Source organism: Cervus elaphus, chromosome 31 (genome assembly GCF_910594005.1).
Source record: "Cervus elaphus chromosome 31, mCerEla1.1, whole genome shotgun sequence".
NCBI lineage: Eukaryota > Metazoa > Chordata > Mammalia > Artiodactyla > Cervidae > Cervus > Cervus elaphus.
This window is the reverse complement of record NC_057845.1, coordinates 39,378,678-39,450,766: the sequence shown is the minus strand read 5'-3', so window position 1 is coordinate 39,450,766 and position 72,089 is coordinate 39,378,678.

Sequence of the window (72,089 nt, the reverse complement as noted above, 5' to 3'; positions counted from 1 at the left end):
TGCTCAATCTTAGAAAAAGCAGGAGAGTTCCAGAAAAACATCTACTTTTGCTTTATTGACTATGCCAAAGCCTTTGACTGTATGGATCACAGCAAACTGTGGAAAATTCTTAAAGAGATGGGAATACCAAACCACCTGACCTACCTCCTGAGAAATCTGTATGCAGGTCAAGAAGCAACAGTTAGAACTAGACATGGAACAATAGACTGGTTCCAAATCAGGAAAGGAGTACATCAAGGCTATATCTTGTCACCTTGCTTATTTAACTTATATGCAGAGTACATCATGCAAAATGCTGGGCTGGATGAAGCACAAGCTGGAATCAAGATTGCAGGGAGAAATATCAATAACCTCATATATGCAGATGACACCATCCTTCTGGCAAAAAGCAAAGAACTAAAGAGCCTCTTGAGGAAAGTGAAAGAGGAGAGTGAAAAAGTTGGCTTAGAGCTCAACATTCAGAAAACTGAGATCATGGCATCTGGTCCCATCACTTAAAGGCAAATAGACGGAGAAACAATGGAGACAGTGACAGACTTTATTTTTGGGGGCTCCAAAATCACTGCAGATGGTGATTGCAGCCATGAAATTAAAATACACTTGCTGCTTGGGAGAAAAGTTATGACCAACCTATATAGCATATTAAAAAGCAGAGACATTACTTTGCCAACAAAGGTTCTAGTTTTTCCAGTAGTTATGTATGGATGTGAAAATTGGAATATAAAGAAAGCTTGAGTGCTGAAGAAGTGATGCTTTTGAACTGTGGTGTTGGGGAAGAGTCTTGAGAGTCCCTTGGACTGCAGGGACCAGTCCATGCTAAAGGAGATCAGTCCTGAATATTTATTGGAAGAAACTGATGCTGTAGCTGAAACTCCAATAGTTTGGCCACCTCATGTGAAGAACTGACTGATTTGAAATGACCCTGATGCTGGGAAAGATTGAAGGAGGGAGGAGAAGGGGAAGAGAGAGGATGAGATGGTTGGATGGCATCACTGACTCGTTGGACATGAGTTTGAGTAAACTCTGGGAGTTGGTGATGGGCAGGCAAGCCTGACGTGCTGCAGTCCATGGGGTCTCAAAGAGTCTGAGCATGACTGAGCAACTGAACTGATAAACTCCGGTTAGGTTCTTGGAATCTGTGTTTTAAGAAGTACTCCAAATATTCTTATATATGCTAAGGCTCAGAACCACAGATTTCAATAGTAAATAACACCATATCATATGGATCTAAAGAGTCCAACTTCACTCCATTGTGAAATCAATAATAAAGGGTTTATTTATGACTCATCCAAGTCCTTGATTGCCTTTGATTGAATAATAGGCAAAGGTAGAATTTGTTTTGTTATTAAATGTGTTAATAGATTCACTGTATTTGAAGTGAAGATTTGATATAATAACATCTATGTTACACCTTTGTGCTTAGTCACTTGAGTTGTGTCCGACTCTTTGTGATCCTGTGGACTGTAGCCCACCAGGCTCTTCTGTCCAAGTGATTCTCCAGGCAAGAATACTAGAAAGGGTTTGCCATGCCTTTCTCCAGGGAATATTCCTGACCCTCGGATCGAGCCTGCATCTCTTACATCTTCTGCATTGGTAGGCAGTTTCTTTACCACCAGAGTCACCTGGGAAGTCCATTTTACACCTTTAGGTGATTGAATATCTTGGTTATACCCACTAAGTCTTGTTTTATAGATGACTCTCAGGCTAATTTATATTCACCGTGTCTAATAAATTCTGTAAGCACGTCAGTGGTAATCTCTTTGTTCTTTCTCTTTCTCTCTTTCTCACTTCCTGAAATTTGGGATTTTTGAGAATCTCACAATCTATGGTTATGAACTTTCTTTCTTTCTTTTTTTTTTTCAAAATATGTTAACAGAAAAGACCTTTTATAATTTTTAATGAAATGGTCCTGAACTATGAGTTCATGGCAAGGCATTCTGTAATAATCACAGAGTCTTATGTAGAAGATTTTTTAAAAAGCAATCCCAACCTTTGACTTTGACCCTAAACACATCCTTAGCAGGGTGCCAGGAAAAATTCACTTTTAATTTAAATGAGAATGTTAGTAGGTGGGATGGACAAAGATTATCCCTTCAAATTCAACATTGTGAGCTTTCTTCTCTATATCAAGTTTGTATTGTTCATGAGAGTTAAAATTTCATCAGACATATTTAACTGATTTATCGTTATGATATGCAAGTAAAAGAGGTTGCTCAACAGTCTAGACTTTATCAATTTTACAGCACCTGCCTTTGTAGTTCTTAATTTGGCATTGATATTACGGTAATATTGTTGTAGCCACACGGTCTGGGAAACAAACTCACTCAGAAGGACAATGCAGATAGTAGAGTGCAGTTTATTACACCGGTGGGCCCAAGGTGGAGTCTCCTCTTAGCCAAGGACCCCGACCAGTTTTTGTGAAAACCTTATATACCCTAAGTGTATGTGCTCAAACCCACCTCCCCAAATTCCTTGAAACTAGTCTGGACAAGGTAAAAGAGAGATACAATCAAAGTTAACCCATGATTCATGTGGCATAAGCCTAGATAGTTAAACAGTGGACATTTATCAACAGGCCTGTGGTCATACCCCGATAAGCATAATGGGATTTACGACTTTGTTCTGTTACAGAGATAATTAGCATATTCTTTTAGGCGGAGCAGAGTCTAGGTATGAGTCCTGAGGCTCCTTCATCCTTGGTTTCCGGTTTGTGTGTTGTTTCCATAGATACAGGGCACATAGCTCAAAGTCCACAGTCCAGCCCAAGATGGAGTCCAGCTTTCAAGATGGAACCTGTTCTGTTTCCTCCTTCGATACCAGTTTTGAAAAAAAAAAAATAAATAAAACTAAGAATCTGTAATTTGAAAGTGTAACATTATCAAATAGGTATGTGCAATTATGAAGACCAGTTACATTTTAACATTCAGCCAAATTTGATTTTCTGAAACCATTTTCTTGGTGAAATTCAATTGGACCTGCTAATTAGTTTAGATACAGCTGTTCTAAAACATGCAGCTCACTGCATATATAATATATGAAGCTGCCGATTCAGGTCTCTGACTCATAAAAGTGTCAGTGAAGTGTTTTAAAGGGATATCCAGGAAAATAAAGGATTTATTCTTGGGGGATAGCATAGGGTTTCCCCTTTGAAGAAAAGTAGATTGTACTTTGAGCCTACCCTTTGGGATGTTTGTTTGAAATGTTAATTAGAATAACTGGTTTAGCAAGGATTAGGACAAGAGCTAAATGCTGCTGACAGTAAGATATTTTCTCCTGGGAATCTTTCTGTTTTAGTAACTACTGTGGTGTTTAAAGTGGATAAAGCTACTGCATATGTGTCTGGAAAAAATGTTCCAAAGACCACACCATTTCTGAATATACCATGATATTCACTATTGAACCAGAAACATTTCATTTTTAAAATTATTCATGTTTCAGAAAGTTCCAATATGTAGTAAGTGAAAGAGTACTTTACATTAATACCTTTTAATTAATGATGTATTTGTTTATCTGACAGTTTCTTTACATAAGCGGTGTTATTACTTTATAAAGTGTGTGTTTTTCCTAAAATGTATCTGCAGAGACAATACTTTTTAGTTGCTGGAATTCAAATGTACACACTCTAAAAGCAACACCAAATATTTAATTATTCAGTGATTCATTCAAAAATTATTGAGACTTTAACATGGCCCATGTATTAAAAAATACAAATATGGACTCTGACATGACGAGATTTATACTTCAGTGACAGCATTGATATAATCATAGCAAGGTACAATGCATGATTTAATGGAAATAAGTGGAGTGGTGTTATTTATTTAGCCAGAAGGATTTCTAGCACTACTTGGGAGGCATCAGAAAAATTTTTCTGAAAGAGGTGGCATCATGAATAAAATATAAAATCCGAGTAAGAATGAGGCAAAAGGTGAAACAAATTGGAACATTGAGAAGAGTCATCTTACAAAGTATCTTTATAATAACAATCTACAGCTTTGAGGAGTTTCCCTGGTGGCTCAGTGATAAAGAATCTGCTGCTAATGCAGGAGATGTGGGTTCAATCCCTGGAAGATTCCCTGAAGAACTAAATGATCACCCACTCTAGTATCCCATGGACAGAGTAGCCTGGCAGGCTACCGTCTATGGGGTCGCAAAAGAGATACAACTTAGTTACTAAACAACAACAACTTTGAGACAGACTCTAGGCACACTAGTGCCTTTTTCCCATCTGTCCTTTTTTATATCTCAAGATGAAAATCTCCCACATTATTAGAAACCATGTTAGACTTTGTCTCATTAAGTTAACCAAGTATTCAATGAACCCGATCAAAAAGGAAACTTGAGGAGTGAAGAAAGTAGATTGGATGGGACTGTAAAAAAAGAAAAGAAAAGAAAAAGAAGATGAAGAAGGAATTGATGATTAGAGTCAATTTTTAATGTGAGCCCCTAAGTATGTTCTCGTGCTATCCACTGAAATAGGAAAATAGAAGGATGGACAGTTTCAGTGGATATGATTAGTATCATTGTGGAAATGCTAAACTTTAAAAGGTTGCTCAACACTTACTAGGAGTAAGCAGTAAAAACAGTAACAAATAAGAACCTGAAAATCAGGAAAAAAAATTAGACTTTTCTTGAGAATCATCATCATTAACATGATCATTTAAGTACCAGTGAAATAATCTAGTAATTTGTGGGACAATATCAAATATGGGCAGATATGACTGAACAATATGTTACCAAACCAAATATACCATGTTAGGAAAGAGAATATTGTATAGAAGAGTCAGAGAAAGGAAATTGAAACTGTATCCTGAGTTTTGCCATCTTCATATGGTAAGGTTTAGGCTGAGTTGACTAAACAATGAATCAAAGAGTGAATAAATGAATAGCCTATACAAATTAATGGTTTGCAACTCACCTAATTAGTTTGACAAATGCGACTTGATTATTGACCAAGGGGACTATTGACCAAGGGTCTCCCACTGAGAACTCCCTGGAACTCTTTCAAAGTCAATATTCCTGGCAAATCTCTTGAGGGGTTGAAGACAGAAACTCAGAAGATGCACAAAGGTAGAGATTCTCCTGAGGTTCTTGACGCTTGTCTGCATTTTCTTTCTTTTCTTACTCTGTATTGATTATCCTTAAATAAAAGCTTCATGTTAGTATGCACTATAGAGTCTGGTAAATCCTTTCAAATTCCAAACTGGGGAAAAACACATTCATTCTTAACTGCTGTTAGGTATGGCAATGAAACACTTCCTGGGTCAATAACTTCATCGCAGATAAAGGAAGTGAGATGACTTTTTTTTTTTTTTTACAATTGTTAACAAATCCAACACAATTATAATCAGACAAGGATCAACACCAGAACCTGACTAAATTTGTACTGTCTAGAGTCTTTCTCCACAATCTGGCTTTTGCTTTGCCAAGCAGAGATAAGCATATATGATGGAAATTCATATATTTTTTAGCTTTCAAGTATTTGATGGCATCACTAACCTCTGTATATTTCAAGGAATGCATCATTCTTTTGTTACTGAGGTATTTGACATGTAACACACTGACTTCAGGTACATAACATAATGATTTGATATGTGAATATATTACAAAATGATCTCCATGATAAATGTAGTTAACATTCATCACCAAACTACGTACAAAAAATTTTCATATGATGAGGACTTTTAAGGTCTACTCTTTCAGCAAATTTCTAATATGCAATAATGTTATTAGCTATAGTCATCATGATGGCTATAGCTGAGTGAAAGGGGTCAAAAAGTACAAATTCCTAGGTATAAAATAAATTATGCTTTCTTGAAAGTGTTTACCCTAATAGAATACACTGTGTTAGGTGTTAAATTTGGTAACTTCTGTGGAATCAACCTTCTTATGCTTAGTGATTTTCAGTGTAAAATATTAACTTTTTGAACACATAATAGGAAGATTATTACTTCATGTTTAGTTAAGTAAAAAAAAAAAACAAAAACTTGTACAACTTCATGACCAAACACAAGCAATAAAACAACAAAGAGACTTACACTTTGAATTAGTTGGTTATTTTAAATGCTTTAAATCTTACAAGAAAATATTTTAATTTGATATATAGTAGTAGAAAGGATTTTCTAAAGTTGAACAATCTGCATATAACATTTGAATGATCTTTTTCACTCTGATAAAATATAATTGTCAATGCATGTGTGTGCTCAGTCGTGTCTGACTCTGCAACCCTTTGGACTGTAGCTTGCCAGGCTCCTCTGTTCACGGAGTTTATCAGACAAGGATACTGCTGTGGGTTGCTCTTTTCTTCTCTAGGGAATCTTCCTGACCCATGGATCGACCTACATTTCCTGTGTCTCTTGTATTGCAGGCAGATTCTTTACCCACTGAGCCTTCAGGGAAACCATAATTGTCAATATGATTATCTATAAAGTATCTTGAATGATTATTAGGAAATTAAATGTGTATGATTTCTTTTTTCTTTATATACATTAACATTAAAATTTAGAATCCATGTATTTAAATATTGTCACTGTTAAAAGATAAAATAAACAATACATAGTTAAAAATATCTACCAGATTTGTAAAAAAAAGTTTCAAAAAAATAGGGAATTTATTTTCTTTTTGTTAGAAATGCTAACAAATGCAGCATGATCCCTACATATATATTCTAAAAATATATATCTGTGAACCCACTGAACTCTTTATTATTAACACTGAATTTTGAAAAATGAAAAGAAGCAACATAGAAAGAGAAAGAGATGCTGGAACAAAAACTAAAGTGTTGCTGCTTTACGAACATAATTACAATATATTGTATAAAGCCATTTTTTAAAAAACACATTAATATCAATTGCCTTACAGTTTTAATTCTAACATGAGAGTCACTCAACTTTGACATAGGCCTAATTTCTAAAGAAATATTTACTGCCATCGCATTTTTACAACTATTGCATTAATTTATGACTATTTTAAATAAAGTTTTATTGTATAGAACTTCAGAGGTACTCCAGAATCTGCTCTATACCTGAGTTAACTAAGAGTCTGCAAAAGATCTAAGATGTTACACTACATGCACAGTTATATATTTGTATAAATATTGATAACATAGAACTACAGATACAGAGGTAGATATATATGTAGATCTATGCGGATGCTAGCAGAGACGCCAAGTCTGTAGTCAGAGGCCAGACTTGACTTAAGGTAATAGCAATGGGTGGAGTAACACAGCACCATGGATCCCCCTATGTTAAGCAACCTGCCCATGTTATGTGTGGGTGTGTGTGTGTGCTCAGCTGTATCTGACTCTTTGCAATCCTATGGACTGTCACCCATCAGCCTTCTCTGTACATAAGATTTCCCAGGCAAGAGTACTGGAGTGGGTTGCCATTTCTCTCTCCAGCGGATCTTAATGAACCAGGGATGGAAACTGCATCTCCCACTTGGCAGGCAGATTCTTTACCACTGAGCCACCTAAGCCTGTACTTACAGCAGGGTTTTCTTAAAGGAGAATAATATGGAAAAATAAATTGCTGTGTTTACAAAGAAAAGACGACTCACTCTCCTCCTGAGAGGGGAAAATAATTATAATCTTCTCAGTATAAACAAATTCTCTCCTCTAACAGAGAGGACACAAAAAATTACTTTGCTTACAAATGTCTGTCTAGTCTAGGCTATGGTTTTTCCAGTAATCATGTATGGATGTGAGAACTGGACTATAAAGAAAGCTGAGAGCCAAATAATTGATGTGTTTGAACTGTGTTGTTGGAGAAGACTCTTGAGAGTCCCTTGGACAGCATGAAGATCAAATCAGTCATTCCTAAAGGAAATCAGTCCTAAACATTCATTGGAAGAACTGATGCTGAAGCTGAAGCTCTAATACTTTGGCCACCTGATGCAAAGAACTGACTCATTTGAAAAGACCCTGATGCTGGGAAAGATTGAAGGCAGGAAGAGAAGGGGATGACAGAGGATGAGATGGTTGGATGGCATCACTGACTCGATGGACATGAGTTTGAGCAGGTTCCAGAAGTTAATGAAGGACAGGGAGGCCTGTTGTGCTGTAGTCCATGGGGTGGCAAAGAGTCAGACAGGACTGAGTGACTGAACTGAACTGAACAAAGAGGAAATGATCCTGGGTCTTAATCCTTTGAAATTTAAATAAATCTCTCCAGGAAGAAGATAAGGTAAATGTCTACATTTTACAACCCAGGGTTTCATCCCTTTGGAATATAAATGCATAGGAAGATAACTCTCTAAATTGCCCTGGAGGTCTACAGGCTGTTCAGTCACCCTTTCTGTTAATCTAGGTCACTACCCTGGAATGCAACCATTTAGTTGTTGGGAGCATAAAGGGAGGTTTATTTTCCTTTGGATGGTATAATAAGGAGGCAAATGACATCAAATCTGATACTCAAGGCATGTAAAAAGCAAATGTTTTTGAGGGTAGTTAAACCAAATATTCTCTGTCTTTGTAGCATATCAATTTCCGTGTCTCCGGTGGCCAGGGCTTTGCAGAAACACTGAGAAATCCAGGGAAGATTTATCTTCCCACGTTAAGCACTTTTTATGCTTTGTGTAATAGCCCTATTTGTATTGATCTGTGAATTCATGAGCATGTAAAAAGCATAAAATGTCTCAAGTCAAACATAATCTCTCATGACTTTCCAAGAATTGGCTTGATAGAATATTTGCATTGAGAAAGGTTGAGATGAGTTATTTAGACACAGCTTTATTCAGTCCAGATTGTTTTCTATCAGCGAAGATGGGGAAGTATCATACTAATTTCTCAATAGCTATAACCTAACATAGCAATTTACTTCTCCCATTATTTTGAAGATTGCTTTTAAGATTTTTGTTTATTACAGCAAGTTAATTATTCAGGTTGATTGCTGGGAATGAGATATTATCTTTTAGAAGGAATGAAGGGAGAAAAGTAGAAAGGAAGGAAAGAAAGGAGAAAAACTGCCTGGCAGCTTACAGCTGACAGCTAAAAGTAAGAGCTAGGCTATAATATTCTCAAAGAAACGCAAACAGTCTTCACAGAATATCAACAATAATCAAGTAAAGGCACTTATCATTTTAGGTTTTACTTCCCATAAAGACAGTTTTCAAAAGGTCAATATTAAATCTAAAATTATCAATAGCATTGGTCAAAAAGGTTTTAAAAGATGAAACTATTACAAGTTGGTAATAAATAATTAAATTGTTCAGAATCTTTTAAACTTGAATCATCTACCCTCATTTCTATTAACCACAATCAGACAAAAATATATTAAAAAATATGGTCTTCCCCGGTGACTCAGGTGGTAAAGAATCTGCCTGCAATGCAGGAGACCTGGGTTGATCCCTGGATCTGGAAGATGCCCTGGAGAAGGGAATGGCTACCCACTCCAGTCAAATACTTATATCTCATGTGGTTCATATATCTTATGTGTACATATCATTATAATTTTACAAAGTGGACATAATTGTATAACCTCTACTCTGATCATGTTATAGATGATCAGCACCTTGGAAGCCTCGTTTATGCCACATCTCAGTCTATCTATCCCTCAACCCCCATCAAATGTAGCCAGTATTCTTATGCATATTAGCTTTTACGGAAGTAAATACACACTTGTTGACTATTTAGCTACATGAATATCATAAGCACGTGGAGAACAACTCTCTGATTAAATAGAACCAAGCCACTAGGTTGGCCAAAAAGTTTGTTAGAGTTTTTCCAAAACATCACATAGAAAAAGGAAGAAAAAAAAAAAACTTTTTTGGCCAAACCAATAGGTAAATATAAGAGTCCTTGTACTCTTCAAAAAAGAATCAACCACTTGTCACTTTTTAGTTCTTTCTGCAAAAATGAGTATATCTAGATGTAACTCTAATTCGTGGTTTTCTTTTATTGCTAATAAAAGTAAAGTTATCCAAAGACAAATACTGTGTGATATCACTTATATATGGAGCCAAAAAGATGCACACACACAGCAAAATGAAAACAGACTCGGAGGTATAGAGGGCAAACTGGATTTTCCTAAAGGGGAAAGGGATGAATGAAATAAGTGAAAGGAAACCAGTAGGTCCAAACCTCCAGTTGTAATTAGTCACAGGAATGTAATATACAGCATAAGGAATATGATCAATAACATAATAATAACATTTTGGGGAACTGATGATTACTAGACTTATCATGGTGAACCATATCATAACATATGCAAATATCAAATCACTGTCATATACCTGAAACTAACATAACCTTGTATACCAACTATGTATTGGGTTGGTCAAAAAGTTCATTCAGGTTTTTCTATAACATAGTACAGAATTTTTTGACCAACCTACTCTATATGACATGAGAGAATAAAAAAGTAAATTTATGCATCTCCCTTTCTTGGTGGCATTTAGAATGCAGTATTCTGATCTAACTCTGTGCAGGTGACTAGTTTGTCCTTAAAAACCATTACTATTGTTCAGTTAAAACAGATTTCTTGTAATTCTGAAAACATCGTTTTAAATTTACTAGTTGGCTTAAAGAGATTACACCTAGTGAAAGTTTTGTAACTGTTTTCTGTGTGTGTGTTACTTATTTGTCATCTTAGCTTGTGAAAAAAGTTTGACATTTAACTTTGTCCATTCATAGTTAACAGCTCCTTAAGGAAAATTTTGAATATAAACTTGACTCTGAATTGATGCTGAAGGTCAGTTGATCTGGAATGTGTTAAATCAACAAGTAGATTCCATTTACAACATTTAAAAATCCTTAACACAATATCAAAACAGCTGATTCCAGAAATAGAGTATTACATAGAAAAGACTTTTATTTCATATTTGAATTTAATTTCTATGTAACATTTACTTTGTTTTTTATCATATATGTTTTTCTTTTGTGCATTAATATAAAGGATTGAATAGCAAAGTGAAAAAAATTAAAACATCCGTTAATTTTTGAACTTTCTCTGATATTTTCAGTTTGGGTGTATTTCTTTATTTGACAAATTTATTTATTATAATTTTTTATAATTTTATAAATTACAAATTCATTTATTATAATATATGATGTTATTGCTGTGCTCTTGACCTTTATGATAAGGTTGTTGATCTTATAGCAAAAAATATTTCCTGTATATGTGAATTTGGACTTCAAGAAATAATAATATATAAATATAAGTGGTATTTATAATATACATAGTAAAAGAAAATTGCAAGTTTCTATGAAAAATTATGATACTGAAACTTATCCTCTTTGTTTACTATATAGTTTTTATTAAATGTTAAAATGCACACTAAGCTATGATTCTAAACCTATATGAAAGACTTATGAAATAAGAATCGAAGTGAATAAGGAGAGGCAATGAAATACAAAATAAAAACTTTAGACTAGCTGTGAAAAGAGACAAAGAAGGACACTACATAATGATCAAAGGATCAATCCAAGAAGAAGATATAACAATTATAAATATATATGCACCCAACATAGGAGCACCGCAATATGTACAGCAAACACTAACGAGTATGAAAGAGGAAATTAATAGTAACACAATAATAGTGGGAGACTTTAATACCCCACTCACAACTATGGATAGATCAACTAAACAGAAAATTAACAAGGAAACACAAACTTTAAATGACACAATGGACCAGCTAGACCTAATTGATATCTATAGGACATTTCACCCCAAAACAATCAACTTCACCTTTTTCTCAAGTGCACACGGAACCTTCTCCAGAATAGATCACATCCTGGGCCATAAATCTAGTCTTGGAAAATTCAAAAAAATTGAAATCATTCCAGTCATCTTTTCTGACCACAGTGCAGTAAGATTAGATCTCAATTACAGGAAAAAAATTGTTAAAAATTCAAACACCTGGAGGCTAAATAACACGCTTCTGAATAACCAACAAATCATAGAAGAAATCAAAAAAGAAATCAAAATATGTATAGAAATGAATGAAAATGAAAACACAACAACCCAAAACCTATGGGACACTGTAAAAGCAGTGCTAAGGGGAAGGTTCATAGCATTACAGGCTTACATCAAGAAACAAGAAAAAAGCCAAATAAATAACCTAACTCTACACCTAAAGCAATTAGAGAAGGAAGAAATGAAGAACCCCAGGGTTAGCAGAAGGAAAGAAATCTTAAAAATTAAGGCAGAAATAAATGCAAAAGAAACTAAAGAGACCATAGCAAAAATCAACAAAGCTAAAAGCTGGTTTTTTGAAAAAATAAACAAAATTGACAAACCATTAGCAAGACTCATTAAGAAACAAAGAGAGAAGAACCAAATTAACAAAATTAGAAATGAAAATGGAGAGATCACAACAGACAACACTGAAATACAAAGGATCATAAGAGACTACTACCAGCAGCTCTATGCCAATAAAATGGACAACTTGGATGAAATGGACAAATTCTTAGAAAAGTATAACTTTCCAAAACTGAACCAGGAAGAAATAGAAGATCTTAACAGACCCATCACAGGCAAGGAAATCGAAACTGTAATCAAAAATCTTCCAGCAAACAAAAGCCCAGGACCAGATGGCTTCACAGCTGAATTCTACCAAAAATTTAGAGAAGAGCTAACACCTACCTTACTCAAACTCTTCCAGAAAATTGCAGAAGAAGGTTAGCTTCCAAACTCATTCTATGAGGCCACCATCACCCTAATTCCAAAATCAGACAAAGATGCCACAAAAAAAGAAAACTACAGGCCAATATCACTGATGAACATAGATGCAAAAATCCTTAACAAAATTCTAGCAAACAGAATCCAACAACATATTAAAAAAATCATACACCACGACCAAGTGGGCTTTATCCCAGGAATGCAAGGATTCTTCAATATCCGCAAATCAATCAATGTAATACACCACATTAACAAATTGAAAGATAAAAACCATATGATTATCTCAATAGATGCAGAGAAAGCCTTTGACAAAATTCAACACTCATTTATGATTAGACTAACAGACATATTTTCTATATTCTAATTTTACGGTTAACACTTGCTGGGCAGGAAAATCTGAAGAAGTTATTTAATGCTCTGAGATCTAATTTCCAAATTTGTAAAATGGAGATTCACAAAAGTTGTGAATAATCAAGTAAAATAATGTCTCTATAACTACTCTGTGTATGATAAGTCATTAAACAAATATAAATTAAAAGTTTGTTTTCAGAAGTGCAGTGTTCATATTATAACTATCATGAACTTCATTCACTTAAAAAAAAAGATTCTTCCTCTTCTAGTACATCATTCGTTTTCACATATAGTACTTTGGGTTTTTCTCCCTGACTGCAAACTAAAATATCACTGATATCAGTACTAGTCATACACTTGTATTCTCATACACGAAAGTTATTTTCAATTTCCATTTTAATTCACATATTCTCAAAACTGATAATGTACAAAGCCCAGTGATATCATTACTGGTGACAGTGTATTGTCAGATAAATGACATGTCAGTTTTCATTTATATTTCTGAACGCCTGGCAAAGACTGACAGCTGCACAGAGCTTATAATTTGATGTCACATTATCTCAATGAATGGAGCAATTTCCATAGGAAAACACATTTGAAATTAAGCATTGAAAATTCAGACAATGCTTTTACTGATTTAAAGAGAGACTAAGTGTTACAGAGATATAGTTCATGGTTCTGACAGTGTGTTTAAAGAAACAGGGAATGTCAACTTAAAACAATTCAGAGAGATGGTAAGCACTCCATTTTCCTGTGTTAAAGCATTAGATATAGAACTATATTTGAACAACATAGCAGTTATTTAAGAACATTAATCTGGAAGACCAAAGACATTTCTCTAGGCTAATTTTCTGGGAATGATTTTATATACCTCTTATTAGAACTGGGCTGCCAAGTTTGCTAAAGACTCTGCTACAAATCGGAAGCTCCAAAAAAGCAAAGCATCACCTAAACTCTCCAGGCCCGTGGGACTTGCCACTGTTAGGAAATTGACAAATTAGAATGATGACTGCTGGGTCAGAAGACTACTGCTAAACTGTTGCATAATAGCTGATTTTGATATTGTGGTAGTTTGGGTATAAAAGGTAAACAACCAAAGAAATGGACACAATGTATCCTATGTCTCTTAGCACACAATGCAGATCAAAATTAAGGTATTGTATAGGAGAGTTTTGATAGTAGGGATCTAAATTGCATCTGAATTCCAGGTTGTAAGGAAATTTAGAAACTAAGATGTATAGCTTCTTTTTTATATATTGTACCAGTTCAGTTCAGTCGCTCAGTTGTGTCCAGCTCTTTGTGACCCCATGGACTGCAGCACGACAGTCATCAACCTCTATCACCAACTCCTGAGGCCTATTCAAACTTAGGGTCATTGAGTCGGTGATGCCATACAACCATCTCATCCTCTGTCATCCCCTTCTCCTCCTGCCTTCAATCTTTCCCAGCATCAGGGTCTTTTCAAATGAGTCAGTTCTTCACATCAGGTGGCCAAATTATTGGAGTTTCAGTTTCAGCATCAGTCCTTCCAATGAATATTCAGGACTGATTTCCTTTAGGATGGACTGGTTGGATTTCTTTGCTGTCCAAGGGACTCTCAAGAGCATCAAAAGCATCAATTCTTCGGTGCTCAGCTTTCTTTATAGTCCAAATCTCACATCCAAACATGACTACTGGAAAAACCATAGCTTTGACTAGACAGACCTTTGTTGGCAAAGTAATGTCTGTGCTTTTTAATATGCTGTCTAGGTTCATCATAGCTTTTCACCCAAGGAGCAAGTGTCTTGTAATTTCATGGCTGCAGTCACCATCTGCAGTAATTTTGGAGCCCCCCAAAATAAAGTCTGTTACTGTTTCCATTGTTTCCTGGTCTATTTGCCATGAAGTGATTGGATCTGATGCGATAATCTTAGTTTTCTGAATGTCGAGTTGCAAGCCAGCTTTTTCACTCTCCTCTTTCACTATCATCAAGAGGCTCTTTAATTCTTCTTCATTTTCTGCCATAAGGGTGGTGTCATTTGCATATCTGAGGTTATTGATATTTCTCCCAGCAATCTTGATTTCAGCTTGTGCTTCATCCAGCCCAGCATTTCTCATAATATACTCTGCGTATAAGGTAAGTAAACAGGGTGACAATATACAGCCTTGATGTACTCCTTTCCCAATTTGGAACCAGTCTGCTGTTCCATGTCCAGTTCTAACTGTTGCTTCTTGACCTGCATACAGATTTCTCAGGAGGCAGAAATGGTATTCCCATTTCTTGAAGAATTTTCCACAGTTTGTTGTGATCCACACAGTCAAAGGCTTTGGCATAGTCAATAAATAAGGAGTAGTTGTTTTTCTGGAACTCTCTTGCTTTTTCAATGATCCAGCAGATGTTGGCAATTTGATCTCTGGTTCTTCTGCCTTTTCTAAATCCAGCTTGAACATCTGGAAGTTCACGGTTCATGTACTGTTGAAACCTGCCTTAAAGAATTGTGAGCATTACTTTGCTAGCATGTGAGATGAATGTATCATATATACACATATGATACAAAAAGAGTTTGGAAAAGCTACTTGAGCAATCCAGTCCAATTATAGTATCTACTACTACTTTTTTTGATGCGATGGTAAATGGAATTATTTCCTTAATTTCAATTTATGATATTTCACTTAGTGTAAAGTACTATAACTAAGTTATGAATATTAATTTTACATTCAGCTAGTTTGCCAAATTCATCAGTGAGCTCTAATAGTTTTCTGATTGTGTTCTTAGGAATTTCCATGTATGGCATCATGTTATCTACAGACTGTGGTAGTTTCACTTATTCTCTTCCGATTTGAATTCTTTTTCTTCTCTGATTGCCATGGTTAGACTTCCCAAACTGTGTTGAATAAAAGTGATGAGAGTGGACATCTTTATCTTGTTTCTGATTTTAGAAGAAATGCTTTCAGCTTTTCAGCATCAAGAATGACTGTTAACAGTGGGTTTGTCATGTATGACTTTTATTATGTTGAGGTATATTCCTTCTATGCCCACTTTCTGGAGAATTTATATATAAATGGATGCTGAATTTCATCAAAAACTTTTTCTGCACTTACTGAGGTCATCATATGCTTTTTAATTCTTGAAATTATTAATGTTGTATCACACAGATTGATTTGTGGGTATTGAAAAATCCTTGCATCTCTGAGGTAAATTCCACTTGATTATGGTATATGATTCTTTTACTGTATTGTTGGATTCAGTTTGCTAGTATTTTTGTATCTATATTTATCAGTGATATCAGCCTTTAATTTTCTTTTTCTTTTCTGTTTTATTTTTGTCTCATTTTGGTATTAAGGTGATGGTGGCATAAGAGAATGAGTACGAAAGTTTTCCTTCATCTGCAGGTTTTTTTCAATAAGTTAGAAGGCCAGGTGTAAAATCTTAAATGTTTCATAGAATTTACCTATGAAGCCATCCGGTCCTGAAATTTTGGCTATTTGGAGTTTTTTTTTTTTTTTTTTTTTTTTTTTTTTTAATTTTTTTATTAGTTGGAGGCTAATTACTTCACAACATTTCAGTGGGTTTTGTCATACATTGATATGAATCAGCCATAGATTTACACTTATTCCCCATCCCGATCCCCCCTCCCACCTCCCTCTTCACCCGACTCCTCTGGGTCTTCCCAGTGCACCAGGCCCGAGCACTTGTCTCATGCATCCCACCTGGGCTGGTGATCTGTTTCACCATAGATAGTATACATGCTGTTCTTTTGAAACATCCCACCCTCACCTTCTCCCACAGAGTTCAAAAGTCTGTTCTGTATTTCTGTGTCTCTTTTTCTGTTTTGCATATAGGGTTATCATTACCATCTTTCTAAATTCCATATATATGTGTCAGTATGCTGTAATGTTCTTTATCTTTCTGGCTTACTTCACTCTGTATAATGGGCTCCAGTTTCATCCATCTCATTAGGACTGATTCAAATGAATTCTTTTTGACAGCTGAGTAATATTCCATGGTGTATATGTACCACAGCTTCCTTATCCATTCATCTGCTGATGGGCATCTAGGTTGCTTCCATGTCCTGGCTATTATAAACAGTGCTGCAATGAACATTGGGGTGCACGTGTCTCTTTCAGATCTGGTTTCCTCAGTGTGTATGCCCAAAAGTGGGATTGCTGGGTCATATGGCAGTTCTATTTCCAGTTTTTTAAGGAATCTCCACACTGTTTTCCATAGTGGCTGTACTAGTTTGCATTCCCACCAACAGTGTAAGAGGGTTCCCTTTTCTCCACACCCTCTCCAGCATTTATTGCTTGTAGTCTTTTGGATAGCAGCCATCCTGACTGGCGTGTAATGGTACCTCATTGTGGTTTTGATTTGCATTTCTCTAATAATGAGTGATGTTGAGCACCTTTTCATGTGTTTGTTAGCCATCTGTATGTCTTCTTTGGAGAAATGTCTGTTTAGTTCTTTGGCCCATTTTTTGATTGGGTCATTTATTTTTCTGGAATTGAGCTTCAGGAGTTGCTTGTATATTTTTGAGATTAATCCTTTGTCTGTTTCTTCATTTGCTATTATTTTCTCCCAATCTGACGGCTGTCTTTTCACCTTACTTATAGTTTCCTTTGTAGTGCAAAAGCTTTTAAGTTTCATTAGATCCCATTTGTTTAGTTTTGCTTTTATTTCCAATATTCTGGGAGGTGGGTCATAGAGGATCTTGCTGTGATTTATGTCAGAGAGAGTTTTGCCTATGTTCTCCTCTAGGAGTTTTATAGTTTCTGGTCTTACATTTAGATCTTTAATCCATTTTGAGTTTATTTTTGTGTATGGTGTTAGAAAGTGTTCTAGTTTCATTCTTTTACAAGTGGTTGACCAGTTTTCATCACAGATTCAATTTCATTACTTGTAATTGGACTGCTCATATTTTCTATTTCTCCCTGGTTTAGTCTTGAGAGATTGTATATTTCTAGGAATTTGCCCATTTCTTCTAGATTTTCCATTTTATTGGCATAAAGTTACTTATAGTAGTCTCTTAGAGCCCTTTGTATTTCTATGGTGTCACTTATAACTATATCCTTTTCATTTCTAATTTTATTGACTTGGACTCTCTTTTGTTTTCCTGATAAGTCTAGCTAAAGATTTATCAATTTTGCTTATCTTTTCAAAGAACCAGATTTTAGTTTCATTGATCTAAAATTCCATTTCATTGATCTAAAATTCCATTTTATTTATTTATGCTCTGATCTTCATGATTTTTTTCCTTCTACTAATTTTGGGTTATGTTTGTTTCTCTAGTTGCTTTAAGTGTAAGGTTAGGTTTTTTGTTTGAAATTTTTCTTATTTCCTATGGTAAGATTTTATTGCTATAAATGTCCCTATAAGCACTGCTTTTTCTGTGTCCCATACAGTTTGGACCATTGTGTTTTAGTTATCATTTGTCACTAGTTTTTTTGTTTTTTTTTTCCTTCTCTTTGATTTCATCAGTGATCCATTGGTTGTTTAGGAACATATTGTTTACCTTCCACATCTTTGTGATTTTTACATTTTTTTCCTGTAATACTTTTCTAATCTCAAAGCATTGTAGTTGGAAAAGATGCTTGATATTTTTTCAATTTTCTTAAATTAATTGAGGCTTCCTTTCTGGTCCAAGATATGATCTATCCTGGAGAATGTTATGTGTGAACTTGAGAAAAAATATATTCTGCTGCATTTAGATAGAATGTTCTATAAGTATCAATTAAGTCCATTGGTCTCACATGTAATTTAAGGCTGGTGTTTATTGATTTTCTGTCTGGATGATCTGTCCATTGATGTAACTGGGGTGTTAAAGTTCCCCATTATTTTTGTGTTACTCTCAATTTTCCTTTTTATGGTTGTTAGTATTCACCTTATATATTGATGTGCACCTATGTTGGGTGATGTATATTTATGACTGTTATATATTCTCCTAGGACTGATCCCTTGATCATTAGGTCATGTTCTTCTTTGTCTCTTGTAACAATCTTTATTTTAAACTCTATTTTATCTGATAGAGATCAGCTACTCCAGTTTTCTTTTGATTTCCATCTGCATGGAATACCATTTTTCATCCCCTCACTTTCAATCTATATTTGTCTCTAGATATGAATTAGGTCTCTTGTAGACAGCATACATATGGGCCTTATTTTTGTATTCATTCAGCCAGTCTATGTCTTTTGGTCGGCATATTTAATCCATTTACATTTAAGGTAATTATAAATATGTATGTTCTTATTGCCATTTTGTTAGTTGTTTTGTAGGTCTTTTTCTTCTTTTGTTCTCTTATCAAGTTAATTTTTTTTAGATGAAAGACAAGAGTTAATTAACTAGCCTAAGATCCATTTCTTTCCATCATAAAGTACACACTGAGAATAAAACAAGGTAGATGGTGAGGTTTAAATGCTTTGTTAACTTGATGATATGGACTATTATGCAGACTAGTGATATTTGTTAAAAGGAGATGCTTTAACTATGAAATTCTTTTGATGTGATTGTCCTAGCTTACTTTTTTTTTTTTTTTTGGTAAAAACAAAACAAAACTAGAATCTATATAATCCTGGAAAATGCTACTTATCATAAGAAACTGTTTGAACATAAAATGCAGATATGTCACATCCTCAAATTCTCCTTGTTGCATGAAGTAACCTCATTTGTCTTAGAAAACTTCTATTAATGTTGGCTAGAAGGCACATCTGATGTGGAAAAGACCTGATAGATCACACTCAGAACACCTGGCATCTTTCTACTTTGTCTGGGCCTCTTGATTTCTTATGTTATTGAATTATTAGTAACATTTGATATTGATTTGTGAGTCTGATTTAGCAAGTCTATCCTTTATTTTCTTAATAGCTCAGTAGAGAAAATCTTAAATCCTCAACAAAATATGAAACATAAATATTATATTTGTTTGGAAAACCTCCTTCAGTTTTAAAACAACAAAAAGCTATTTTTGTTCTAAAGCATGACTGGCTATTATAGTAAAGTAGATTTTTAGTCATTATGTCTGACTGTTTTGTGAACCCATGGACTGTAGCCCACCAGGCTCCTCTGTCCATGGGATTTTCCAGGCAAGAATGCTGGAGTGGGTTGCCATTTCCTTCTCTGGGTGATCTTCTTGACCCAGAGATAGAACTCACATTTCCTGCATTGGCAGGCAGATTCTTTACCACTGAGCCACCTGGGAAGCCCATAACAGTAATACTGAATATTTTAAAGAGATCATACTGAAAATTCAAAAATGAATTGGAGAAGAAATTTTGCAACATCAATCCTTTATTTCCAGCATCTTATTTTTTTCATATTTTTTTCCTAATCTCTTTAGGAGCTCATATTCTTGACTATCAGGAACTTGTAATAAAAAATAGTTATTTTAGGAAATTGGATTTGCATTGAAACTTGTGTTTTCAAAAACTCGTCATTAACAATGATTAAAAAAAAAATCTGTCTTTCTTTTCTAAGGAAAATGTGCCAAGGAGTTTTTAATTTGAAAAGAACTATGACATGCCATTGAAAATGGAATTAGTTCTAGAGTATAGAAAGTGAGAACAGTAGTGAACATTAAACATTGACATTAAATTGAAATAAACACAGAATATCTGGATTGGATCAACCCAATTTGATGATGTATCAGTAGATTATGGGCGGGAATACATTAGATCTATGATTCAGAAGTTGACTGACTGCAATGTAAGTACTATGCTTAAGACTGCTCCTGGGGATATTCTCGAGTGTGTCTCCAGTGTTTTTGCAACCATAAATCTTCTCTAACAGCTTACACTTGGAGACACAGGACAAACTGATTTTTTTTTTTTCCCCAAAATAGAGTAAGGTGCAAATAAATAATCCAGGCAGATTCTGTTTCGAATACCATACAGGTAATGTGCTCACCATCTGTTCAAGGTGAAGACAGTCCTCAATTATCAATCTTGGGTTTTGGGATAAGACTCCAAATGTCAAAGAACCATGCTGGTCCTCTAGAATACATCAAGGAGAAATGGAAATTAAGTAAGCTATTGAAAGAGGAACTGGCTATGGAGAAGAAAAAACCCACATATATGAACTTCAATATAACTATGGTACTGCTCAGGCTAAATAACGTAGGCATGTTCTATGCTTAGTAGCTCAGTCGTGTCCGACTCTTTGCAACCCCATGATTGTAGCCCGCCAGGCTCCTCTGTCCGTGGGGATTCTCCAGGCAAGAATACTGGAGTGGGTTGCCAAGCCCTCCCCCAGAATGTAGTCATAGAACCACTATAATTTCAAAAAGGGACACCCAGAGAAACAAAGAACAAGTTTGAATTCACTTCTACATGCCAATAGGTCAATTATATGAAGATAACAGGTATACATCCTTTAAGAGTTATATTCTAAATTTTAAATAATCCTCATTTCTTCAACTTTTGTTATAGGCTATAATTTCCTATATGATATTTTCTTTATTTTTAGAAATTGGCCAAATTCTCTGTAAAACTATGGCACTTAAAAAAGTGAACACATAGCTACCTATTCCATCAAATGATTTCAGCAGCAAAAGTGTCCTTTTTTCACAACAGTACGACACGTCTACTCCTCCAAAGAATAATTCTGTGTCTAATAAGAATCCCTTAACTATTTAACTTGTTTGATGAGACCGTTAATGGTTTTCTTATTAAAGTACATTTTTCAACATAAGGCATGATTCAACCTGTTTGCCCTTCACTGTCTCCTATTTTCAGTCTTTTCAAATTCTGCCCAGTATTAGATCAGTTAAATGCCATGATGGACTAATAAATGGCCTTTATCAGGGCTCATCATACTTAATTATAATACTATAGAACAATTATTTGGTCATTAACATCTTGTTCAATGAAGCCTCAGGTTATCTTTATCAGAGTTTCTAACACAGGCTTACAGCAGGATATCCTGACAACATACCCTATCGCCTTCCTGTAGGAAATCATCAGCAGAAAATATGTGATAGTTGCTGCTAACACTTTCCTGTAACTACAGATTTAATACTTAAATATTCAGGTTTGCCACCTTTAGAGATTTCAGAGTAACTTGTAGTTCCCCTTTTCAACATGACCCAATGGTGCTTATCAATGACCTGTTACCACCTGAAGCTTAGGCATTACTCAATTGGAGATTTATAACCTTTGCTAAAATGATGGTGCCTGTTTCTGTAAATGTAGTTCTTCAACCCACTTCTACAAGACACAAGCTTGTTTTGTACTCTGACTTCTGCATGTTTCTCTAATCTTCAAATAATACATTTTATCACATTCTTTTTTATGATTGAGATGTAGTATTAATTAATGAGAAACTTTAAAACTGTGACCCAAATTGCAGGCAAGTAGGAAGGGACATCCTTTTCAGTCATTTATCTGAGTAAGAGGTGTTAAAATGACAGCCAGGCTTAAAAATATCCCAAGCAAACAAAACCATTTAAACCACTTAAGCAAAACTAAATCTAACTTACTTTACGAATTCAAGTGAAACTTAGGTTATTTCTTACAAGTATCCCCTGCTAATCATAAAATAAACTTAAATGATCTTCCCAAAATGGTATAATTAATTTCAACCAATCCCATGTCATCTGGAAAGCCCCAATGTAATAGCCAATCATTACAAAGATTTCAACCTCCTGTTGTCATATTATAAGCTGTCTTCTAAAGTTATGTTTCTGAGCTTCAAGTTGATTTTGTATTTGAAGGCTCAAAATTTAAAGATTGTTCTTTTGTGCACAATAATCTCTTGCTAAACACTGTTTAACTGGTCTGACATTAATTTTTACTTTTTCTGAACTTTTGAAACATACAAAAACTTGTAGGATTTTAAGCACCTGTGGTACATTTTCATTGGAATTGCACTGTGCACTGCTGTACTCTGACAATATTCTTGGTATCGCCAACATGATTTTTGTGTATGCTGAAAAAAGTGGAATAAAGTGAAGGCTAGTTGCTCAGCTGTGTCCAACTCTTTGCGACCCCGTGTACTGTAGCCCACCAGGTTCCTCTGCCCATGGAATTCTCCATGCAAGAACACTGGAGTGGGTTGCCATGCCCTTCCTTCTCCAGGGGAACTTCCCAACCAGGAACTGAACTCAGGTCTCCCACATTGCAGGCAGATTCCTTACCATTTGAGCTACCCAAGGAAGTATGCTGGTGAAGGTTATATTTATAAAACAGAGGGTGAAGATATGAGCCTGGAATTTTATCACCAGATTTACCTATGTGACCTTCCTTATGTCCTGAAAAAGAGTAATGATATGCTTTTAGAGAGTTGAAATATTCATAGAGGACACATTTTGAAAGCAGAACTGTACGATTAAAATCAAGTTTTCTTTTATGATCTCAACAGCTATTTTTGTAAAGTATCTCCAACTTAATATCTTGAGAAAGAGGCTACCTTGTAACATTCTTTTGTTTTTTTTAAGCTAGCACAAAGTTTTCTAAACTGCTCTTCGAGGGGTGAGAGATTAAGAAAAGCAATTTGCCTCACAAAAGCACTCTGACAAACAGAATTTCAGTTTCAAGGTGTATTTCACTGTTCATGATAGGTAATAGTTTATTTCTTATTATTTTGTGAATTAAATAGGATTTCTCCTACTAGTATTATATTAGAAGAATAATTGTCCTCTCACCATTTAAGATTATATGAATGATATTCAATACTGAAATCAGATTGATTATATGCTTTGCAGCCAAAGATGAAGAAGCCCTATACAGTCAGCAAAATTGAGACCGGGAGCTGACTAAGGCTCAGATCATGAACTACTTATTGCCAAATTCAGACTTAAATTGAAGAAAGAAGGAAAAACCACTAGACAATTCAGGTATGACCTAAGTCAAATCCCTTACAATCATACAGTGGAAGTGAGAAATAGATTCAAGAGATTAGATCTGATAGACTGAGTGCCTGAAGAACTATGGATGGAGGTTCATGATATTGTACAGGAGACAGGGATCAAGACCATCCCCAAGAAAAAGAAATGTGAAAAAGCAAAATGGCTGTCTGAGGAGGCCTTACAAATAGCTATGAAAAGAGAAGTGAATGGCAAAGGAGAAAAGGAAAGTTATATCCATTTGAATGCAGAGTTCCAAAAAATAGCAAGGAGAGATAAGAAAGCCTTCCTCAGTGATTGGTGCAAAAAAATAGAGTAAAACAATAGAGTGGGAAAGGCAAGAGATGTCTTCAAGAAAATTAGAGATACCAAGTGAACATTTCATGCAAAGATGGGCACAATAAAGGACAGAAATGGTATGGACATAACAGAAGCAGAAGAAATTAGGACAAGGTGGCAAGAATACACTCAAAAACCATACAGAAAAGATCACAACCCAGATAATCACGATGGTATGATCACTCACCTAGAGTCAGACATCCTGGACTGTGAAGTCAAGTGGGCCTTAGGAAACATCACTACAAACAAAGGTAGTGGAGGTGATGGGATTCCAGTTGAACTATTTCAAATCCTCAAAGATGATGCTGTGAAAGTACTGCATTCAATATGCCAGCAAATTTGGAAAACTCAGCAATGGCCACAGGACTGGAAAAGGTCGGTTTTCATTCCAGTCCCAAAGAAAGGCAATGCCAAAGGATGCCCAAACTACCATGCAATTGCACTCATCTCACACACTAGTAAAGTAATGCTCAAAATTCTCCAAGTCAGGCTTCAACAGTATGTGAACTGTGAACATCCAGATGTTCAAGCTGGATTTAGAAAAGGCAGAGGAATCAGAGATCAAATTGCCAACATCCACTGGATCATCAAAAAAGCAAAAGAGTTCCCAAAATACATCTATTTCTGCTTTATTGACTATGCCAAGGCCTTTGACTGTGCAAATCACAACAAACTCTGGAAAGTTCTTCAAGAAATGGGAATACCAGACCACCATACTTGCCTCTTGAGAAATCTGTATGAAGGTCAAGAAGCAGAAATTAGAACTGGACATGGAACAACAGACTGGTTCCAAATAGGAAAAGGAGTATGTCAAGGTTGTATATTGTCACCCTGCTTATTTAACTTATATGCAGAGTACATCATGAGAAATGCTGGGCTGGACAAAGTACAAGCTGGAATCAAGATTGCCGGGAGAAATATCAATAACCTCAGATATGCAGATTACATCACCCTTATGGCAGAAGGCAAAGAAGAACTCAAGAGCCTCTTGCAGAAAGTTTAAGAGGAGAGTGAAAATGTTGGCTTAAAGCTCAACATTCAGAAAACTAAGCTCATGGCATCTGGCCCCATCACTTCATGGCAAATAGATGGGAAGACAGTGGAAGCAGTGACATACTTTATTTTTTGGGCTCCAAAATCACTTCAGATGATATCTGCAGTCATGAAATTAAACAATGCTTGCTCCTGGAAGAAAAGTTATGACCAAACTAGACAGCATATTAAAAAGAGATGTTACTTTGCCAACAAAGGTCCATCTAGTCAAAGCTACGATTTTTCTAGTAGTCATGTATGGGTGTGATAGTAGGACTGTAAAGAAAGCTGAGCGCTGAAGAATTGATGCTTTTGAACTGTGGTGTTGGGAAAGACTTGAGAGTCCCTTTGCAGGGAGATCCAATCAGTCTATCCTAAAGGATATCAGTCCTGAATATTCACTGGAAGGACTGATGCTGAAGTTGAAACTCCAATACTTTGGCCACCTGATGCAAAGAACTGACTCACTGGAAAAGACCCTGATACTGGGAAAGATCAAAGGCAGGAGGAGAAGGGGACAACAGAAAATGAGATGGCTAGATGGCATCATTGACTCAATGGACATGAGTTTGAGTAAACTCTGAGAGTTGGTAATGGACTGGGAAGCCTGGCGTGCTGTAGTCCATGGGGTTTCAAAGAGTCAGACATGGCTGAGTAACTGAACTGAACTTTAACAAAATATTATGTAATTTTGTGTATTATAAATTACCTTTGCATATTTGGACATTGTGCCTAGTGTACTTATCTTTAAAATAGTTCCTGCTCAAAATTCTTATATACATAAATGTTGGAATAAAGCTACAAAATGCTTTAGGACAGACTAATGGATTTATTTATATTTCCCCAATTTGCATTTCTATACTATCAGTAAAGTCGTAACCTTATTAAATTTTAGAGATTTATGATCTAGAAATTATTTTCACTGCTCTTTGATTTTTCAGTATAGCAGATAGTTTAAGGATTTCTATTATCATTGAATAAATGATAAATTTCAGTTCCAGATAAAACAGGAAATAAACTCATACGACAAATAAACAACCAATAAGGATCTTGAGTTCAATTTGAATTTAAAATTGAGAAGATTAAAATTAAGTCTACTAGTAATCAAACGTCTGGAAAATAACTGATGACCACTAGGATGGTATTAGCAGTGGAACAAAGAATCCTGAGAAATTGCTATTGGTCAATAAAGTATCATATATGATGAATTTATAATAATATACTGAGGCATTATGCTTATGCATATATACATATAATCCCTGGTTGCTCAGACAGTAAAGAATCTGCCTACAATGCAGGAGACCTGGGTTTGATCCCTGAGTTGGGAAGATCCCCTGGAGAAGGGAATGTTAACCCACTCCATTATTCTTGTCTGGAGAATCACACAGACAGAGGAGCCTTGCTGGCTATAGTCCATGGTGTCACAAATAGTCGGATACAACTGAGCGAATAATACTTTCATATATATAATGCTGTTGTATATACAATTGCATACATATTAAGTGTATCTAAATACTGTAAATACTTACCAAAATATAAATATATACACATATATATGGGTGTATATTTCCAATCTATATATAAATCTCTATATAAATATATTATATATACATATATATATTTGTGTGTGTATATATGTATATATACATATACTCTGTACACATACATTTATATGTTGGTATGTGTTTACACTTAATATGTAAAGATGTTTTATATATGTATATTTATATGATGTAAGATAGCTGACATATATTGCTGTATATTTATACTTAATTGTAAAGAGATGGGAACTAGTATTACTGTCACTTTTTGAAAAAAAAATTTATTGTGGTAATTTAAATAAATTAAAGCACAGAGATTCAAACTCATATCTGGCTAACTACAGAGCCACATACAACTATTATCAGCAATGATAGTAAGGAATAAAACAGAAAATGGATTAGATTCTATTAATGTTATATTTGAATATATCTTGAAAAATATTGAATAATATTCTTTATTTTTTAAATATAAATTATGTTAAATTGTATACTGATTTGCATTGCTTATGCTTTTCAGGTTTCAGAATCTTGATTCATTTCTATGGAAGAAGTACAGAAATACAAGTGTAGTCTTTAATAACTATAGTCCCTCAAAGAAAATATATATTTGGAAAACTTACTGTATAACAGTGAAATAATTGCTGAACTGGTTTTTACAAGACATTAAGCACAGAGATATTTATAACTAAGCATGCATCCTGTATGGTCAGATAAATAGTGACTAGTTTAAGAATAAATATGAGATTTTAATCCTAGGTAATCTGTGGTGGTGGTGGCTTAGTCACCAAGTCATGTCCGACTCTTGCGACCCCATTGACTGTAGCCTGCTAGGTTCCTCTGTCCATGGGATTGTCCAGGCAAGAATACTGGAGTGGGCTGCCATTTCCTTCTCCAAGGGAATCTTCCTGACCTAGGGATCAAAACTGGGTCTCTTGCGTTGCAGACAGATTCTTTACCAACTGAGCTACGAGGGAAGACCCCAGGTAATTTGTATTAGTATCCAAAATTTAAATTTAAAAAGCTCTAGTGAGAGTTAAGTAATTTTTAATCAAAAAATATCACATCATAACATTTTTTCTTTTAATTAGTATAAAACTAAGTTTCCAATGCTTCCCTGGTGACTCAGATGGTAAAAGCATCTGCCTATAGTGCAGGAAACCTGGGTTCCATCTCTGGGTGGGGAAGATCCTCTGGAGAAGGAAGGTGCAACCCACTCCAGTACTCTTGCCTGGAAAATCCCATGGATGGAGAAGCATGATAGGTCACAGTCCATGGGGCCACAAAGAGTCGGACACGACTGAGTGACTTCACTTCACACCTCACAAGTTATCAAGTCAAGCACTGATCTTATTATGTTTCTTGTTTCATTCAGTGAGGCATATATAGAATACATATAAATAGCGTCATCTTTTCACTCCTAAGTAAATTGTGCTTAAGGTGGTCCAATTTTTATCAAACACACAGGAAGTAAAGCTGGTTCTTTACTTCAGAAATGTAAACATTTCAATTTAGTTTGAAAGATAAGCTCTTCTATTTATTTATTTTTTGACATTTTTGACTAATGACTTTTTAATTGAAATATATTTCATACACAATATTATGTTGGTTCCAGGTATTTAGAACTGAAATTTTTAAAAATAAGGATAAGTTCTTTTAATTCACATTCAACTACCTTTCTCATATACAAAAATCCAGGTAGGATGTAAGGCACAGAGTGATGTCAATTTACAGTGTTCATTTACTTATGTTTTGGAGCTTCTGCAAGTTACTGAACATTGCTTAAGATTTCTAAAGTTCTGATATCTGCTGCTGCTGCTGCTAAGTCACTTCAGTCGTGTCCAACTCTGTGCCACCCCATAGATATCTATTTTCCTTTTATTTTTGATTATTATGTCTAACTATTTTCCTTTAGAGGTAGTCTACATGATTATACATATTTAAGTAAAAGTAAAAGGCTTAAAATATCAATTCTCACTTCTCTTTAATATGTCATGAAAGATACTGTTACTATCATAAAGAGGATAGTCGTTTCAATGAATGGTGTTGGAAAAACTGGATATCCTCATGTCAAAGAATGAAATTGGATCATACACAAAAATCAACTCAAAGTGTGTTAAAGACAAAGGCCTGAAATCATAAAACTTTTAGTAGAGAATATATGGAAAAATTCTTCTTGACATTGGCCTTGGCATTTTCCTTAAAATGACACCACACGCTCAGGCAACAAAAGCAGAAATAATTACATAGGAAAGTAAACTTTTTATATAAAAAATGTATAATCAATGAGCAAAAAAGACATAGTTTCATTTTTTAAAAATTTGTGTATTTTCCTAATTTTTGTGTGTCAAGCAACCTTCTAATGATGTCATAAACCAGGTAAAGTTCCTTATCAGATAAAGCACTTTTATATGTATAGAAAATATGTCTTGACCTTGCATTTTTAAACATTTTTTAAAATGCTTAAAATTTCAGATAATTTTTCCATGGCATTGTTTTCATGGAGCTCTATTACAAATATGATTTATTTAATCAGTTATTATTTTTTACTCTGTATAGACAAACTACCGCACAATTGCACTGATTTCACACGCTAGTAAAGTAATGCTCAAAATTCTCCAAGCCAGGCTTCAGAAATACGTGAACCGTGAACTCCCACATGTTCAAGCTGGATTTAGAAAAGGCAGAGGAACCAGAGATCAAATTGCCAACATCCGCTGGATCATCAAAAAAGCAAGAGAGTTGCAGAAAAACATCTATTTCTGCTTTATTGACTACGCCAAAGCCGTCGACTGTGTGGATCACAATAAACTGTGGAAAATTCTGAAAGAGATGGGAATACAAGACCACCTGACTTGCCTCTTGAGAAACCTGTACCCAGGTCAGGAAGCAACAGTTAGAACTGAACATGGAACAACAGACTGGTTCCAAATAGGAAGAGAAGTACGTTAAGGCTGTATATTGTCACCCTGGTTATTTAATTTATATGCAGAGTACATCATGAGAAACAATGGGCTGGAGGAAGCACAAGCTGGAATCAAGATTGCCGGGAGAAATATCAGTAACCTCAGATATGCAGATGACACCACCTTTTTGGCAGAAAGTGAATAAGAATTAAAGGGCCTCTTGATGAAAGTTTAAGAGGAGAGTGAAAAAGTTGGATTAAAGCTCAACATTCAGAAAACTGAGATCATAGCATCTGGTCTCATCACTTCCTGGCAAACAGATGGGGAAACAGTGGAAACAGTGGCTGACTTTACTTTTCTGGGCTCCAAAATCACTGCAGATGTTGATTGCAGCTATGAAATTAAAAAACCCTTACTCCTTAGAAGGAAAGTTATGACCAACCTAGACAGCATATTAAAAAGCTGAGACATTACTTTGCCAACAAAGGTCCATCTAGTCAAGGCTATGGTTTTTCCAGAGGTCATGTATGGATGTGAGAGTTTGGACTATAAAGAAAGATGAGTGTCGAAGAATTGGTGCCTTTGAACTGTGGTGTTGGAGAAGACTCTTGAGAGTCCCTTGGACTGCAAAGAGATCCAACCAGTCCATCCTAAAGGAGATCAGTCCTGGGTGTTCATTGGAAGGACTGATGTTGAAGCTGAAACTCCAATACTTTGGCCACCTGATACGAAGAGCTGGTTTATTTGAAAAGACCCTGATGCTGGGAAAGATTGAGGGCAGGAGGAGAAGGGGACGACAGAGGATGAGATGGTTGGATGGCATCACAGACTCAATGGACATGGGTTTGGGTGGACTCCAGGAGTTGGTGATGAACATGGAGGCTTGGCGTGCTGCAGTTCATGGGGTCGCAAAGAGTTGGACATGACTGAGTGACTGAACTGAACTGAGACAGCGAAAAGTCAAACTTCAAATGATAGTGTGTCATATATTTCTCAAGTCTTTGGTACGTTAGGTCAAAAGTCAGATCCCAGTTCTGCATTAATCATAGTTCACTCTGTAGATGTTCAGTGAGATCAGGCATCTGTGACCTGGCCACAGATAACGCATTCCTTAGGGCCTTAGAATGATTTTAGCTTAACAGTCTCATCTACCTGTACTAGATTTTTATCTCTTCCAGATTAAAATGTAGCTTGCAGTTATCTTCTATCTATGACCATTTTCCCCTTACACCAGGAACAGTATCTGATGCTCGGAGTCCCTGTCTTCCTTAGGGAGCCACTTTCATGCTAACAACATTGACCCATGTGAGAAAGAAATATAAAAGTACAGGAAAAAGCACACGGGTGCATGCTGTTAATCTATAGTACGTCATCTTAATATAGCTTTTTTTGTACAAACTAGTTACCTCACCAAGATTCAAAACATAGATTTTGCATCACATGAACAAGTGATTTCTTTTTCCGAGTAGATTACCACACCTGCAGGTCCTGGCACTTCTTCCCCTGCCCATCTAAAGTCCTACATGGTAATAATTGTAAGATTTAAGTTCAACCCTTGGGCCTCTTAAGATTTCACATTCTGAAGAAAATGTATGGCAGTCTTTTTACTAGCTAAATTCAATAATCTATATATCTGTAAGTCCTGCTTCCCACTCAATATGAGGAGATATGCTCTAATCCTTGATTTCCTACAAGCAGATCATTTAAGGCATGGAATATATAACCTTCAATTGCTCAAGTTCATAGAAACGTTGATTTTGGCCACTGGTCTCTCAGGGAATTATACGGTCTCAGTCCCAGGAACTCATCACTGAAATGGACTTCTCTCTGTTCTCAGACTTAACGCTATGTGCTCAGTTGCTCAGTTTTGTCCGATTCTTTGTGGCCCCACAGACTGTAGCTTTCCAGGATCCTCTGTTCATGGGATTTCCTAGGCAAGAATACTGGAGTAGATTGCCATTTCCTTTTCCAGGGGATCTTTCCAACCTATGGATGGAAGCTGGTTTCTTACATCTGCCGCATTGGCAGATGGATTCTTTACCACTAGTGCCACCTGGGAAACCCTCACTGTTAAGACACAAATTAAATTACTAGACTGTACAGAAGTTTGAACATGTAGACACACATAACACTTTAAAAAGCACGCATTTCCAAAATAATACATATATTTTTATTATAAATAACGAGTATGTCCATTTTTATGGAGCCATTGAATGAAAATCGCCAAGATGATACAATTGACTTGTATTTTGACATTTGCCACCCGTATACTGTGGGACTTGAACAGTTATTTCCTTCTCTGAATTTCAATATGCCCTCTAAAGTGTGATCAGTAAGCTTGCATCAGCTACTTTATTTAAAGCCTCAAATATTTTATTGTAAGCCTCAAATAAAGTAATGAATAGAATATACCTTTGAAATATAAATTATTAGCCTATGTAAAATATTAAGATGAGAAGTGATTCACTAGGACATTCAACCTAATCATTTTATCATTAATGAAATTCTATTTCAGGTCTGTAAGATATAAAATAAACATTACATTTAATAAACTGAAAAACCTTGAAAGTGACCCTGGGTTCTTGATTTAAGAGTATAAATTTCCTGAACTAAAATGCCATTTCTTCCTCTCACTTTTTATAAATTACAACGACTTCATTCTGAACTATGGTATCTAAAATATCTCATTCTCAAATCCAAGATTCTAAGATATGGTATTAAATTCAAATATTATTGAATTATTTCTCTTTAAAAAATACTTATTTTGCTTAAATCACAATTATTATTATTTGTAAACTGGATAACAAGTATACTGGAATTCTTTGAAGTACAAAATTGATTATGTTTCCATCCCACCCCACCCCTCCCAGAAAAAATGCTAGCATTCATTGCATGCAGTACAGATCAGCTCTATCTAACTAGCTGGCTAGGTGTCTAGCTATTAACTGATCATTTACTTTCCACTCATTGGAAGTCTGGCAAATTTGTTGTGTTTGTGATTGAGACTTGCACAGCTGTTACAACAGAAGATTAAGTTGCCCCAACACTGAACTGAATGATTGATGGCCAAGGTTTTCATATAGCAAAGTGCAGTTTTGTTACATAATTAACAGAATTATATGCAACACTATTTCTGTTTCCTGACTATAAATTGAAGGGTTATTCTGTCTGAGTTATGAAAGAAATTATAAACTAATTTGTGGAAACAACATCTGTTGTGAACAGGCAAAAAGCTCTAGTAAAAAAGGAATAATTTATTTCCTTCTGTTTTGTAGCTATTTATAAGATCAAGAGAAAATGAAAGTCTTTTCCTAGTCTATAGTCCTCTACAAAAATATTTGTTTGGCTTCTATATTCTGAAAAAGCACAATGCTACAATTTTTGTCATGCTCAGAAAAAAGTAAAATATTCAATTTCCCACAAATGTATTTTGACTTAATATGCAACAGCACGTTAATTTTATCAGCACATTTTTAAAATGATGGAGTATATCTAAATGTACTCTCAAGCATTCTAGTTCTCAGAACACAAAGAAAATGATACAGGTATTTGATAACTCCTTCATAGATAGGACAATAAATAAATTATCACTCTGAAATTTCTAACTCTGTTCCTTTGAATCCCACTCCTTTCTAATTCATTCATACAGATTCTACCAATACTTTAAATGTCTCTTTAAATAAGATTTGATCCCAAGTTGCGTGAATTACATCTGGTATAAAACCAGAGGGATTGGGGGTGAGGGATTTTGGTCAAACTATGGAGTGTGTGCATCATAAAGTCTTCATATTGTGTTATACATTGTTCAGACTAAAAAATCATACATCTCCGAATCCCTTGATTATCTACTGGCTGTTATTATTTTTGTTTAATCTTCAAAAGTAATTTATAAAATCATAACGGAGATACTCAATTGTATATGTTCATATTTATGTTACTTCATAATTTCTTTCTTCTTTCCTGATAAAACTTCTTTTTATCATTTTCTTTCTGTTTGAAGAACTTCCAATAGCCAGTTTTTAGGTATGTTAGTAAATTCTTTCAGTTTTCGTTCATCTGAGAATGTCTTTATTTCACTTTAATTTATAAAGAATTTTTTTTTTTTCTTGACAGAGAGTTCTGGTCTGAGTTCTTTTCTTTCACAACTTGAATAATGCTGTGCCACTCCCTTCTGGCCTCCTTGGTTTCAGATTAGAAAGCACCTGTGATTAGAATTAGTGTCCTCTAAGTTTATGTTCCAGTTCTCTCTGGCAGCTTTCACTTTTGTTTATTTGTTTGTGTGTGTGTCCTTTGTTTTCAAGAATTCAATTATGACACGTTTTGGCATAGAATTGTTCAGATTTATTGTTTGAGGTTTGCTTAGTTTCTTGAATCTGTTGTGTCTTTTGCCAAATTTGCCATTTTGGGGCCATTTTCTTCAGATACTCATTCAACCCAATTCTCTTTCTCAGACATAAATGACACAATATGAGACCTTTGCTACCATACCATCAATCCTTTAGTCTCTGTTAATTTTTTCCAGTCTGTTTTCTTTCAATGATTGAGACTAGGAAAGTCAATTGATTTGTCCTCAACTTCACAGCAAATAGATGGGGAAACGACAAAAACAGTGACAGACTTCATTTTCTTGGGCTCCAAAATCACTGCAGATGGTGACCGAACCCATGACATTAAAAGACGCATGCTCCTTGGAAGAAAAGCTATGACAAGCCTAGAGAGCATATTTAAAGGCAGAGACAGTACTTTGCTGACAAAAGTCTGTCTAGTCAAAGTTATGATTTTTCCAGTAGTCATGTATGGATGGGAGAGTTGTACCACAAAGAAAGCTGAGCACCAAAGAATTGATGCTTTTGAACTGTGGTGTTGGAGAAGACTCTGGAGAGTCCTGTGGACTGCAAGAGTCAATTCTAAAGGAAATCAGCCCTGAATATTCATTGGAAGGACTGATGCTAAAACTGAAACTCCAATACTTTGGCCACCTCAGGTGAAGAATTGACTCATTTGAAAAGCCCCAGATGCTGGAAAAGATTGAAGGCAGAAGGAGAAGGGGACAACAGAGTATGAGATGGTTGGATGGCATCACCGACTCAATAGACATGAGTTTGAGCAAGCTCTGGGAGTTAGTGATGGACAGGGAAGCCTGGTATGCTGCAGCCCATGTGTTGCAAAGAGTCAAAAATGACTGAGCGACTGAACTGAACTGATTAGAGTAAATAATAATAAGACTTAAATAAATTGATATAGACTTAGATAGATGACTTCACTTCATATTAATTTAATAAAGATGTGGACTGTCCCAGAATTAATCCACAAATTAAAGATGACCCCCATCAAAATTCCTACAGGGCCCTTCATGGGATCGATGCTGCTTTAAATATTCACAGATAAGCATAAATGTTCAAAGATAGCCTGCATAATTTTGGAAATGGAAGAGGAAAAAGAAATGATAAGAATAAAGAGATAGTAGAGAACAAAAAGGAAGAGAAGGAAAAAAGTAGAGATTGAGAAGGAGATGTAGAGGATACATGCTACTGGAAATCAAGATTTTTAAATCTTGGTTTTTTAAATATGAACAACAAATTTTATAAACCTAAAATTTCTAAGTTTGGTATTTACACAAGTTACTTCAATAGACTAATTGAACAAAACAGAGCTAAAACCATAATACTTTTAATGCTATAACAATAATAGATTTAAATTAATGTTGCAGGGAAAATTAAATATTTATTAAATTTATTGTTATATATTAAAGACATGTTTTAGGAAAATGATGGCATATGTTTTATAGAAACCAAAAATAATCACACAAAGGAACATATATTCAATGAAAATTTTTATTGAGTATTTGTATAAAAAAGTTTTACAAATCAATAAGAAAAAGACTAGTGACACTAAAGACCACTGTGGCAAGGATTTAGTCACTTCTCAAAAGATGGTTTTCAAATGGACAATGGATATATAAAAATGCAAACACAACAAAGATGAATTACACTTCATGATTAAATTGGGCTTCCTTGGTGGCTCAGATGGTAAAGCATCTGCCTGCAATGTGGGAGACTCGGGTTCGATCCCCCAGTCGGGAAGATCCCTGAGTTGGGAAGATCCTCTGGAGAAGGAACTGGTAGCCCATTCCAGTATTCTTGCTGGAAAATCCCATGGACAGAGGAGCCTGGCGGGCTACAGTCAATGGAGTCGCAGAGAGTTGAACACAACTGAACAAGTAACATTTCCACTTTCTGTGATTAGAAAACCACCTGTGGATTCATGGGAAGAGGGATCATGCTTATTTGTTGGCACATTATTCTCAGTTTCAAACCTAGTGCATTTACTCAGGGCTCAATATTTTTTAAATGTCTGAATGAATATGGTCTATAGTGTTCAATAAATAGGTGTTATTTGTTGAGCAAAATATTTCAAAGCAAATTTACCAAAATGTCTTCTGAAGTAAATAACACATTAATAGTTTTCAACAATTATTTCATAAGACTCTACCAAGAAAAAAATATAATTTGCATTTCAATTCAGTTCAGTTCAGTTGCTCAGTGGTGTCCGACTCTTTTGGACCCCATGAACCTCAGCACGCCAGGACTCGCTGTCCATCACCAACTTCTGGAGTCCACCCAAACCCATGTCCTTTGAGTCCGTGATACCATCCAACCATCTCATCCTCTGTCGTCCTTATATCCTCCTGCCCTCAATCTTTCCCAGCATCAGGGTCTTTTCCAATGAGTCAGCTCTTCGCATCAGGTGGCCAAAGTATTGGAGTTTCAGCTTCAACATCAGTCCTTCCAATGAACACCCAGGATTGATCTCCTTTAGGATGGACTGGCTGGATCTCCTTGCAGTCCAAGGGACTCTCAAGGCATTGAAATAGTGATAAATATTTTAAAACCAATTTCCATGGAGCAAATATTTGGAACTATTTACCATAGTTTCATATTAATCTAGTAATGCATGTTTATTTGTGGGCCACAGATGACTTAAATTTTAATCATTGCCTAGGGTATGATTTATCTTTTTAGGTCTCATGGAAATAGATCACTTAGAATACACACAGACACACTTATATACATGTACTCGACTGAGAGATTTGTTAACACCAGATAAAAATCAAATTGTCTTGTTATCTTCTACTGATTACTGTATTCATACAATAACTAAGTTAATGCTTGACTTTTAAAAGTTACATAAAACTTGTGGATCTCAGTGAGTGTTGGACTCTGTGATCTCTACACTATTTTTATAGCTTTAACATTCCATTATTGTATTCTTATGAATTTTGAAAACGAGTAAAATTTTTTATATGCAGTATTATATATTCCTTGTTCTCAACTATTTCTACTGTTTTTATTAAAAAAATAATTTACTCTTGAGGGAATACTTCTTTTTCTTATACATTAGTTTTTGTATTTTTATTCTTAAGTGAAAGAAATACATATTTAAATATCCTTGTAGACTTAACTGTAAACTATGAGCACATAAATGTAATATGCATTAATATCTATGTTGGTGTGATTATATTTATTGATAAAATAGTTTATTAATTGTTTGGATGTTTCTTTTATTTTCTATTTTCATTTATTCTTCATAATGTAGATGATATTAGTATTATCATTTATAACTTATGAAGAGTATGTGGGCAGAGACTCCCAAATTTTAGTGATATGGTGGCATAAACAAAAATTTTATTTTTCTTAATTGTTCTAATTTAAAAGGCCCATAAATTTGACTAAAAGATAGTAGCAAGGATTAAAATAATGCAATTGTAAGCAATTATTGGAGAACTTTTGTAGGATCTCACAGAAGTGGAAAATTTAATCAAAAACAGATGTCATAAAGCAAACTATTGACAGATTGATTTTTAAAATTCTACATTTCAGATATGTCAGGCAGGACAGCTGAACTCTGGTAAGAGAAGAACTTGATATCTGGTGTCTTAAAACAACAGGATTTATCCTTGTACACATTGATTTCAAAACAGATATTCCTGACTTGTAGATGGTCCTCCCTCAAGCAGTGATTAAAAGCCAGGCTGCTTTCATGTTATGGGATTTCACAGTCACTGAACTCATTGGAATTGTGTGGCGTAGGCAGGAAAGAGAGTATATGAATGTCTGCATGAGTGGTTTGTACCTAAATATATGTTATAAATTGATAAAACCACTATGATAAACATGATTGGGAAATTCATATAAAATATTCACAGAATAAGACACAAATATATAATAAATATGAGAAAAGATGTACAAATATAATGGTAACAAAGACATAAAATACACATTTTTTATAAAGTTCCTAAGATTAATATCACTTTAATGAATGTATCTCAAAACTGCTGGTAGAAAAATGAACTGATCAGCTTATAACATGAAGTTTGGTGGTAGCCATTACATTTGAAAACAGGAAAACACTTTGACTTATAAATTTTCCATCTAGGAATCTGTCAAAGAAATAAATCAGTCGTTAATAAGACTGCAGTTCCAGAGATACTTACTGAAGCAGATTTTATACCAATGAGAAAAATAAAACCATCAGAAAATGATTTAGTACCATTCTTGTTGTTTTTGCTAAATTGTGTCCAACTCTTTGCTGTTCATTCACTCAGTCAAGTCTGACTGTTTGCAGCCCCGTCGACTGCAGCACGCCAGGCTTCTCTTATCCTTCACTATCTCCTGGAGCTTGCTCAAACTCATGTCCTTAAGTCCTGCCTTCAATCTTTCCCAGCATCAGGGTCTTTTCTAATGAGTTGGCTCTTCACATCAGGTAGCCAAATAATTGGAACTTCAGTTTTAGCATCAGTCTTTCCAATGAATATTCAGGGTTGATTTCCTTTAGGATTGACTGGTTGGCTCTCCTAGCAGTCCAAGGGACTCTCAAGAGTCTTCTTCAACACGACAGTTCAAAAGCATCAATGCTTCCGTGCTCAGCTATCTTATAGTCCAAATCTCACATCCATACATGACTACTGGAAAAACCATAGCTTTGACTAGACGGACCTTTGTTGGCAAAGTAACGTCTCTGCTTTTTAATACACTGTTTAGGTTTGTCATAGATTTTCTTCCAAGAAGCAATCATCTTTTAATTTCATGGCTGCAGTCACCATCTGCAGTAATTTTGAAGCCCAAGAAAATAGCCTGTTACTGTTTCCATATTTTCCCATCTGTTTGCCAGGAAGTGATGGGACCTGATGCCATGATCTTAGTTTTTGAATTTTGAGTTTTAAGACAGTTTTCACTCTAATATTTCACCTTCATCAAGAGGATTTTTAGTTCCTCTTTACTTTTGTGCCATTAAAGTGGTATCACATGCATATCTGAGGTTGTTGATATTTCTCCTGGCAATCTTGCTTCCAGCTTGTGCTTCATCCAGCCCGGCGTTTCTCATAATGTATTCTGCATAGAAGTTAAATAAGAAGGGTGACAATGTACAGCCTTGATGTACTCCCTTCCCAGTGAACAACCAGTCCATTGTTCTACGTCCAGTTCTGACTGTTGCTTCTTGACCTACATACAGTTTTCATAGGAGGCAAGTTAGGTGGTCTGGTACTCCCATCTCTTTAAGAATTTTCCACAGTTTGTTGTGATCCACACAGCCAAGGCTTTAGCATAGTCAGTGTAGCAGAAGTAGGTGTTTTCCTGGAATTCTGCTTTTTCTGACTCTGCGACCCCATGAACTGCAGCACTCCAGGCTTCCCTGTCATTCACCATCTCCCTGGTGTTTGCTCAGATTCATGTCCATCAAGTCAGTGATACCATCCAACCATCTCATTGTCTGTTACCCCCTTCTCCTCCTACCTTCGATCTTTCCCAGCATCAGGGTCTTTTCCAATGAGTCAGCTCTTCACATCATGTTACCAAAGTATTGGAGCTTTAGCTTTAGCATTAGTCCTTCCAATGAATATTCAGGGTTGATTTCTGGATTGACTGGTTAGATTTCCTTGCAGTCCAAGGGACTCTCAAGAGTCTTCTCCAGCACCATAGTTTGAAATCATCATAGTCTAATGCTGAATGTTCCTTTGAGCATTATTTTTTGTGACATTAAGAAATTAAAATATATCGGAAAAACTTTAAAAATGGAGAATTTCATAACTTTTTTTGTCTTTTTTTCCAGACTTGTACTTGTCATTCATCATCAGAGAGTTTTATTATAAATCATGTTTTAAAATTTTTACTTGCTACTAAGTCCTTTGGGCTTCCTAGGTGGTAAAGAACCTGCCTGCCTATGCAGGAGACATAAGAGACATGGGTTTGATCCCTGGGTTTTGAAGATCCCCTGGAGGGGGATCTGCTATGCCCTGGAGGGCATGGCAACCCACTCCAGTATTCTTGCCTGGAAAATCCCATGGACAGAAGAGCTTAGCGGGCTACAGTCCATAGAGTCACAGAGTCAGACACAACTGAAGTGATTTAGCACACAGACACACAAGTCTTTTGAATTAAGAAACTGTCATGATTATTTTTCACATAGTACATTTTCAGCTCTTAAATTTTGTCCTTTACCTTGAATTTTCTGCAAAATAGCTCTCAGCTAAAAAGAGATGTTTGTTTATTTATTTTTAGTTCTATCAGTTTATTGCTACCAACCCATCTCCCTCCACCCTTGTGCACACGTGCTCAGTCATGTAACCCCATGGACTGCAGCCCACCAGGCTCCTCTGTCCATGGACTTTTCCAGGCAAGCATATTGGAGTGGGTTGCCATTTCCTTCTCCAAAATGAGATGTTTAAAATAGACACAATTTAAGCAAATAACAATATTTGAAAAAATTCTATAAATATATGCTGGCTCCTATTATAACTACTATCTTTTGACACAGAATTTTTAAAGTAATTACTTAAGTAGTAGTGTATCCAAATGTTTAATTATAATACCACACATGGAAATGTATATCATTTAAAAAGTAGTTACTTAAATATTCTTTTCATAAATATCTAAGCTTTTAGCTCTGTTTTATCTTTATGCAATAAATATAAAAATAGATTTCCTGAGGCTTCCCTGGAGGTTCCGTGGTAAAGAATCTGCCTGCCAATGCAGGAGACACAAGTTTAATCCCTGGTCCAGGAAGATCCCACATGCTGTAGAGCAACGAAGCCCATGAGAGGCACATCTAGTGAGCCTGTGCTTGCAAGCCTGGGAGCTAGAACTGTTAGGTCTCCTTGCCACAGCTCCCGAAGCCTGCATGCGCTAGAGCTGTGATCTGCAGCAAGAGGAGCCAGCAGAGAGAGAAACTCGAGCACATACCTGGAGAGGAGCCTGCCCAGCAGTGAAGACCCAGAACAGCCCAAAATAAATAAAGAAAACTAAAAATGAATTCCCTTTCAAGAATAAGGTTTAGTAAAAATTGCTTCATGTATTTAAATGTACATTAAAAGTCTAAATTAAACCCAATTTAAATGTAAAGAAAAATATATTGCTTTATGTAAAACAGAATCACCAATTGGTATGAAATAATTTTGAGAATTACTTTGGATTTATGTGTTATGATTTATGTGATATGAAGTTTAGCCTGATATTGCAGGTTTATATCTGTCCCTTAGTCTAGCATTCCTTGCATTTTCTTCCTAGCAATATGCCCTTAATAAAAACAATGGGTCTTTTGTAATAAAACACCAACATATATAATGTTGCATTTTCATTGCTTTTTACACATTATCCTTTTTGAATTCTAGAGCTTTTTAGTTCTATAGAGTGGATTTTTCTCTCCCTTCCCTCACTACAGGGACAGCTATTTTATCTGGGCCTCAGAGATGTACACCATTTTCCTTTCACCTAAATTTATAAACAAGAACAAAGATTGTGTGACCTCCTTTTTAAGGAAACAAAATTGACTATTTGCCTTACAATCACTACATCTGGGTTGTTTTCTATAGTTATCTGGCACAGAGAAATGAAAAGTGATGTCTTCGGCTGCTTTGATCTAATGAGTGACCATTGCACTATGGAAGATCTCCCAGAGACCTAATCATGTTTGATTTTTTTTAATTGAGTATAGTTGATTTGCAATATTGTGTTAGTGTCAGCTGGACAGCTATAGCAAAGTGATTTGGTTTATGCTTATATATGTACATATATGCATATAAATATTTATTGTTTGATTCTATCTGCTTATATTTTGATATAAGATATTGAATATAGTTATCTGTGCTATACCGTAAATCCTTGTTGTTTGTTTTACATATAGTAGTGCATTTCTGTTAATCTCCTACTCCCAATTTACCCCTCCCCCCTTTGGTAACTATAGGCTTGTTTTCTGTCTGTGAGTCTGTTTCTGTTTTGTCAATAAGTTCATTTGTTCTATGCCGGGACCAGCTGGCAAAGAGAACAAGTCCCGACCACAACCACACGGAAGCCTGAGAAGAACTGAAAGTAAAGGATGGGGTCGAGAGGGCTGAATGCTCTTTAGGCAAGTCAGCGAGTTTATTGAGTAAAACAGCTACCTTTACACTAGTACAAGCAGAAAACATAGTTCATAAAAAATGCCATCTGGTGTTTGTCACATCAGTACAATTCTTTGTCTTAAGTGATTGCAGAAGCTTACATCTTGTTTTTGGTATTCCAAGATAAACTACTAAGTGAAGGTCACTACTATGTTTTTCTCAAGGAAGAACAAAGGAGACCCAGCAAATGTTTTACTACTTTATCATGGGGTGGCGGGACAGGGAATAGCCTCTTTCAAGGCTTTCCCAGGGCCTTTTTGGGCCTTGAGCAGGCCGGCTCCCTGCAGTTCTATTTTTTAGATTCCACATATAAGTGATATCATATGCTTGTCTTTCTCTGTAGGATTTCACTTAGTATGATACCCTCTAGGTCCATCCATTTTGCTGCAAATGGCATTATTTTCTTCTCTTTTATGGCTGAGTAATATTCCACTGTATGTCTATGTATACACACACACATATATATGGATTGTGTATATATATACACACATATATGCACACATATACCAACATCTTCTTTGTTTTTTTGGCCATAGCATGTGAGATCTTAGCTCCCTGATCAGGAATCAAACCCATGTCCCCTGCATTGGGAATGTGGAGTCTTTTCCTTTTTTTTTTTTTTTTTTGGGAATGTGGAGTCTTAACCACTGGACCACAAGGGAAGTCCTATACACTTTTTCATTCAGTCATCTGTTGATGTCCACTTAGGTTGCTTCCATGTCTTGAGTATTGTAAATAGTGCTGCTATGAATGGAATTTGAGTTTTTGTCTTTTCCAGATATATCCCCAGGGGTGGGATTTCTCAATCATGTGGTAACTTGATTTTTAGATTTTTGATAAACTTAATACAGTTTTCCACAGTGGCTTCACCAGGTTATATTCCCACTAACAGTATAGAAGGGTTCCCTTTTCTTGACACCCTCTCCAACATTTATTGTTTGTAAGCTTTTTGATGATGGTCATTCTGACCAATGCAAGGTGGTACCTCTTTGTAGTTTTGATTTGTATTTCTCTAATAATTAGTGAAGCTGAGCATCTTTGCACGCGCCTATTTGCCATCTGTGTACCTTCTTTGAAGAAACTTTTTTTTTTTTTAATTAAGCCCTTGTTGGTTGCATTATTTGCAAATATGTTTTCCCAGTTCATAGATTGTTTTGTTTTGTTTATGATTTCCTTTGCTGTGCAAATGCTTGTAAGTTTGAATAGGTCCCATTTGTTTATTTCAGGGCCATAGGCCAGGCCCCACATTCTCCTCTCCAGGCTTTGAAGCTCCTTATCTGTCCTGATGGAACTCCCAGCTGATGAAGGAAGTTCCCAGGGAGGAGGGAGACCTTACCTCCTTCACCACTCTTTTCCAGGGGTATAGATCCCGTCCTGATTCCTCCTCTTCTCCTTTTTCCTTCATCTAAACTTGTTATGTGGTGGTCGTTCCTGCAACTTCTGCAAGATTTCAGTAGGTATTCTGTGAGAATTGTTTCACACAGAGATATATTTCTGATGTATTTGTCAGAGGAGGTGAGTTCCACATCCCTCTATTCTGCCATTTTGATCTCCCCCCACCTTCCATCAGAATTTTTTTTTTTGAGCGATAAAATCTCCAGCATGTTATTAAGAGATTATTATAACAGTTTAAACTGCCTTAAGTATAACTTAATTTGCTTGTACATATAAGACATAGACCATATTTAAGAATTTGTTTGATACAGAGCCCCTGTTTGAATTTCTTGAGCCATGTGGCAAATTCTCATTGGCTATCTATTTTACATATGGTAACGTAAGCTTCCATGTTACTCTTTCCATACATCTCACCCGCTTCTCCCCTCTCCCCATGTTCATAAATCTATTCTCTATGTCTCTTTATCCACTGTTGCCCTGTAACTAAATTCTTCAGTACCATTTTTCTAGATTCTGTATATATGTGTTAGAATACAGTATTTTTCTTTCTCTTCCTGACTCACTTCACTCTGTAAAATAGGCATGGCGGGGAAAAGGGAGGAAGTTTCAAAAGGGAGGGGATATATGTATACCTATGGCTGATTCATGTTGAGGTCTGAAAGAAAACAGCAAAATTGTGTAAAACAATTATCCTTCCATGAAAAAATAATTAATTAAAAAAAGTTTGTTTTATTACTCTGACTCTGAAGTACCCTATACATTTTGGTGCAGAGACCGTGATTGAACTTGAGTCCATTTGAGGTCCAGTTACTTTTACATTATTTCTAACCTAGTGAACCCAATCAACCACTGTAAATTTATAACACTGTGAACCATCAGAGAACTGGGTAAGTCAGACTGAAATTCCATTATCACAAGAAGAATGAGTTTCAAAAGTTTTCATTCTAGTGAAATATAGAAGTGTCCTGGATCTGTGAGGTGTTGTAGGTGATCTTCGGGAAGAATGATTTCTTCAGATAAGCTTTGTGAATCAGGTTCTTGAAATTTAGGAAAATTATGCAAGGTCTCCTCTGGAAAATGAATAGCTTGATCTCAAAATCTATGATGTGCTTACTTTGTACATAATTCCAGGGATATCATATAAGGTATAATTTGCCACTTTGGCATTTCCAGTTGATTTCATAAATATATGAGGTAAAAGGAACAAATTAGCTTCAGGCAAGTTGTCTCCATACTTCTTAACATACAGGTGGTGCCAGGTGACACAGTGTGCATCCATATTTTATGGCTCCTTTTAGAATGGTGAAATCAGATATAAAAATAGATATTTATAAGATTGTACTTGATAGGAGGGTAAAGCACCTGTTACAGTGTAAACTTTGAAAATGCAATCATCTCACCAAAATTTTTAAATGATTTATTTTTTTCTGGCTTGAACATGTTAAGTGAATTTTATTTCTGGTTTGCAAATGGGGTGCTAAAATTAAAATGCCCATTCTCTTCCTAGAAACTAAGCACAGAAAAATAATAAACTAGGACAAAGTAAAACACTCAGACAAAATACAAATACATGTGTATATACTTATATATGTGGAGAAGGACATGGCAACCCACTCCAGTATTTTTGCCTGGAAAACCCCATGGACAGAGAAGCCTGGTAGACTACAGTCCATGGGTCACAAAGAGTCAGACAGGACTGAACGACTTCACTATACTTATATATGTTTATAGAAAGTATAAATATCAAAATAGAGTGATAGTAGTGTAGGAGGTATGCAGGGGGAAGCTAAAGTAAGAAATCATAGAAAGGAATTCAAAGGTAACATGATGGTTTTTATTTTGTTTTGTTTTAGAAAAAATCATTAGGATGAGTGTTGATTCTTGAGATGAAGATATTCAAGATAGTAAATTTCTTGTTTGGAATAGAGAACATATAGCTGTTAACATCTGGAGTTTCTCTGACCCAGATTGACTTCTAGAAGCAAAGATCTATTCATAAATAAAGAATCACACATATATCCACATATGTATAAGTATTCCATCTTTTGACAGAAGAATAGAAAATAATATGCATATTGCAAACAATATCTAGCTGCCCATGTCCATTAACTCAGAAAAAGTAAAAGCTAGTTTTACTCTTAGATAAGGCCTACTTTATGAGAAAAAATTTTAGTTGGCTTGAAATAATGTGCCAACTCAATAGACTTCTTACTAACAAATGGTTTAAAAAGAGCTTATGCAATGATGGGTAATTTAAAACGAAACAATACTTGGGGTACATGTAGATGTTTCAGTCCAACTAAAGAAAGAAAGAAGTGGCAGATGAAGTTTCCCCAGGCAGGAATCAAATGCAATTTTATAAAGTCAATTAAAAGTGAGACTACATTTTGCTGTGAATTAAATATACAATTAAGCAATTGCTTCTATGATGGGAGATAATGAGAATTACCTTAAAGAGCTCAGAGAAGAGGTCGTGAGAAAACAGGTGAGGATGATGACAATGATAGTGATGATGATCATCCTCATTATCAAATTTTACTAACACATTTAACAATTACTCCAGGAAAACTTAATTGTACATTAAATACATTAACCAATTAGTACCTCTTAATAACTTTATCAAATATGTACAGGTATTATCTGCTGTTTTTTGGATGAGAAAAGACAGGGACATAGAGATTGAAAGGGTGGTTCACAAGTAAACAATGAAATATAAGTGAGCATTCAGAAACAGGCCCACACATGTACAGTCTCCAAATATGTGAGGAAAGCAACACTGATGTATAGTGGAGAAAGGATGGCCTTTTAAAATAAATAATACTAGGTCAATTGAATACCCATAAGAAAAAAAAAAAATCTGGATTCCTCTCTCAAACCATGCAGGATTATTCAGAGAAAGAGTATCAATAGAATTCAAATGACTTTATGCATTTAAGAATTTAGAAAGATGGTAATGATGACTCTATATGCAAGAAGCAAAAGAGACACAGATATAAAGAACAGACTTTTGGATTCTGTGGGAGAAAGTGAGGATGGGATGGTTTCAGAGAATAGCTTTGAAACTTGTATATTATTATATGTGAAATAGATCACCAGTCCAAGTTTGATGCATGAAACAAGGTACTCAAAGCTGGTACACTGGGGCAACACTGAGGGATGGGGTGGGAAGGGAGGTGAAAGGGGGGTTCAGGATGGGGGACACGTGTACACCCATGGCTGATTCATGTCAATGTATGGCAAAAACCACTACAATATTTTAAAGTAATTAGTCTCCAATTAAAATAAATAAATGAATATTTAAAAATTCAAATTATTTTATGCATTTGAAAGGAGATATATTATGAAGAAATGGCTCACAGTTGATGGAGTCTAAGCCCACAGTCTGTAATCTACATGATGGAAACTAAGGAAAGTCAGTGGTACGATTCAGTTGAAAATCAAGGTCTTCAATGAAGTTCAAAGTTCTTCAACTTTGAGAACCAATGATGTAAATCTCAGTCTGAGGGTAGGAGAAAATGATGTGAGATGTGAGGCATAAATGAGGCATAAAAAAGGGGCAAAATCATCTGTCATCTGTTATACTGTTGTTGTTCACTCACTAAGTCATTTTCAACTCTTTGGGACCCCATGGACTGCAGCATGTCAGGTTTCTCTGTCCTTCACTACCTGCCAGAGTTAGCTCAAACTCATGTCCATTGAGTCAGCGATGCCATTCAACCCTTTCATCCTCTGCCACCTCTTTCTCCTCTTGCCCTTAATCTTTCCCAGCATCAGGGTCTTTTCTAATGAGTCAGGTCTTTGGGTGGCCAAAGTATTGGAGCTTCAGCTTCTGCATCAGTCCTTCCAATGAATATTCAGGACTGATTTCCTTTAGGATTGACTGGTTTGATCTCCTTGCAGTCCAAGGGACTCTCAAGAATCTTCTCCAATACCACGGTTCAAAAGCAGCAATTCTTTGGCACTCAACCCTCTTTATGGTCCAGCTCTCACATCCATGACTACTGGAAAAACCATAGCTTAGAATATACAGAAACTTGTCAGCAAAGTGGTGTCTCTGCTTTTTAATACGCTATATAGGTGTGTCATAGTTTTTCTCCCAAGAAGCAAGTGTCTTTAATTTCATGGCTGCAGTCACTGTCTGTAGTGATTTTGGAGCACAAGAAAATGAAATCTGTCACCATTTCCACTTTTCCCCCATCTATTAGCCATGAAGTGATGGGATCAGATGCCATGATTTCGGTTTGATGATTCAACATTCAGCAAAATGTTTTAAGCCAGGTTTTTCACTCTTCCTTTCACCTTCACCAAGAGGCTCTTGAGTTCTTCTTCACTTTCTGCCATTACTATGGTGTCATCTGCGTATCTGAGGTTGTTGATATTTCTTCTGATAATCTTGATTCCAGCTTGTGCTTCATTCAGTCTGGTGTTTTGGATGATATACTCTGCATGTAAGTTAAATAAGCAGGGTGAAAATATATAACCTTGACATACTTTTTTCTCAATTTTGAACTAGTCCATTGTTCCATGTCTAGTTGTAACTGCTGCTTCTTGACCTTCATACAGATTTCTCAGGGGGCAGGTAAGGTGGTCTGGAATTCCCATCTCTTCTCTACCAGCCCTCAAAGAATAGGGTGATTCACACCCACATTGTGGAAGGCAGTCTACTGAATCCACCAATTCAAATGCTAATCTCATTGGAAAAACAACCCTCACAGACCCACCCATATATAATATTTAATCTGGGAACCCCATGACTAGTCAAGTTGATCCATAAAATTAGCCATCACACATGACATCTCCTTTAATGAAGGATAACCAAACAGTAAAAGATATACCTTTTTTTTTTAAATTTAATTTAATTTTATTTTTTTTTATTAGTTGGAGGCTAATTACTTCACAACATTTCAGTGGGTTTTGTCATACATTGATATGAATCAGCCATAGATTTACACATATTCCCCATCCCGATCCCCCCTCCCACCTCCCTCTCCACCCGATTCCTCTGGGTCTTCCCAGTGCACCAGGCCCGAGCACTTGTCTCATGCATCCCACCTGGGCTGGTGATCTGTTTCACCATAGATAGTATACATGCTGTTCTTTTGAAATATCCCACCCTCACATTCTCCCACAGAGTTCAAAAGTCTGTTTTGTATTTCTGTGTCTCTTTTTCTGTTTTGCATATAGGGTTATCGTTACCATCTTTCTAAATTCCATGTATATGTGTTAGTATGCTGTAATGGTCTTTATCTTTTTGGCTTACTTCACTCTGTATAAGGGGCTCCAGTTTCATCCATCTCATTAGAACTGGTTCAAATGAATTCTTTTTAACGGCTGAGTAATATTCCATGGTGTATATGTACCACAGCTTCCTTATCCATTCGTCTGCTGATGGGCATCTAGGTTGCTTCCATGTCCTGGCTATTATAAACAGTGCTGCGATGAACATTGGGGTGCACGTGTCTCTTTCAGATCTGGTTTCCTCAGTGTGTATGCCCAGAAGTGGGATTGCTGGGTCATATGGCAGGTCTATTTCCAGTTTTTTAAGAAATCTCCACACTGTTTTCCATAGCGGCTGTACTAATTTGCATTCCCACCAACAGTGTAAGAGGGTTCCCTTTTCTCCACACCCTCTCCAGCATTTATTGCTTGTAGACTTTTGGATAGCAGCCATCCTGACTGGCGTGTAATGGTACCTCATTGTGGTTTTGATTTGCATTTCTCTAATAATGAGTGATGTTGAGCATCTTTTCATGTGTTTGTTAGCCATCTGTATGTCTTCTTTGGAGAAATGTCTGTTTAGTTCTTTGGCCCATTTTTTGATTGGGTCATTTATTTTTCTGGAATTGAGCATATTATAAACCATATATATATTACATATACCACATATAGTTATATTGTATATCCAAAAGATATAAAAATATTCTTATATTTATTAGCAAAATTTAACAGGGAAATGCTAATTAAAACCGCAGTGTGACACTATACATACCCATCAGAGTGACTGAAATGAAGACAAAATATCGAGTGCTGGCAAAGCTGTGGAGTTCAGTTCTCTCCTACACTTTTAGCTGAGAACAATTCAGAACAGCTTTGCTCATGCAACGGGAATTCCATACTGACCCCTGCAGTAGTGAGAACTTTATTCAAGTCACATGCAGATAAGTGTGCCTCAAATATAAAAGACATAGATAAAATAGTGCACTTAAGATCTCTTTTCACAGAAATTGTGAGCAGTAGTTCTCATAATTTTGATTTCAGAATCCCTTTTCCTCTCTTAAAATTATTGAGGAATATAACTAGCTTTTGTTTTACAAGTTATGCTATTAATATTTACTATATTTGATATTGAAATATATTTAAAGACATCTATATAGTAATAAATATAAAAATGTTAAATTTATTACATGCTAAATAAATAATTCCATTTAAAAACATATATATATATATATATATATATACCCGTAGGACAGTGGAGTAGTTAGAGTGTTTTAAGGAGACTATCAAAAGAACAAATTGACAATAAATACATAAATTTGTGCCTAAAATTGATCATGAAATGAATGTAATCTAGATGAAAATAGAATACTCAGTCACCAGAATGTCTAAAATTAGAACAATGAAAAACCGTGTTTGGAAAGTATACAGTAATACTGTGTGTGTGTATTTTAGGCACTCAGTCATGTCCAGTTCTTTAGTGACCCCATGGACTGCATTCTGCCAGACTCCTCTGTCCATGGGATTTCCCAGTCAAGAATAATGAGATGCGTTGCTATTTCATTCTCCAAAGAATCTTCCCAACCCAAGCATTGACCCCTGTCTTCTGCATTGGCAGGAGAATTCTTTACCATTGAGCACCAGGGAAGCCCATATAAAATAATATCATAGGTTAATATACTAAGTATTTTGTTCACATTTTTAATCCAGAGTTTTGTTTCACAGCTTGATAGACTTGTTTACTTACAATTATTCTTGAAAGATTAATTTAATGTTTATCTCATTACATAAAAAAGTATTTTGCAACTTTAGCACTGTTTTAAGGTAATACAAAGTTATTTGAAAACTTTTAGAACTATTTGGTCCACTAGAAAGTAATTCCATGTTTATTGTTCAGTAAAAAAGCAGCATTAGCAGTTGTTAGAAACATAAATCACAAATACAGTTTTTGGGCAGCTACTTATTCAATAGCATGTTTTCTGTCATGTCTCTGGATGTGTAATATATATAACAAATAATGGGGAATCAGTGGAAACAGTGACAGACTATTTTTTGGGGCTCCAAAATCACTGCAGATGGTGACTGCAGCCATGAAATTGAAAGATGCTTGCTCCTTGGAAGAAAAGCTATGACCAACCTAGACAGCATATTAAAACGCAGAGACATTACTTTGCCAACAAAGGTCCATATAGTCAAAGCTATTGTTTTTCCAGTAGTCATGTATGAATGTGAGAGTTGGACTATAAAGAAAGCTGAGCACTGAAGAGTTGATGTTTTTGCACTGTGGTGTTGGAGAAGACTCTTGAGAGTCCCTTGTACTGCAAAGAGATCTAACCAATCTATCCTAAAGGAAATCAGTCCTGAATATTCATTGGAAGGACTGATGCTGAATCTGAATATCCAATACTTTGGCCACCTGATGTGAAGAACTCACTTATCTGAAAATTCTAATGCTGGGAAAGAGAGAAGGCTGGAGTAGAAGGAGATGACAGAGGATGAGATGGTTAGAAGGCATCACCCACTCAATGGACATAAATTTGAGTAAACTCATAATTGGTGATGGACAGGGAGGCCTGTTGTGCTGTTGTTCATGGCATCACATAGAGTCGGACACGACTGAGCGACTGAACTGAACTGAACTGAACTGATCTTAACGTTAAAAGATGCTGCTTGAATCTTCCTAAAGTAGGTGCCTAGAGCTCCCTAAAATATTATCTTAAAGAGCAAAGATACATGGAGTTGAGTTCAGTTCCTCATGTGACTCTAAATCAAAAGTAGTAAAAGTGATATGTGCAAATGATAATAAATTAAAGTTGTCTACAACCCATTTTGAAAAAGACTCTGAGGCTAGAATAGATAGAGTGAAGAGGGAGAAAGTGGTGACAGAGAATGAGATGGTTGAATGACATAACTGACCTGATGGACATGAGCTTGAGCAAACTCCAGGAGATAGTGAAGGACAGGGAATCCAGGTATGTGGCAGTCCATGGTGTCACAAAGAGTCAGACATGAGTTAATGACTGAACAACAACAACAACCCATTTTAAAGAATAAACTGATGTTTGAAATATTTTTTGTTATATCCTATATTCAATTTTATATCCAAGTTTTTGTGAGAAGCAATAGGATTTGAGAATATAAGCGAGTGTCCCACTGAAATAATACCTCTCTGACATACACCTGAAATAATTTCTTTTCATAACATTAAGACTTTACTTTGTGAGCAGCTCTTTGAAGGTGAGAGTCTACATTTCCCTCAAGCCTCTGAAATAAACCCTGCTGTTAGGACCAAACTTCTTAGAGAACCACAGTCAATTATTATAATGATTGTGAGTAGTTTGGTTGTCAAGAGAATAGCAGGAAAGTGTTTCCTGCTAATAGATGTAACATTGTGGAGACTTTCTCTCTTTTTATTGAAGTGTAATTGACTAACAATATTGTGGTCAGCTTAGTTCAGTCACTCCGTCGTGTCCAACTGTTCGAGACCCCATGGACTGCAGCATGCCAGGCTTCCCTGTCCATCACCAACTCCTGGAGCTTACTCAAACTCATGTCCATTGAGTCGGTGATGCCATCCAACCACCTCATATACAGCATAGTGATCCAGGGATTTAGTTTTTGCAGATTATATTTCACTGTAAGTTATTATAAGATATTGACTATAATTCCCTGTGATATACAATAAATCCTTATTACTTATCTATCTTATGTAGAGTAGTTTGTATTTGTTAATCCTTTATTCCTAATTTGTTCCTCACCATATTTTGGTAACCATAAATTTGCTTTGTTTGTTTTGATACATATACTAAGCTAACATGAGCTTTGGCAGAAAAGAAACAAATGGATGTCTCATATCAGCCATGAGTGTTTTTTAACTTAGACAGTATGCTAACTATTGTCAATACAAATATCATGTTGCAAAAATATATTATCAAGATTAATTTAAGCTCACATGTTTATTGAAATCTTGCAAATTGCCATTATCAATGCTTCAATAACTTGATTTATATGTTTAATTTATTTGCTAAATTTCTGAATGCTAATAAGATGAATTCATTATTTATATGTCATATAATTTGGAGATTTCACTGCAAATGTTCTTATGTGTAGTAATTTACATACATATTTAGTTAAAATAATTCTATAAAGCATTATAATTGCAAATAAAGACTCCAACAAACTTTTCAGAAAGAAGAAATATTAGATTCAATTTAGGTTTGAGCACAAAACATATAGTCTTCCTATTTTGCTACTTTCACAAAAATAATAGTTGATAAAAGACACCCATAGTAGGAACTCTTTCCATATACATAAATCCTACTCTGAACATTGTTCTCTACCTTACTGTTAACATTTAATATATTTTTGGAAATTTTCATATCAATAAAAATATGTTAAACTCACTATTTTTATTAAAGTTAGCTAATAAAATAATCTCTTTAGCATCACTAGAGAAGTTAAGAGTAGTGTGTGTGTGAACATTAGTATAGTAAGATAAGCATAGAAGAAAATTCAAAAGCAAAAACCACTTCATAGCTGACTTTAAATTTCTTGGAACTATTTCCAGTCTACCTTGAAAAACAGATTTATTGGCCAATATTCCAAGCTGCTGTATCAGAAGACTGACTACCTAATTTAAATTTAATGGTGTTTTTAAGCTTTGATACATTACTGGACCAAAATATTTTGTTCAAGTTTCCTCCAAGTAACCAACACCATAGTAAATTAAGAATGAATAAGAATGAAGTAAGGAATTTTTGCCAGCAGTCTAATATTTACCTTTTATTAAAAGTATTTTTGGGAGGAGCCAAGATGGCGGAGGAGTAGGACGGGGAGACCACTTTCTCTCCTACAAATTCATCAAAAGAATAACTGAACGCAGAGCAAACTTTGCAAAACAACTTCTGATCGCTAGCTGAGGTCATCAGGCGCCCAGAAAAGCAGCCCATTGTCTTCGAAAGGAGGTAGGACAAAATATAAAAGACAAAAAGTGAGACAAAAGAACTAAGGACGGACATCCGTCCCGCGAAGGGAGTCTTAGGCGGCGTTGCTAGGGGTAGGGTCCGGGCCTGAGTGCCCTGAGGACAATCGGAGGGAGCTTCTGTGAGGTGCCAACTTGAACTGTGGGAGACCAAAAGAGAGAGAGAAAATTAACCGGCCGGAACACACTGCCGGCCGTTTGCAGAACAAAGAGACCGAGAAAATCCAGAGAAGAGGTCGCAGGCTGCTGACCGGCCCAGCCCCGGAGGCAGGAGGCAGGGGGGAGGGGAAGGTCGCTGCGAGACACAGGGCGCAGGCACCCGACCGGCGCGGGCGGGGACTGGGGTTGGGGACGCGGAGGGCGGAAGGCGCGCGCACCCGACTGGCGCCAGCGGAAACTGAAACTGGGTCCGCGGAAGGGAGTGGGCACGCCACACCTGGGGAGAGTGCGCCCACCAAGCCCCTGGCTGCCTGGACCGCTCTGACGGGGAAGGCACAGAGGGCAGGCGCAGCTTTTCGTTCCGCGCTTTTGTGGAACACCCGAGGGCTCGAACCTCGCGCTCCATATAGAACAGCCGGGAGCCTGAGCAGCGCGGATGGAGAAAGCGGCGTCGGCCCCTCCCGGCAGCGCCAGCCCGTCCCCGCTGCGCAAGCCCGTCCCCATAGCGCCAGCTCCTCCCCGCAGCGCCAGCCCCTCCCCGCAGCGCCAGCCCCTCCCCGCAGCGCCAGCCCGTCCCCGCGGCGCAAGCCCGTCCCCACAGCGCCAGCCCCTCCCTGAAGCGTCAGCCCCTCCCCTCAGAGCGACGGAACTAGCTACCTGAATAAGAGTCCACCTCCGCCCGCCTGTGTCAGGGCGGAAATGAGGCTCTGAAGAGACCGGCAAACAGAAGCCAAATAAACAAAGGGAACCGCTTCAGAAGGGACTGGTGCAACAGATTAAAATCCCTCTAGAAAACACCGACTTCACCGGAAGGGGCCTGTAGATATCGAGAAGTGTAAGCTGGAACGAGGAGCTATCTGAAACTGAGCCGAACCCACACTGACTGCAACAGCTCCAGAGAAACTCCTAGATATAATTTTACTTTTCTCTCTCTTTTTTTTTTTCTTTCTTTCTTTTTTTTCTTTTTTCTTCTTTTTTTTTCTTTCCTTTTTCTTTTCTATTGTCTATTTTTCTTTTTCTCTTATTTCTTTTAAAGTCCTCTAGTACTCCTCCTCTACTACTCCTTAATTTTCATTTTCAATACACTATAACCTTACCAAAAAAAAAAAGGAGAAGCCCTATTTTTAAACCGAAGATTATTCTCTCCCAATCTTGACTCTGTTTTCTACCTCAGAACACCTCTATTTCCTTCTTTCCCCTTCTCTTCCCAATCCAATTCTGTGAATCTTTGTAGGTGACTGGGCTACAGAGAACACTCTGGGAACAGACAGCTGCGTAGATCTGTCTCTCTCCTCTTGCTCATCTCTATCTCCCTCCTCCCTCTCCTCTTCTTCATGTAACTCTGTGAACCTCTCTGGGTGTCCCTAATGGGGGAGAATCTTTTCGCCATTAACCTAGAAGTTTTCTTATCAGTGCTGTATAAGTTGGAGAAGTCCTGAGACTACAGGAAGAATAAAACTGAAATCCAGAGGCAGGAGACTTAAGCCCATAACCTGAGAACACCAGACAACTCCTGACTACATGGAACTTTAAGTAATAAGTGACCGTCCAAAAGCCTCCATACCTACACTGAAACCAACCACCACCCAAGAGCCAATAAGTTTTAGAGCAAGACATACCACGCAAATTCTCCAGCAACGCAGGAACATAGCCCTGAACGTCAACATACAGGCTGCCCAAGGTCACACCTAACACATAGACCCATCTCAAAACTCATTACTGGGCACTCCATTGCTCTCCAAAGAGAAGAAATCAAATTCCACGCACCAGAACACTGACGCAAGCTCCCCTAACCAGGAAACCTTGACAAGCGAATCGTCTAACCCCACCCATTGGGTAAATCCTCCACAATAAAAAGGAACCACAGACCTCCAGAACACAGAAAGCCCACTCCAGACACAGCAATCTAAACAAGATGAAAAGGCAAAGAAATACCCAACAGGTAAAGGAACATGAAAAATGCCCACCAAGTCAAACAAAAGAGGAGGAGATAGGGAATCTACCTGAAAAAGAATTTAGAATAATGATAATAAAAATGATCCAAAATCTTGAAAACAAAATGGAGTTACAGGTAAATAGCATGGAAACAAAGATTGAAAAGATACAAGAAATGTTTAATAAAGACCTAGAAGAAATAAAAAAGAGTCAATTAAAAATGAATAATGCAATGAATGAAATCAAAAACACTTTGGAGGGAACCAAGAGTAGACTAACGGAGGCAGAAGATAGGGTAAGTGAGGTAGAAGATAAAATGGTGGAAATAAATGAAGCAGAGAGGAAAAAAGAAAAAAGGATCAAAAGAAATGAGGACAACCTCAGGGACCTCTGGGACAATGTGAAACGCCCCAACATTCGAATCATAGGAGTTCCAGAAGAAGAGGACAAAAAGAAAGGCCATGAGAAAATACTCGAGGAGAGAATAGCTGAAAACTTCCCTAAAATGGGGAAGGAAATAGCCACCCAAGTCCAAGAAACCCAGAGAGTCCCAAACAGGATAAACCCAAGGCGAAACACCCCAAGACACATATTAATCAAATTAACAAAGATCAAACACAAAGAACAAATATTAAAAGCAGCAAGGGAGAAACAACAAATAACACACAAAGGGATCCCCATAAGGATAACAGCTGATCTATCAATAGAAACCCTCCAGGCCAGAAGGGAATGGCAGGATGTACTGAAAGTAATGAAAGAGAATAACCTACAACCTAGATTACTGTATCCAGCAAGGATCTCATTCAGATATGAAGGAGAATTCAAAAGCTTTACAGATAAGCAAAAGCTGAGAGAATTCAGCACCACCAAACCAGCTCTTCAACAAATGCTAAAGGATCTTCTCTAGACAGGAAATGCAGAAAGGTTGTATAAACGTGAACCCAAAACAACAAAGTAAATGGCAACTGGACCACACCTATCAATAATTACCCTAAATGTAAATGGGTTGAATGCCCCAACCAAAAGACAAAGATTGGCTGAATGGATACAAAAACAAGACCCCTATATATGCTGTCTATAAGAGACCCACCTCAAAGCAAGAGACATATACAGACTAAAAGTGAAGGGCTGGAAAAAAATATTTCATGCAAACGGAGACCAAAAGAAAGCAGGAGTCACAATACTCATATCAGATAAAATAGACTTTAAAATAAAGGATGTGAAAAGAGACAAAGAAGGACACTTCATAATGATCAAAGGATCAATCCAAGAAGAAGATATAACAATTATAAATATATATGCACCCAACATAGGAGCACCGCAATATGTACAGCAAACACTAACGAGTATGAAAGAGGAAATTAATAGTAACACAATAATAGTGGGAGACTTTAATACCCCACTCACAACTATGGATAGGTCAACTAAACAGAAAATTAACAAGGAAACACAAACTTTAAATGACACAATGGACCAGCTAGACCTAATTGATATCTATAGGACATTTCACCCCAAAACAAACAACTTCACCTTTTTCTCAAGTGCACACGGAACCTTCTCCAGAATAGATCACATCCTGGGCCATAAATCTGGTTTTGGAAAATTCAAAAAAATTGAAATCATTCCAGTCATCTTTTCTGACCACAGTGCAGTAAGATTAGATCTCAATTACAGGAAAAAAATTGTTAAAAATTCAAACATATGGAGGTTAAATAACACGCTTCTGAATAACCAACAAATCATAGAAGAAATCAAAAAAGAAATCAAAATATGTATAGAAATGAATGAAAATGAAAACACAACAACCCAAAACCTATGGGACACTGTAAAAGCAGTGCTAAGGGGAAGGTTCATAGCATTACAGGCTTACATCAAGAAACAAGAAAAAAGCCAAATAAATAACCTAACTCTACACCTAAGGCAATTAGAGAAGGAAGAAATGAAGAACCCCAGGGTTAGCAGAAGGAAACAAATCTTAAAAATTAGGGCAGAAATAAATGCAAAAGAAACTAAAGAGACCATAGCAAAAATCAACAAAGCTAAAAGCTGGTTTTTTGAAAAAATAAAATTGACAAACCATTAGCAAGACTCATTAAGAAACAAAGAGAGAAGAACCAAATTAACAAAATTAGAAATGAAAATGGAGAGATCACAACAGACAACACTGAAATACAAAGGATCATCAGAGACTACTACCAGCAGCTCTATGCCAATAAAATGGACAACTTGGAGGAAATGGACAAATTCTTAGAAAAGTATAACTTTCCAAAACTGAACCAGGAAGAAATAGAAGATCTTAACAGACCCATCACAAGCAAGGAAATCGAAACTGTAATCAAAAATCTACCAGCAAACAAAAGCCCAGGACCAGATGGCTTCACAGCTGAATTCTACCAAAAATTTAGAGAAGAGCTAACACCTATCTTACTCAAACTCTTCCAGAAAATTGCAGATGAAGGTAAGCTTCCAAGCTCATTCTATGAGGCCACCATCACCCTAATTCCAAAACCAGACAAAGATGCCACAAAAAAGGAAAACTACAGGCCAATATCACTGATGAACATAGATGCAAAAATCCTTAACAAAATTCTAGCAAACAGAATCCAACAACATATTAAAAAAATCATACACCATGACCAAGTGGGCTTTATCCCAGGAATGCAAGGATTCTTCAATATCCGCAAATCAATCAATGTAATACACCACATTAACAAATTGAAAGATAAAAACCATATGATTATCTCAATAGATGCAGAGAAAGCCTTTGACAAAATTCAACACTCATTTATGATTAAAACTCTCCAAAAAGCAGGAATAGAAGGAACATACCTCAACATAATAAAAGCTATATATGACAAACCCACAGGAAGCATCACCCTCAATGGTGAAAAATTGAAAGCATTTCCCCTGAAATCAGGAACAAGACAAGGGTGCCCACTCTCACCACTACTATTCAACATAGTGTTGGAAGTTTTGGCCACAGCAATCGGAGCAGAAAAAGAAGTAAAAGGAATCCAGATAGGAAAAGAAGAAGTGAAACTCTCACTGTTTGCAGATGACATGATCCTCTACATAGAAAACCCTAAAGACTCTACCAGAAAATTACTAGAGCTAATCAAAGAATATAGTAAAGTTGCAGGATATAAAATTAACACACAGAAATCCCTTGCATTCCTATATACTAACAATGAAAAAACAGAAAGAGAACTTAAGGAAACAATACCATTCACCATTGCAACAAAAAGAATAAAATACTTAGGAGTATATCTACCTAAAGAAACAAAAGACCTATACATAGAAAACTATAAAACACTGATGAAAGAAATCAAAGAGGACACAAACAGATGGAGAAACATACCGTGTTCATGGATTGGAAGAATCAATATTGTCAAAATGGCTATTCTACCCAAAGCAATCTATAGATTCAATGCAATCCCTATCAAGCTACCAACGGTATTTTTCACAGAACTAGACCAGAGAATTTCACAATTTGTATGGAAATACAAAAAACCTCGAATAGCCAAAGTAATCTTGAGAAAGAAGAATGGAACTGGAGGAACCAACCTGCCTGACTTCAGACTCTACTACAAAGCCACAGTCATCAAGACAGTATGGTACTGGCACAAAGACAGAAATATAGATCAATGGAACAGAATAGAAAGCCCAGAGATAAATCCACGAACCTATGGACACCTTATTTTTGACAAAGGAGGCAAGGATATACAATGGAAAAAAGACAACCTCTTTAACAAGTGGTGCTGGGAAAACTGGTCAACCACTTGCAAAAGAATGAAACTAGAACACTCTCTAACACCATACACAAAAATAAACTCAAAATGGATTAAAGATCTAAATGTCAGACCAGAAACTATAAAACTCCTAGAGGAGAACATAGGCAAAACACTCTCCGACATAAATCACAGCAAGATCCTCTATGACCCACCTCCCAGAATATTGGAAATAAAAGCAAAACTAAACAAATGGGACCTAATGAAACTTAAAAGCTTTTGCACAACAAAGGAAACTATAAGTAAGGTGAAAACACAGCCCTCAGATTGGTAGAAAATAATAGCAAATGAAGAAACAGACAAAGGATTAATCTCAAAAATATACAAGCAACTCCTGCAGCTCAATTCCAGAAAAATAAATGACCCAATCAAAAAATGGGCCAAAGAACTAAACAGACATTTCTCCAAAGAAGACATACACATGGCTAACAAACACATGAAAAGATGCTCAACATCACTCATTATTAGAGAAATGCAAATCAAAACCACAATGAGGTACCATTACACACCAGTCAGGATGGCTGCTATTCAAAAGTCTACAAGCAATAAATGCTGGAGAGGGTGTGGAGAAAAGGGAACCCTCTTACACTGTTGGTGGGAATGCAAATTAGTACAGCCGCTATGGAAAACAGTGTGGAGATTTCTTAAAAAACTGGAAATAGACCTGCCATATGACCCAGCAATCCCACTTCTGGGCATACACACTGAGGAAACCAGATCTGAAAGAGACACATGCACCCCAATGTTCATCGCAGCACTGTTTATAATAGCCAGGACATGGAAGCAACCTAGATGCCCATCAGCAGACGAATGGATAAGGAAGCTGTGGCATGGAATATTACTCAGCTGTTAAAAAGAATTCATTTGAATCAGTCCTAATGAGATGGATGAAACTGGAGCCCCTTATACAGAGTGAAGTAAGCCAGAAAGATAAAGAACATTACAGCATACTAACACATATATATGGAATTTAGAAAGATGGTAACGATAACCCTATATGCAAAACAGAAAAAGAGACACAGAAATACAGAACAGACTTTTGAACTCTGTGGGAGAATGTGAGGGTGGGACATTTCAAAAGAACAGCATGTATACTATCTATGGTGAAACAGATCGCCAGCCCAGGTGGGATGCATGAGACAAGTGCTCGGGCCTGGTGCACTGGGAAGACCCAGAGGAATCGGGTGGAGAGGGAGGTGGGAGGGGGGATCGGGATGGGGAATAAGTGTAAATCTATGGCTGATTCATATCAATGTATGACAAAACCCACTGAAATGTTGTGAAGTAATTAGCCTCCAACTAAAAAAAAAAAAAAAAAGTATTTTTATTTTCCAGGTTTGGGGGTCTTCTATAAATAGAAACTTCCTTTAAATTTTTGAAATCTACATATTTCTTTGTATTATTCAACTGTCATTCTTTTGTGGAAAAGATAAACATTATCCTTTTTATTAGAAACTTTGGAAAAGAAAGAACTTGACCGAAAAAATGCATTAAAAACCTAAATATAAATAAAACACAGTAGCTAGCTCATTTCATTAAATAATTTTATTCTGTTCCGAAGCATAGAATTCTTAAACTTGATCTTTGGTTACTTTTCCAACTATATTAGTGAAAAAATATATTAAAAGCCAAGTTTTTCAAGGATATTTTTATTTTTTTTAAGATGAAAATAAGGAGTAAAAATCTAGCTTTTCCCTCTTGTAACGTTATTTTGTCGCCGTTGTTGTTCAGTCAGTAAGTCGTGCCCACCTCTTTGCGACTGCATGGACTGCAGTGCCCCAGACTTCCCTGTCCTTCACTATCTCCTGGGGTTTGCTCAAACTCAGGTCCGTTGAGTTGTTGATGCTATCTAACCTTTTCATTCTCTGTCACGTCCCTTTACCTCCTGCCCTCAATCATCCCCAGCATCAGAGTCTCTTCCAATGAATAGGATCTTCTCATCAGATGGCCAAAATATTGGAACTTCAGCATGGTCCTTCCAATGAATATTCAGAGTTGATTTCCTTTAGGATTGACTGGTTTGATCTCCTTGCAGTCCAAGGGCTCTCAAAAGCCTTCTCCAGTACCACAATTTGAAAACATCAATTCCTCAGTACTCAGCCTTCTTTAGAGTCCAACTCTCATATCCATACATGACTTCTGGAAAAACCATAGCTTTGACTATGCTGGCCTTTGTCAGCAAAGTGATGTCCTTGCCTTTTAATATGCTGTCTAGGTTTGTCATAGCTTTTCTTCCCAGGAGCAAGCGTCTTTTAATTTCATGGTTGCAGTCACTGTATGCAGTGATTTTGGAGCCCAAGGAAATAAAATCTGTCACTGTTTCCACTTTTTCCCTTTCTATTTGCCATGAAGTGATGGGACTGGATGCTGTAATCTTAGTTTTTTGAATGTTAAATTTTTATCCAGTAAATTTATGACCTTGTTAATTAAGTCTCCTCACTGTAGAAACTACAGTAACGTATAGAGGCTCTGATAACAAACTTTTTATCAGAGTATTTTAGTCAATGAAGTTGTTTTGTGACTATTATGTAAATTTAAATGGAGCATTTGAAATGTTGTTAAATGGAATCAAATTTGAAGAACTGTTAGTTGAGATTATGTTCATGATTTATATGAAAAAGATGATGTGTTTCAGTACTGCCAAATGTATTGTTATATTGAATTCTGATTATCAGATGACTCATTGTTAATGATCCCTGATGGTTATGATAATTTTTGTGCTGGGAAAGAACATATAGTGAAATATAAACCATGAGCTAGGATTATGTTTCATTTGAAAGAATTGTAGAATCAGAGAGAATAGATTCTTTTACATGTAATTTTATTTTTAAATGTTTATATTATGGAGTATGAATGAAAGAGTTCTTACAAGATAGCAAAAATGAATTGGAAATCATTAATTTTTACTTAAGTTCTTTATAAATGATTAGAGTTACAACCTTTTAATCCATTTTTTTGTTTTAACATAAGCATCCTTTAGATGCAGTTAATGAGAAAGATTTTCTACCTTCTTCAAATAAGTATTAGGTCCCCAAATCATTGATTATGGCATTTGTTTCTTGATATAGTTACAAGGATTGACAGTGTTAAAATATAACATGTTTTAGCACATGGCACACAAACCTTTTACTTGAGGCCATCTCAAATTGACTCCTGTTTTGAACCCCCTTTTTTTTAAAAAAAAAAAAAATCTGACTGAGCTGAAAGAAGAACATGGTTTGGTAGCCTATGGGAGGCATTAAATAATATTACTCCTCTTCTCAGGTCATGATTCAGCACTAATACCAGGCCATTCCTTTAGGAAACAGTTTTGACGTAGCTTCCTAGCAACAAAGGCAAAGGAACACCAGAGGAGGCATCAGTAAAGTGAACCCTTTTGGGGAACTTTGATTGATATTACAGAATCTGAACTGCCTTGGGGAGTAAGACTCCTTACAGGGGCTATGACCTTTATCATCTTCTTTTTTTATTTTTCTTTGGAGTCATTACAGCAGTTTTTCTACTGACTAGTAACCTATGCCCATAGGATCCTGAGATGTGATTTTTTCCCCTGAGATACAGAGAACAAGAAAAAGATGTATACTAAAAGGCAGACATAATGTTTTGTGGGTTCTTAACAACCAAAGGGACTACATACTGCCCTTAAATCACTGGCATTGACTATTTCTTAAAATCAAGAACATACACTTATTAACAGATTCACATACACTGTTAATGCTAATTATAAGAAAAAGTAAGACCATTGATTAAGATATTAAGATAGACTTTCAGTTGATTAAATCTTATCATATGATACTTATTTTTGTCTTAGGAAAGAAAAACACTAATCTTTCTTGAAATATAAATTGATCAAGTTAATTCCAAAACTCATTTTAAAGTAAATATGTAACAGTTCAACATGTATTATATTTTTACATTTTCCTTTTGCTTTAGATTAAGAACAAAGACACAATGTTTTCTATTATAAATTTGCCAAGCTTTGGGTCTGTAGTACTTGTGTGGGAAGTTGTTTTGCTTTTATCATTTATATCATCCAGTTTGGATAAGCATTTGCATATAATTTAGATCCACTTTCTTTTTTCAACTTAAAGCAGTACTCTTGTTCCTTCTATAGACTATGACACAAATAGATATATCTAGAGCTTGTTTTGGTGATCAATCCAGACCAGTCTCAAAAAATTCTCAAATGTTTTCTCTCATGAGGTTAAAAATCTGAATAAATGCTTTCTCTGCCTTACTTATAATGCAACACATTTCTGGCTCTTAAAATGTAAGCAGAAGTAGGCTGAGAGCTTCCAGAAAAGTATTCATTTTTCTTGATAAAAGAGAATGATTGGCATCACCACCACACTCCTTGCATTTTTTGCTTCTCTTCCATCATTCTTTTCATGTTAACACACAGCAGCTATCTGAAGCAGCCCATGAAGCAAAGACTGCAATAATGACTAGCATTTTTGAGCAGATAAAACAACCCTAGCAGCTCCATCTTCCACACTTATTAAGGGAGATAAATGATGCAGTTACTTTTAAGGTTCTTAGTATTTGACTTCCTCTTGGTACAGGTTAGATCTGCTTTACTAATTCAACATAACTGGTTTGTAATGAAGGGTTGTCTTATCATTTTCTGTGTATCAGTTTATTCTTGCATAGATGGCCATTTTAAAGAGAGAACTGTGGTTTACTTTAGTTTCTCCAAAGAGCTGCATGGAAGATTAGACATTTGGAAAATATAATAAATAACCTGATCTTATCTACTCTACGGCAGGGATTCTCCAGATCAGCATCATCAACATCATGGGCTGGATAACTCTTTTTCAGAGTGGTGAAAGGGGCCGTCCCACGCATGGCAGGATTTTTAGGAGAATTCTTGATCTCTACCTATTAGATGCCAGTATTATCCCCTTTCCAGATGTGACAGTCTCAAAGTCCTCAGGCCTGCCAAATGTTCTCTGGTGTCAAAAATCAACCCAGCTGAGAGCCAGAATATCCAAAGCATTTGGATACGACATTGAAAATGAAGAAATTCAACTTGATGCTTTTATTCCTTCATTGGATTTGGTAAATATTTTCTGTTTTGCAGTTACTTTTTAGCATGCATATTTTATTTTGAACTGCCATTTATAAAATGACAGGAAATAAACTTTAACTAATACTTGCAAGGAAATGCTGTGGAGCAAAGATTTATGTGACATGAAAACCACAGGTTAAATCTGTTAAAACGAGGCACTGAAGTGAAAAGGTAGGTGGTTGTTTGGCATTGCATGGTATTCAGAGCTCACAAACTTACAAAATCAAATGACATCAATGACAAAGTAGGCTAAAGAGGTCTATGAAGCAACTTTAGGATTTACACTCCAATACAGACTAGTGGCCTTAGAGGTGAAACAAAGCACATTATCCCAGCTACAAGTATTTAAATGCAAAGATTATTAAACACCTAACCAGCTAAGGAAAAGATATGTTTAGGTACATTCCAATGTGAGTTTGAGATGTTTAAGTAATTTTGCCTATAGGGTTACACATAACCATTTCATCATGTTAAGCTGAATTCTTTAGCACAGAAAATAAATCTCTCTGTTGTCCATGAGTTACCTCATCTGAGAGACCATACATTAAAATTGCATTTTAAACTGGGTAACAGTAAAGTATTTCTTTTTCACTTAGATAAATGCTAGGATTTCTGTTTTGATTACAGGCAGGCATAATTCTCAAAGCAAACCCATAGACATTCTATTCCATTTCAACAAAATCAGAAAATAGTTACATGTCAGATGATGATTTAAAGTGGCTGTTAGTTATTCATTCATTTATTTTTCTGTGCTTCAATAATAATCACAACAAACTGTGGAGAATTCTTAAAGAGATGAGAATTCCTGACCATCTTGTGTGCCTCCTGAAAAATCTGTATATAGGTCAGAAGCAACATTTAGAACTGGACATAGAACAACAGACTGGTTCCAAATTGGGAAAGGACTATGTCAAGGCTGAATATTGTCACCCTGCTTATTTAACTTATGTATAGAGTACATCATGTGAAATGCTGGTCTGGATAAAGCACCACCTGGAATCAAGATTGCTAGGAAAATATCAATAACCTCACGCATGCAGATAATATCACCCTTATGGCAGAAAGCAAAGAGGAACTCTTGATGAAAGTGGAAGAGGAGAGTGAAAAAGCTGGCTTTAAACTCAACATTCAAAACTCTAAGATCATGGTATCTGGTCCCATCAATTCATGGCAAATATTTGGGGAAACAATGGCAACAGTGACATACTTTATTTTCTTGGGCTCCAAAATCACTGCAGGTGACTGCAGCCGTGAAATTAAAGACACTTGCTCCTTGGAAGAAAAGCGCTGACCAACCTAGACAGCACATTGAAAACCAGAGACATTACTTTGCTGACAAAGGTCCGTCTAGTTAAAGCTATGGTTTTTCCAGTAGTCATGTGGATGGGAGAGTTGGACAATAAAGAAAGCTGAGCACTGAAGAATTGATGCTTTTGAACTGTGGTGTTAAACTCTTGAGAGTCCCTTGAACTGTAAGGAGATCCAACCAGTCATTCCTAAAGAAAATCAGTCCTGAATATTCATTGGAAGGACTGATGCTGAAGCTGAAGCTCCAATACTTTGGCCACCTGATGTGAAGAACTGACTCATTGGAAAAGACCGTAATGCTGGACAGGATTGAAGCAAGAGAAGAGGATGACAGAGGATGAGATGGTTGGATGGCATCACCGACTGGATGGACATGAGTTTGAGCAAGGTCCGGGAGATGGTGATGGACAGGGAAGCCTGTCAGGCTGTAGTCCATAGTCGCAAAGAGTCAGACATGACTGGGTGACTGAACAGCAGCAAATATATTTATCTATTATCTGTTTGGAACCTGTAACTACATCAGATGCTAAAGTTGCAAATAGTAATAAATTATTTTGGTTCTATGACACCTATTGTCAAGTAAAAATGGATGACAGATAAAGAGATACTCATTACGTGGGCTTCCCAAGTGGCACAATGGTAAAGAATTCGCCTGCCAGTGCAGGAGATGCAAGAGACCTGGTTTGATCCCTGGGTTTGGAAGATTCCTTGGAGAAGGAAATGGCAGGCCCCTACAGTATTCTTGCCTGGGGAATTCCACTGGCATAGGATCCTGATGGGCTACAGTCCATGGGGTTGCAAAGAGTCAGACACAACTGAATGACTGAGCACACAAAATATGTGATATTATAATAATAGAAATATTCATAAAGAATTGTAGAAATATGTGAAAAAATATACACATTCAATTTTATTGTTGTTTATTTGTTCAAATGCAGATAATGGTTAAAAGCTTAACTCACTTAGAACTAAAAGCAAAAATGTTAATTGATTCAGATAAATCCTAAAGTAAAAATTATGAGACACCTTATTAAAAGAAATCATTATTATTAAATCATTTAATCAAATGAGGTTAACCATATAAGGTTAAACTGAAGCATATCTACTCTTATTTCAACATTTTCTATTATTATGCAAAGTTGTGATATTAAACCAAGGAAAATCAATGTTACTCAAAAAGGGTGGTTAGTTTTTTCTTTATTTTAATCCATTACCACATGAAGCAGGCACAAAGGCAAGAGGTGTGAATTAAAAGTTGTTTGATGAATTGACTTTCCTCTTTGTGTGTGTTATAGACTGACAACATTGTTTCATGACACACATACATGTGAATAAATATGTTGTCATGATTCATTTGACAGAAATCATTTACTGGGCAATTTAAATAAGTGAATATCATGAGATAATCTGGATTACTGGACTTGTGGAAAAACTATAAAATTAATCACTCAGTAAGTATGAATGTAATAGTCCTACTTGTCAAGTATATCAGGGACAGGAAGGAGTTTTCTTCTTGCTTTCAACTCTTTTTAGTCTAATAGAAGAGTGAGAAGGAAATTTCCTTTTAAATCTTAAAAGAAAACCGTGGGTAAGTAGTGATAAACAGAAGCTAGCACCCAAGTAGTTCAAGTCTGTCTCAATGGGATATTTAAAACCAAGCTTTGAGGACCCTTTGAGGACCAATAGTCAAAGTTTATAATAATAAAATATGCAACCAAGAGCTATAAATTAAAATATTTTTAAAAATTGGAGCAGTACAAAGAAGCAAGAAGTAAAAAGGGAGAAAGAGTAGTTTTATAATATAATGGCAGTATTTCATTCTTGAAGTGTGGTAATAATTTTTAAATGTGTAAGTCAAAAGATATGCTAGTATTTTCAATGTGTCATATAAATGCTAAGGATAAAAAATGTTGTTTTTTTTTTCCTGGAATAAAAAGAATATAGATCCTACATGTTTTATTGTCCCTGATCACAGAAACCTGGACACATGGAAACTGAGAGCCCTCTCTAATGAATTTCACAGCCAAATTGGCTAATTTACTTGCTCTCTAAGAAAGATAATTAAACTTCAAAAGAGAGAGGTAGCTGAATGTAATACAAAGTTGAAATCAATAGTGAGGGAAATGCTAGTATGATGAATAACACATCCTAGAATTTCACATGGTTTAATTAAGCATAGGAACACAATACCTTTTACAGCAAGTTGCATGTATCTGGTCAAGTTATTGGAGACTGGAAGGTTCAATCAGATATATTTGATGTATTTCAGTAAGTCTGCTACAATATTTCTAGATACCATAATTTTCAGATTTACTCAAATAGAATACATAGAATCAGACGTACAGAACCTCTTAGTGACTTTTAACTTTTCTACATGATTTGGGGAGTTCTTATTATGCACCTTTAGTGGATATCTTCAAATGTAGTAGGATATGCCAGCTGGTTTTAATTGTTTGTTTTGAACTTTGGTTTCCTCAACTTGAAAAATGCATTGTTAGGGTCTGTCAAAGTTGTTTTTCTCACTTTTCCTTTCATCTTTTTTTTTTTTAGTTACCATAATAAAGAGTTGAATACTTACAGTACTTAGGCTTCTTCTTCCTTGAATATTAAACATGATTTACAATTCAAAAAAGTTCTAAGCCACAGAATAGTAGTGATCAAAATATGATTGAGTGTTATTAACGATATATTTGCTTGCATATACACCTTTAAAATCATGGGGCTTCCCAGGTGGCACAATGGTAAAGAATCTGCTTGCAATGCAAGAGACTCAAGTGATGCAGGTTTGATCCCTGTTTTGGAAAAATCCCCTGGAGACGGGAATGGCTTTGGCTTCCCAAGCGGCACTAGTGGTAAAGAACCTGCTTGCCAGTGCAGGAGTTGTAAGAACTGTGGGTTTGATCCTGGAAGATTCCCTTTAGCAGGGCATGGCAACCCACTCCAGTATTCTTTCCTAGAGAATCCCAAAGACAGAGGAGCCTGGAGGGCTCCAGTCCATAGGTTGCTCAGAGTTGGACATGACTGAAGTGATTAGCAAACTATACTTTCAATTATATATAAAGTATATAATTTCTGGTCATATATACTTTATATATAATTTCAGTTGAAAATTCCTCAATATAAATGAAGATATTTATCTTTGAAGGAAGTTTTTCATTGTCTTCACTCACCATTTGTCTAATTTCGATATTCTTTTCTCTTATCAGTTATTGTTTATTGATAGATATCATCTAGGTAGAATATTTATCTCATAGGAAAGGGAAATTGCATGCAATAAGGAATGTGACAGTATCTAAACTATTTATAATGTCCTTCGGTTGCTTTGCTATATTTTTAAATGACATTAGTTTTGGATTTTAGGTATTGTGACACATGTTAATAAAATTCGGTGTCTAGCTATGTTTTTGCATAGTAGTGCTACTATATGAATCCATAAAAGGGCATAATGGGTTCCAGGGAGAACATAAGTTCTGCATATTAAATTCATCAAAATTGTTTTCTTTAAGCCAGTCTTAATAAGGAGATTAACTCTTTCATAAGACTTTTGAGATATTTGCATTTAAATGTCAAGTCACACTGCTAACTGAAAGTTTGTGTGGGCATTTCGGAATTAAAAGGAACAGTTCAAGTGGATAAGCACTCTGCCTCAATATGGACGGATAATGACTCCAGCTATAAAAAAGTAAGAGGAGGGAACCCCTGCCTGTCTTTTGTTTCTAATGGAAAGGCTGAGTGACAGGATTGCACATTGTCACAATAACGCAAACGCTGCCCTGTACGCATTGACCTTAATCCAAGCACTCCATAATGAACCTCCTTTTCAGTTTGATTACACCATTAGCTGTATTTGGAGCTTGTTAGTTCAAATACTATTGATTGCCTTTAGCTGTGCTTTAGCTTTTTGATACTATACAGTTTTATTTTGTACTCAAAAGGAGTTCTTTATTATAATAGGTGAAAAAAAGTTCATCCGCTTTTTGTTTTCCAATCAAGACGAATAATATTCCAAAGATGGATAAAGTAACTGCTGCTGCTAAGTCACTTCAGTCATGTCCGACTCTGTGCGACCCCATCCCTGGGATTCTCCAGGCAAGAACACTGGAGTGGGTTGCCATTTCCTTCTCCAATGCAGGAAAGTGAAAAGTGAAAGTGAAGTCACTCAGTCATGTCTGACTCTTCGCGACCCCATGGACTGCAGCCTACCAGGCTCCTCCGTCCGTGGGATTTTCCAGGCAAGAGTACTGGAGTGGGGTGCCATAGCCTTCTCCGGGATAGAGTAAAATAAGATTATAATGCTGCATATGCGTGTGTGTGGGGGGGGTATGCTAGTTTCTCAGTCATATCTGCCTCTTTGTGACCCCATGGACTATAGCTTGTCAGGCTCCTTTATCCATGGAATTCTCCGGGCATCCTGGAGTGGATAGCCAATCCCTTCTCCAGGGGCTATCCCCAACCCAGGGATCAAATCTGGGTCTTCTGCATTGAAGACAGATTTTTATCATCTGAATCACCAGGGAAACCCCCATAATGCTACCTATTGCAAGTTATATATGACGTGTGTGTGTGTGTGTGTGTGTGTGTGTGTGTGTGTGTATACAGAGAGAGAAAGAGAGAATATGGTCAACTAAATCCATAAATTATATCATAATTGTGATTCTAAAAATATTGTTTGCCCTGAGGATTCATGTCTTAACACACACTTATGAAAAAGTTACATCAATAGTTGATATTTTATTTTAGAGTGTTCAGTTTTTCCCAAATTTTTATTTCAGAATTCTTGTACTTATAAAAAAAATTGAAGGTACATTAAACATTTCACACAGTTTAACACAGATTAACAAATTGTTAACAATTTGCCAGATTTTTCTACATTTGGTTCCTATATATTTATTTATCTATCTCTCTATATATATTTATATTTTTCCTTCTTGTTTAAAAAGTTGAGAGTAATTTGCAGACCTCATTATATTTGCCCATTAAATTCTTTAGAATTTATTTGTCCATTACCATGATACCATGATCACTCCCAGGAAATCTGACATGGATGAGTAAATATACATATTCTTACATACACACACATATACATGCACACACACACACACATATATATAAATAGTTTGGTGATTATTCAATATATAATTTTTCCTTTTTCTAATCTCTTTCATGATGTTAACTGTTTTAATAAACTGCACATTGCCTTATAGAAGGTATTATATTTACTGTGTATGATTATTTCAACATTAGATTCAAGATGCAACACACATACACTCACACAAATATACTTTGCAAGGATACTTTAAGCAAGATGTTTTGTGTGTTCCAATGTATCACATCAGAGGACACATAAATGTCAGACAGTTTCAGACATTGTCAGCAATGCTCATTTTGATCACTTGGTTAAGGTGATATCCCACACGTCTTTCCATTTTGAAGATGTACTTTAATAACTAATTTGTCATCTGTAGGGAAGTGCTATTACTAGGTCATTTCATCTAGGTTTTTAAATTTATTTGGATAGAGCTATTTAAATCCAAGATTAAGCCATTTTATCTAGGTTTTGCATAAAGCTATGTAAATCATATTCTGTCTATAAATTATTTAAAATCATTTAACAAAATTTTATCAATATAATTCTTTTAAATGATCTTAATATATTCTGATATGTAATTTCTCTTTATTTTTTATTTTAAGAAATCCTGCAATTTCGGTTTCTATTTTGTCTTTTCCAAGAGTCACTTAGTAAAAATATAAATTTCAGAGGGGATGAATCATTCCTTTCTTTTTCTATTAATACATAGTTCATGGCCTTGTGACCAGAAACTTTTTAGTTTTGGAATTTATGGAACTTAATAAGGTTTTCTTTAGGTGACTTAACACATATTCAATTCTAGGAGTGACCTACATGAAATTAAATAAGCAACAGGAAATGAAAGTATATAAAACACGGAGAAACAAACAAGGCTAAGTATATGAACAGATGAGATACAGTTAGTGCCTCTATTATAACAGACTTATATAGATGCCAGATTTTTGTCTTAACTGTGTAATATTAAGGCAACAAGTAAACAGTGAATTGGTGAGACTGACTAAATGCTTCCGTAGTTCTCAAACACAATGGCTTAAAAATTTTAAGATTGTTTTCACAGTAGAAAAGAAGACAGATGAAAAATTATTACAGAAACTGAAATAATAGTAAGGCGGTAAGAAAAATTAT